Source organism: Drosophila montana, unplaced genomic scaffold, assembly GCF_035044405.1.
Source record: "Drosophila montana isolate Dmon_TW-CO22-7 unplaced genomic scaffold, ASM3504440v1 contig_3633_1, whole genome shotgun sequence".
Taxonomy (NCBI): domain Eukaryota; kingdom Metazoa; phylum Arthropoda; class Insecta; order Diptera; family Drosophilidae; genus Drosophila; species Drosophila montana.
Genome location: NW_026998518.1, coordinates 4,886 through 65,833, shown reverse-complemented (window position 1 = coordinate 65,833; position 60,948 = coordinate 4,886). Strand labels below are relative to the sequence as shown.

Below are 60,948 nucleotides of genomic sequence, written 5' to 3'. Positions count from 1 at the left end.
TGTAGAGTTCGCAGTGACAATTGATTCAAAGTTGAGAGTGGGGCACGCTCTATTTAAGGGTTGTTCAATTGGCGATAAAAACGGTTGCCTACTCTAGACATATATCTAATCTTATCGGCGCTTACGCATTAACCATTTTTTGTTTATTTATTTCGCATTTCTGCGAGTTTATTTTGTAAATTGCGGCCAGCACTGAGACAACAACATACAGCAAGATATAGTGCATACTTCACTAAAAGGGGGCTGTATTTGTCAGCTGTGAGCCGCGTGATAAGATACGAATATCGCACCTCGCATGATAATAATTGGCACAAAAAAAAAAAAGTAAGCTGGAATGTTGGATGAAACTGACTACGTAATACTCGTTCACAGTTCAGCAGCTTAAGACGGGGTAATTCGCCTAATATCTTGACATAAAGCTTACTTTTTGATTCCTATTAGGTTCGATCTTTGGAGAAGATAACCTCCTCTGGTCTATTTGTGAGATTTGCTGACTTAAGCTTAAGACTAGGCTATTCGTCTAATATCTTTAGATAAAGCTAACTTTTTGATTTTTTGATTTCTCGGTTTGATCTTAAGAGATGATATCTGCGCAATTTGATGAATTTGCTTTAGACTAGGCTATTCGTCTAATATCATTAGATAAAGCTAACTTTTTTATTTTTAATCTCGGTTCGATCTTTAGAGATGACTTCCTCTGGTCTATCTGTGAGATTTGCTGACCTTAGCCTTAAGGCTGGGCTTGATATAGTTTAGTGCGATAGATCCCGCGCCTTAGTGGGCGTGGTTCAGCTTGTCTGACGCGGATATATTCTAGTGTCCAAATCAAGATTATGATACAGATGTAGACAAAACCAATATACCCTCCTTTTCACCTTGTGAATGAGTATAGCAAATTTAACTCTTCGTGGAATTTTGCATGGCCATTGTGCAATCGGTAAAAATAGCACTCGGGCCCTACGTGCATATATAAATAAATGTATTTATCAGATGGCCAGATATTACTTGTGTTGTTTACTAGTTTAGCACTAAAAATCTATATATATCTAAACAAATCAATCATAAATGCGCAGCTCATAGATACATCAACACGCACGGATACAAGCTGTGGCTGTTGATGTGAACAGCTGATTGATTTATTTACCTGATGATGTTGCTCTTCCATTAGGCAACTCCCCCCAACTCCCGCCCCCCTCGCCCGATCGACCTGCCAGCTAGCTGCGACTGACGTGTTTCCATCGACAGCCTTGTGCTTGAATTCAGTATTTCCTGCTGCCTGGCACCGCGATGTCTGCAATAAATGATATCAACATAGCTGATAAGTTGATAAGATGTAATGCATGAAATCATGTATTACCTGTCCTCATTAGTCAGCTCGCAGCGCGTCACCCGAATTTCCGCCCAAAATCCGTTTGACGTCAATGGGAAACATTGTGTACTTCTTTTTTTTTTGGCAATTGATTATTTTAAGGGTATTTATTCCAGTTGCTGTCGAAATTTCCAATTTAAATGATTGTCATAGGTCGTTGTTCCGAAGAAACAAGTTGATTCCTATGCAAAGCAAGTGCGAATTCTTCAATTCTTTTTGTACACTTGCTGCGGGGTTTTTAACTCTTTTAACCTTGGTAAAATCTGATCATTATTGATTTACCTTTCACATATGTGATTCTAGATATAATAGAGATACGTTTCTTACACTTGATAAGGGTATTTAATCTTCGGCTAACTAAACTTTAACTGTTCCATTTGATGCCATTTTCTAAATGCTCTTTTTATTATCTGAACGCCCCATCTACAGCGAAAACAATCTGTGAACGGAGTCGTTTTCAATTTGCTTGGTTCCCAGGCATTTAGAACATCCTGCATGCGCCTACGCTGGCTTCTCCAGCCCCAGCCCCCAGCTCCAGCTCCACTTGGAAGACGCGTCTGAGTCATGCGCATGCGTGCAGCATCCCAAGCGACGCTTTGCATGCGAATTTACGGTACGCAATTGTTGTTGCTGTTGTTGTTGTTGTTGTTGCCAGCTGTCGGCTGTCAACTTGTGTATCCATGAGATACGCAGGCAAAAACAAAGCGCATTGATCGCAATTACGCGGCAAAAGTGTCGGCGACGCACAATTGCTACAAAAAATAAAGAAAATGAAGTGAAACAAGAAGCAAGGCATTCCGTTGATACACCGAAGATTAAATACTCTTCTTAGAAGTGCATTCATGCGACCGAATATTCCTATAGGAGCCATAGAATATAGTATTTAGATATGAATCGTAGCTAGCTGAAGATTTTTGTTCCATTTAATTTCGTTTACTGGATGCTCTTTTTATATTTGAGCGCCACATTTACAATGAAAACAATTTGTAGATATGCTTTGCAGCTAGGTTCAAAGAGTTTGATTCAAATATCCAGAAAAACAGAAAAGTTTTCCCTAAAGGAGCTACATTTTTGTGCGTTTCTTTCCAGCTTCAGCTGGTTATTTCCAACTTAAACAGACTAGCTTGAAGAGAGAGAGACCGGGACTATAATGGCTATATGGACTCAGTTATTGATGTGATCAAGAATATATATACTTTATAAAGTCGAAAATGTCTTCTTGTATGGGTCACCCAATTGATGACACAATAATAATACCCTCTGCAAGGGTATTATAAGGGAAGTGAGTTGTTTTTGTTATTGTGTTGTCAGAGCACGGTAATTGCAGGCGGTATCTGCAGCTTTGGCTGTATCCGTATCTGTATCTGTATCGGTAAAATGTATCTGTATCCGTATCTGTAAATTGTATCTGTATCTGCTGGATAGCTGCTTATTGTTTGTGGTTGTCACTTGAAGTGCTTGAGGTCGCAACTGTTGCAACACTTTCTCAAGAATTCCAATTGTGACGCAAGCAGCGAGCCAATTGTATCTTGTATCTTGTATCTTGCAGATGCAGCCGCGACACGAAAAACAACTTTCGATAGCGAGCATTTTGGGCCACACTCGACACTCGATACCCCCAACTTACTTTATATACACACATTATGCACGTCCGATGAAGTTGTCGTCTTTGGCAGCCGCGTAACAGTAGCTCAAGAATGTTTATTCTTGGGCAAAGTATCCGTTGGATATGCCTCCCGCAGAGAGTGCTCTTCGCTTTGCTTGCAATTACCGCAAGTCAAGTCGATTTGTAACCGAATCTTTTGTCTGGACGCGACTGTGACTGTGACTGCGACTTGTTTCTGGCATCAGAGCGCCGCATGGCAGCGACCTTAGTCATAAAGTTCCATTGATGAAACTCGACAGACAGACAGACAGACAGACAACCGGACAGACGGACAGAACAGAACCAGACCAGACCAGCCAAGCCCAGCCTTGGCTCAGACTGACCACAATCACGCTCATGAATGAAACGGAGTCGGGAGTATGAATGAATTGTCCAGTTGAACATATTGCAACCGTATGCTGATTTCTTCACTTTGTACTTTCCGCTGAGAGTGCTGTTAAGAATTTGTTAACCCAATTCCAAAACTCGACTCGACTCGACTCGACTCGTCTCTTCCTAAACAGCTCGCAAAACAAACAACTTTTATGGCCGGGTCGTTCATTCGAGTGTTCACAGCGCATTCCTGTATTCGTTTAGGGATACACCAAGTCGAGTGTTTCTGGGAATTTTCATAGTTTGTGATTCTTTTCTTTTTGTTTTTGCGTCCCAACAGAAATAACAGATACTTTTAGCTGCAGATACGTTCTTGGCCATCCACTGCCACTTTCCAGCTACATTTATGTGGAGTTGTGTTGAGTTTTCTGTGCGCTGAGTGTTGATTGCAGTCGTAAAACAATTAAAAACTTTCATGTCATCATAGGCATTATTTGAATCCGGCGAGCAGCGCCTTAAAGTGGTCAAGCGGACTGTTTTGGTTATGGTTTTAAAGGAATTTTTTTTCAGGCTCATGGCCTGAGTCAAGCTATAAATATCAAATTTATCTGATCTTTAGATAAAAACAGAACTAATTGGCAACAAAAGCTGAAAGCTTAGCCGTCGATTAGCCCGGAATTGACTATTAATAAAACCAGAAAAAACCTTGCCCTACGATAATAACAGAGAAGGATCTGTTCCTTTCGAATAGCCAAATTAAAGTTTTGGTATATTATATATATTATATTATATATATTATCAAGCGATCGTTTTTGGTTTTTTTAATGGTTCTGCAAGTCTTTACAAATTAACAAGCTTTATTCATTGCGCAGGTCATGCTCTTCATGCCGTTTTTAAATGTTCTTCGCTTATAATTCTTAACCAGTTAAAGCTTGAACTAGGTCTGTCGCGCTCAGTAGATTTTGCTATTTTCAAAAAGTTCTCTTCTTCGTCAAACATTATGAACATCATTCAAAAGACTCTCTTCTCTGCCTTAACTCTCGACTGTTATAAAGCGGTTTTCGCTTCTAATTCTCAACCGGTTAAGGCTTAAACCAGGCCTGATGTGCACAGCTGATCTTGTTGTTTGCTGAGCCAACAGTCCTCTACTTCCTCAATTCTGCGCTCACAAAGGAAGTTAAACAAACTTTATGATCATTCAGTCAATAGACTCTGTTCTCTGGCATGCTTCCTCTACTGTTATACGAGTAGGAATCCAACCCTTCTCGGCATTCATCTTCAAGCACTACAAAATGCCAAGTCAGCAAATTGAAATTCAATTCTTATTTGTGCATTTGTCGAGTTGGGATGCTTCGTTGGCCAGCCATATCGAGGCAAACACCCCCGCACAGCCGGCAGAGCAGCCATTATTTATGCTGGCCATATCGATATGGCAGAGCAGCCCAACACTCGCAGACTTTTTTTGTTTGTTTTTGTTTTGTTTTTTTTCGAGGCAGTTTTGTATCTCAATTTGCAATGTGCTTGTAATGAATGGCTGTGCCATGCGATCTGTTGAAGTAGGAGTCGCCGGCTGCCTCTCGAGCCATGTGGGTGCAACTGCAACTGCAACTGCAGCCGATCGTCATGAATTATGCAAACACGAGCAAAATGCAGCCATGCCCGGTCGCTGGCTTCAGTCTGACATTTCTCTCTCTCTCTGTGGAAACAAACAAATTGTTTGTTATTATCGTTGGGTGGCACTGGCCACAGATCGTGCGTCCGGAAAGCTGCCTCAGAGCTCCGGATTAGGAGTTCGCGTCAGATTAGAACGCGAGGCGGCAAATTGTCAAAGGCGCCGCAGCTGCCAACCATTTGCTTAGGCTCTGCTTTAGCTCTGCTCGTAATATTTACTCTCCCATAAGCCATATATTACTTGGTTTTCTGTTTCTGTTTCACATATATATATATTTATTTATTTTCATTCTTATTTTTAGGCCTTGCACAATGTGTGAAATTGCCGACAGACATTGAGGCAAATCTTTCAGATTTGCTTTTGCCTTTGCGCCCTGCCACGACTTTTTTTGAAGTCTCCCAGTTTTCAATGATGATGATTAAGTCGTTTGCTCTTTGACGTTTCTTTGGAACGAACAACCATTAATATTATTTCCAAATTGTCTGGGCGGGGCAATTAACCCATTGAGTTCGGGGGAGCTATAAGGACACACAGGCGAGAGATGTTAAGTGAGGAGTTTCTGATAGGCTCTGCGAGTAGTTGAATATTTGAAAAGATGTGTCTTGTGATAAAGAAACGGGAGAGTAAGAGGAAGCCAAAATCATTGAATCATGGGAACTGGCGGTGGAATATTTATATTTTAAAGGCTTTTGGGCAAGGAATTTCCTTTAAATGTGCCTTTAACGCAATTTGAATTTAAAATATGTTTCTAATTATTTTTATAGTTGTGGTTATTTATACACTCTGGTGTAGACAGACCGATTTTTACTCAATAGCCATACTAATGAAAGATAATACCTTAACATTTGAATCATAATAGCTTATAAACAAGAAAATGATTTAATGATCTTATCTTCCTGTTACGTGTCGCTGAATCCTTAGACAATTCTCTTCTTTTAAATCCTTTTATATCTTCATATCATAATAATAGTAGGAAATATAAATATTAGGAAATTATTTATTTATTTATTATATTATTTAATGTTAAATTGTACAGTCATAAATTAATTTTTTCTTAGAAATTTAATTAATTTTTGAGGATCGAATTCCTTGCTAATGTGTACATGTAGTCTTGTCTTAGCCGAAGGTCATGGCTTACAGTGCTGTTCAAAAAGTTGGGTCTTAAGTTTTTACAGTGCTGTTCAAAAAGTTGGGTCTTTAGTTTCTGGCTATATTCCATACTTACGATAAAAATAAAAATTATTGTAGAACCTTCCATGGCGATTGTCTTAATCGTCTCTTTCGGAGCTTTTTCTTCCGTTTTGCGGCTTGAAGTGCAGCTGCTAGGCATATATGTACAAGTATGTGGGCTAAATCAGCCCAATCTCAAAAAATGCCTCTGATGCTGTTTTAGTGAATTCCGTTTCCATATCTTTCGGCACTCGGCTGGTCAATTCTTTTGGGGCTTGGGTTACGGGCAGTGCGTGCTCCATAAAAGTGCAGAACGTGCCGCATACGAAAACAATGCAAAATCAAAGCCAACACAAGCACAACAATAACAACATCATCAACAATGGCATTTGCCTCAACATGAGCCAATGGAAGCATCCAATCTCCAAACCAAGTAGCTAACCAAACATCAAGAGTCGAATGTCGGCAACAAAGCGCTGAAGCACTGAACACAGATTGGAAATGAGGCGAGCAGCCCGAAAATGCATTTTGTAGTTCCAAGAATCTATTAGGCCCAACGGCAAGTGGCGTTTTCTTTGAGGAGAACGCTTCTCCGATAGGGTAAGTGGGAGGGAGAGTTAGAGGGAGAGTGAGAGAGAGGGAGACCCGTGCCAGTTCAATTAGAGAAAGAAGCGAACGGCTGGCTGCACTTCATCAGCTCAGCGGCGCGTGATAAGCCGCAGTTGCAATCAGTAAAAGTGATGTGGAAATAGTCCAAAAAGCATGAGTACTTCATGTTGTGCCATAAATTCATCAATTATCTGGGGACTGCCTCTCACCCCGCCCCCCCCTCGGCCACACCCTTTTGCCACTTGTGGCTGTAAAACAATAGACGCCGACGACGTGCCCAATTTCGGGTTGGAAAGTTGGAAAGGATCGTCTTCAGCATTGCGCAGCTGTGGGCGCAATTAAGATGTGCATCTTAATGAAAGTCAACCTCAACGGATGGCCTGTTGCCTGGGACAGGCCATGGCTGATAAGGAGTGGAGCGCTGCAAGCGGGGCGACACTCCTTACTCGAGGGAGTTACATTGAATTGGTCTGGTTTCAGGCAACACCAGAGAATACCAAGTGAACAGGAAATACACGTTTTATTGACCTGCAACCCCACAGAAATGCATGTTGTCAACTGCAACAAATAGCTTTCAATCTTGCGCTTACTGATTGATTGATGATACAGAATCACAGTTAAGAACAGGGTTGCCAGCTCGCACAACTAGCCATTGGCTTTCAATCTATATATATATGATATTGTTTGTGCTGACCGAGTGATTGACTAAATGATAGTATGTATATATAAAATTTATTGTGCGTGATGGCTGATTGACTGATTGATCATTTAGTAGAACTGCCAAGAACAGAGTTGTCAACTGTAACAACTAGCGATTGGCTTCGAATCTTGTACCTACTGACTGATTGACTGACTGACTGGTTGATGATACGGAATCACAGTTAAGAACGGTGATGTCAGCTGGCAAAACTACTCATTTGTTTTGAATCTCTATATATACATAATATATAATATAGCCTGTATACCCCGGCCTTGCCCGTGGCACGTATAACACAAATTCTCTCAATGATCTTTGTAAATAACTTTGAGGCTGATCGGATGGTAAACAAAAAAGTTTAATACAAACGTTTTTCGCGATTTTGCGGGTGAAATTTCCGGAAACCTCGTCTTAACGTGCACCTACATCACATAAGGTAATTACAGTGAACATTTCAGATTCCTAGCTCTTATGGTTTGGGCTGTGCGTTGCTCATCAATCAGTCAGTCAGCCAATCAGTCAGTCAATCAGTTAGTCAGTCTGCCAGTATGTCATTCATTCAGTCAGTCAGTCAGTCAGTCACGGCAAACAGTTTTATTTATACATTTGTTTGTGTTGATTGAGTGAGTGGCTGATTGATGGTTAAGTAACACCGTCAAGAACAGGGCTGGCTTTCAATTAAAATTACCAAAACTGTAAGAACTTGTGATGTGCTTTCAATCTAAATACAAAGATGTGTTTGTCTAAATACTTAAAGGTTTTTGTCCTGACTGATTGACTGACTGATTGATGATCAACGCACAGCTCAAGCCACAAGAGCTGGAAAGCGATATGGAGTAGTCTAAGGGAGGAAACTGGAGGAAAGCTGATTCGAAATTAAATGACATATAGACAGAATAGTAGCATAATAAAGTTCGAGATGAATAGAGACATCGTTAGACGGCACCCAAGGGAGAGCTGGACTATTCTGGCCGTTCCACTTGGGTATGTGGGGTGCCATTAAAACTGAGGGTTGTTTGGCGACACAAATGTGCAATAAAAAGTCATTCTTCGGCGGATGGTCATACAACAAATTGCTCAATTAGGAGGCGACAAATATTTGCTACAGACGCCGCCAACACTGATTGCGATATTGAGGAACGGGCATTATTTTATGGGGAGGAGAATGCTGAAATTTGTTTGGCAATCTATTTCATACCTGCGACAAGCAGGTGCCATAATTCCCCAGAGACATAGAGAGCTCGAGAATAAACAACAAAATGTTTTAGATAAAAGACACGACGCCTACAAATTGTGTATTGTGCAAGCAATGGGCCAGAAGATGTTATAAGATATATTTTGGATGCCCCGAGAGAGAGAGAGGGAGAGGGAGCGATGTCCATATTTATGATGCGTGATGCGTGGTCGCATTAACATATATTATTTATTCAGCTTCCAAATTGCAAACAACAGCATTCCAGCATGTTATGAGGTGTCATGAGAGGGGCATGCGACACGGAGACGAGGCAGTTTCATTTGCATATTTAAAATGCCCAAATTGTGGCAAATAATAAAGTCATATATGGAGTAGATGGAAGACCGACAGCTTTAAGACAATTTCTGCTATGCTATTGGGCAAACAGATGCTCAGCTCCCAGATCTCAACTCTGACTAGGCAATTAGAGTTTCAGTTCGTGGTCAGCTGGCAGTTTTCCACCCCCTGACTGACCCTTGCCTATTTAAGAAGTTCTCTAACAAAAATTTGACGACTAATTCCATGGAATGCGGGCGTATTGCCACAAATGAAAACCTAGGCAGGCATTTAATTGTTCGTTTCAAAATGGAAATGCGGCACGGCATGAAAACAAATGGCATGAAAAACTGTATATGGACCCAACCCCAGGCTATGCACACATACTAGATAAATGCTTGAGCGTGACAGCGACAAAGGCAGACGGCATCAGGACATGCTGTTATTGTTGCCAAACGGACAATGGCATAATGATAATGGCCTTAAGGCAGGATAATGCACATACCACAGCCAACAGAGGCAGCCAACTACAAAGTTGATTTGTGTCCAATTAGACTGCGGCATCAGAAAGAAAGGCTGCACAAAATTCCAGTAGAAGCGGCTTTGCATATACGAAAAAGAAAAGCTTTATTTGCGAGAGATTGTTCCTTTAGGAGATATATTATTTATAGTGCTTAATTTATAGCTTTTGTCTTCCATAGAACTATATGGTATAGTACTTCGATATTGGAACATGGGAAAGCTCGTATGTTAGGAATATGATGAAACTGAAAAAAACAAAAAATATCATACACCAAGCTATATGATATAGTTCTCCGATCCGGTCGTTTCCGACATATGTACAGCCTGCAACAGGAAGACGACCTATGCCAAGGTCTAAACTGAGTATCTAATTTGCATAGTAACAGACAGACAAACTTGATCAAGAACTTATATATAAAATTTGAAATCGGATATGTATGTAACAAACAATCGCAGATAACCTTTAAACCCCTTTCACCCGTTTTCCATATGTTCCAAAACCAAATGCCGAGCGCGACCCACGCAACGGAAATGACTTGGTTAAATTGTGTTAACTTTTAACGATTGCGATAAGAACTCGCCAGAGCTGGCTAATAAAACTAATTGATAGAAAGCCAGCCCGGGTTAAACGCTGCCAGGCCGTGTCTTCTGCTTGCGCTTCAAATCACATCAAATGATATTCAATCAAATCCAAACTGAAAGCGACAATAAAACTCAACGAGTGTCAAGCACTACGGCGGGTCCCGGGTTCATTTGCTGCTCGCTCGCCCGATCCTAAGCCAACTCTTTGTTCTCTGTGCATGTCTCGCTGTCAGTTTGACTGACGTGGGCGTGGCACTTGGCATGCAAATCATGTCAAATGTCACTTTCAACTGCACAGTTGCAGCTGTGACCGCACTGCACCTCAGCTCTGCTCTGCGCTCCTCTCTCCTCTGGTTCGGATTCTGGTTCTGTTTTTTTGTGCTTCTGAATGGAGGCTTGGGCCAGCACAACTTCCTTCGGTTGCGGAACGGGTTGACCTTCGGCACAGACTTGTCGTGCATACCCTTTCGTAATCGCATGCAGACATACCCAAAGAAAGTCACAGCCCGCATACATGTCCCTGGGGAAGGGCGTGGTGCAGGCGACAATACTTAGCACGCCCCCTGTGGCACGAGTTCGAGGCGAATTGTTCTACTCGATTTGTTTGGACAGCTGCAGTTGCAGCTACTGTAGCCGAACCGCCCCCTAGCCATGCCTCACTTTTTGGGTAATATGAGCTTTCTTGTATCATCTTTGCTTCATCAAATGTTTGGCTACAGCTCATAAACTGTCTGCATTCGATATGCCTCGAAAAAGAACGAAAATATTAAGAGTATTCACTTACAATAGATAGCTGAGTGAAATTTAATGGGTTTATTTCTCATATGACCAAAAGTATTTGAGATATCCAGCATAAATAGTATTGAATATGACGGGGCACTGAACTACAAACGACGTCCACTGATAGAACGTATGAAGTTACCCCTTAATAGATCGTATATTAAGTGACTGAATTCTATTCGCATTAAAATACTTTACTACGGTTACCAAAATTCTACTTAATTGCTCCATTTCGATTGGGCAAAGGGTATTAAACTATGCGAAATGCGCACTTGAAAAGGTAGCAAAAGCAGCTACTACTTTTTTCCACACACTTTGCTTGTGTAAATAGTATTAAATTTACGAGCTGAGCCGAGTAGTGTTCGTATGCATTCGTCTTTACACGCAGGCGCACACACACCTACGTAGGCAAAAGCCGAATGCTTGTCGAAGTCACACTGTTTTGAGAGAGCACAAGAGAGTACGCGTGCTCAGCATAAACGAGAGATACATATGCGACGCTTGTATACCCTTGATTATTTATGTTGTGTGCTGTAAACCTTGTATAGTTGGTTTACCATTGGATAATATATATATTTGAATTTATTTTTAAGCTTATTTTTTTTAAGTTAAAGAAGTTAAAGATTTTTAGCCTTAGGCACCATTAGATGCATATTCTAGCCTGAGCATTCCCACTTTAGGATTCGTACTCGTTATTTAAATAACTGAGAACCGAAGGCACCGTTGGGAAATTCGTCTATTTTTTAGGTAAACGTCTTACGATCGTAAATTAAAATTACTACAGTTTGTTCTGAAACTCAATGTTAGACATTTATTAATTTCTTCAAACCATGGGTTTCTTTTAATCTTCGACATTGTTTCGATAACCATAAATTGCCAAAAATTTTTTTAAATTTTTATAATATACCTCATAAACGAAAATAAGACAATTTTTTTATCATAACATTACAAATAATTTTATACATTAAATATAAATAATTTTTAAACTATATAAGAGGATATATCAACAAACTGAGTAAAAAACCGTCTTAAAAATATCAAAGCACCCAACGTAAGGGTATCAGAACAACAATGTTGGTGGTAAACGGCAACCGGCTGAACGGACTGCGACCCGCTGTTCAGTGTCTTCTGTTGTCTGCTGCGGTGCGGAACGTGTAGAGCGCTGAACGCATAGCTGATAAAAAGAAAATAATTGTCGCATTCAATTTGTTAAGAGTTTTCTTTCGCGCGATTAGAAACGCTATCAAGTCGCGGCTTTACGAAGGTGCTGCGATAATAATCGCTTGAATTCGGTAAAAATATTGCCCATATAAAACGATGTTGCGGTTTTTGTTGTTGCTGGCGCGTTTGTAGTTTGGGGCATCTTTTGTTAAAAAGCCACACGAATTGGGGTTTTTTCTGGTGTCTGGCGAATTTTGTGGCCCGCGCGCAAAACTTGAATTTTTAAGCTGATTCCGCAAAAAAGCAAAGTCAAAACAAAAACCAATGCAAAAAGTATAAAAAATAAAATAAAATAAAATCAAGCTAAAAACATATGCTGATGCGAGCATTGTGCTGAGAGATACAGAGATACAAGTGAAGTGACATGAACGAGCCAAAGTCGAGATACTTTATCTATATTGTCCTGGATTAAATATATTTCGGGTATCTCGATTGCTCCGTAAAAAAATTAAAAATATATATACATATATATCATGTGCTAAGCCAAGCAGCTACGAACTACTTCAGTTAATCCTCAGCTCAACCAATTCGAAATGTTGGAGAAACAAAGCGCCATTTCAGTGTCCGGCTCCTGCTGCAGCTCCACTGCGACCAATGCGGACCTGGACTACGATGTGCCCGTGTCGCGGCGCATTCACATTAAATCGGTTCGTAGCCAACATCATAGCTCATAAACTATCCGACTTTATGCCCGCGCCAATATCTTCGCGATGCATAGGCGCCGATAAAGTCATTGACAACTCATTACCAGCTAAACTGTCTAGGATCGGACCGTTCCCTTTCCCCCAGCCATTCCCCTAGTCATTCGTCTGACCATTCGTATCGTGGTCGCATCTTTCTGGCCGCCTCCTGGCTTCATTTTGTTGTGACAGCCGTGTTAAACGGCGGTTCGTGTCTGCATTTGCTCAGGAAATTGTAACGGATCTCTCTTGGCTATCTGAAAAGCACTCGAATTGGACGCGTTTGGAGCCAGGCAGCTGCCACTTGCCACTTGCCGCTTGCCACTTGCCAATTGCCGCTTGCAACTTGGCAGTTTCCGCAATTTTGCATTGGTTATCACCTCCGTCCGAACGTTTTTGATGTGCCAGTAGTATTTATTGCCCAGGTGCGATATCTCAGAGTTGTGTGATAACTCTCTAAACAGATGCCAGGCCGTTTCGTTCTTCAAATCAATAACATTTCTACAGTTAACACTTTGAAAACAATGAGTTCATCAGTGCATGTATGTGATGTCATGTATGTGTTTTATACTCTTTGCTGATACCCTGTTATCACGAGTTTGAGAAGTGATTAGATAGGATATCTTAGAAATTTTAAGTGCGAAAAATTCGCTCAAAGAAAGTAGGAGAAATGTTAGAGGACATTTCTAGAGAGTACTAAGCAATCTATGATTATATTATAAATAATAATATAATAATTGCAATAAAAATAATAATATTAAAATTAATAATAATATTAAAAATAAATATAATAATATCACAATAATAAAAATAATGAAAATATATATAATAGTATAGATTTTTTTTTTATTTAAACTGTAGCTAAAATGTCGCAGATTTTTTTGTATAAACTAAAACAAAGGCAACTTTCTTTCATATTTTAAGGATTCATCTAGGCCTTCAACTAATACAAATAATTTAAAAATATTGGGAAAATTTCCAGTCTTTTCCCCAAAATAAAAAAAAAAATTATTATCCTCATATGCTCTATTTAAAAGATAAACGTAAGCGAATGATTAATAAATTACATATGTTTAAATAAATTGGAATAATGCATGCCAATGTTTTCCCTTAAAATAATCACAAAATATTTTTAAAACATCTTTTTTTTTTTTGTAAGATTAAGCAGAGACCTCATAGATTTCATTTAATATATTTGTGGTCTTAAAGAGATTTTTGTTTTCAAGATTTTTGTTTAACTTCTCTACAGAACTCTACACAAAGAACTCTGCAAATAATTTACAATTAAGAAAAATGTTGTTAGTAAAGCTTTTTATTATTTAGCATATAATTAATGCTTCGTTAAAATTCTCTTGATTCATTTCAATTCAAACTAATTTGCACATTTAAAAGTATATTTGTACTTGAAAGTTTCTATATGGAAAATTTCTAAAACTCAAGCAAACCTCGCAATTTTGCCAAAATTAACCTTGAATATTGTTTTTGATGCAAACACAGATACACAAACTGTATGTATTATTATTATCATTCTTAACAAACAAATGGAGCTGCTAAACAAATTTGAATTTGTTTGCACAAATTGAACACTGGAAAAAAGTAAATTAGTTTACACATGAGCACGAGTTGAGTTCTTGCTAGAATTCAGGCGAGAGACAAATGCAAATGAATGCATTCAGACACTAACACACTCACAACTCTTGGGTATTCAGTTCCAAATTAAATAAAAACAACAACTAATTACAAGCGTCGTCTCTCTGAGACCTGACCAGGCGAGGGGGTTGGCCCAATGGGCTGGCCCACTATGGCAATACTTGTTTTGGTCTAACAGCCGCTGACACTAAGTACACCATAATTAAAGTTGGCCAGAGGCGTTGCAAGAGGGGATAGGGGGGATTGCACTGTCGACTGCTAGACTGCAGCTGCATCCATCGGACGCAACGCTGCGGCCAGGTGAGATTAAAATAAATGTGCTCCAAATGCGCAAAAAGCGAAAAGTAATTGACGCTCCCAAGCCCAAGCCGGTTGGCCAAGGCTCTGGCCAGATAGCCAGCCAGACTGTGCTGACGGGAAGGGGCAGCCAGCTTAGATTTCAAAATGCAAACAGCGGAAAACATTGAAGATGGCTTTTTCCGTTTCGCAGTTCCACACAGACGCCGCTCGTGTCCAGGACGAGAGACGGATAGGGTCTATTAGCATGGCGCGCTGACTGCTGGCAATTAATTGTTGCATCCAGTTCCATGTCTGCTGCTGGACGTGCCACAGCTGTCCAACTGGGTGCACGCAATTAATGGCACTGGCCAGCGAATAAAATCAGTTATTAATAGTTGTGCGCCTTTTCCCTTTCTGCGCATGCTGATTTCCAGCTAATTTCAACTGATTGAAAGTCAATTGCTGGCGGCAAGTGAGAAGCTATAAATAAGCGGCAAGGCCATAAATCCTGCCACAATCCACACACGGGGACCACTCACGTAGCCCGGCCACAAGTCGCCCAGTCGGCCCTGACTTCGGCCCTTTATCAGACGAGCGTCTTATCGGCCCAAATTGAATGGCAGCGTTTAGGCGTGACCCGTACGCTGATAAGGCCCAAGGCCTCGCGGCTAACTTATCGCCGGCATATTTTTTGGTCTGAGCAAATCTAATCGAGCCTTGTATGCCGGCACATAAATTGTAATCGAAAACCCGCTGCCAAGTAGCAGAACCCCAAAAAGAAAATAACGAACGACTTTTGTCTTCGGCATGCCAAATATTCAATACTCTTTTATGACAATTTTTTACTATGAGCGCCTTTTAATATAAGAGACTGAAGATATTTTGGGAACTTGGCAAAGCTCTTAATTGCAGAGTTTTTTCGTCAAGATAATTAAAAAAATATTTAATAATTTTTTATATACATTATGTTTTTATTTTTTAATGATTTTTTTAGCTGTAGAGTTTTCTGATATAAAAGTCAGCTGTAGCTTGGAATTTGTACACATGTAAGGACCTTGATAAACTTAAATAAATAATTTGTAACATATAACGTGACAAAGGTCGAATACCCTCTAGAAGTGTATTGAAAATATGTCTGCTTAATATTAATTACAAGCCTGTCTGAGGAGGTCTTTCCCGGCGCAGCGAGTGAAAGTCCTGTCAAGAGTTTATCGCGCCGCTCGTTAGACAGATATGCAGACAGACTTTATCCCTCCTGTGGGACACTCTCATTCCGTCTTCTTCTTCATTTTCGCTCAGCTTCCCCCAGTTTGATTAAGTGGCGTCCCATGGTTTCAGGGCACAATTTGACTCGCTGCCTGGCAAGGGATCTGGCTGCTTCTCTCTCTCTCTCCCTCTCTCACTTATTGGGCACTTATTTTTTAGTGCCAAGCGCCTGGAAATTGATTAGAATTAATGTGCGCGTGCGGCGTCAGCATTTTCAATTTGGAAAATTAAGAAAAACCACAAGAAAAAAAAATGTATTATAGCTTTGTCAAACTCACGAAATTGAAATTGATTGAACGCGCGGCGTTGAAAGAAAATGTCATGCCTGCAGCACATAGGCACGAATATATTGATCTATTGATGAAAATATATGACACCATATCAATATTTTATTTTAAGACCAGCTATTAAATCATTCTTTCAGCACCCCATTTTATTAGCTCTACAATTATAGAGCAGAAATACTAAAAAATCCATTCTCAAGTAATTGGCGTAGTTAAAGTTCGTGTAAATTAACTCGAAGTGAACTTTAATGATTCTATTATAACAAAAAGCTGTTCAAGTGCTGCAATGGATCGGATTGCAGTTAATGGAAAAATATGATCGTTAAAAACAAGAAATAAAGCCAAGTGCTTAAGCCTTTAGACCTGTTTAAAGTGAGCTGAACTACGGCTTCACAGATCTTTAACACACTGAACTCTGGCCAAGTGTTGCCACATCCAAATATAACTCTCTAATGTTAAGGGTTAGGATTCTGCTCAGCCAACCTTTTCGACATAGCAAATAAATTTTGAATGCCTTGTGAAAGTCATTTTAATGCTCAAGAAAAACAGAAAACTTTCGCTTACCTTCAGTTATATTTTGCTTTTATCTAATTGTAAATGGCACGCTGCGTACAGTTGCACCCCGTGCTGTTATCTAACACTGGCCCGCTTTGGGGCAATCTAGTGCGCAGTAGCTGGTACCCTCTTGGCCCCGTCCATGGTCATTAGCACATTTCACATTTAAGACCTTTTGCTACCATAATTAAGTTATCAATTTGGTTTTCATTTTATTTTTGCATTGAGAGCTGCGTAAACATGTCAATAAAAATGGATTGCGAGTGCCAAAGCGGGCAGCTCTGTGAGAAATTATGCACTTGAGTTGCGATAATGAGGCGAATACCTGCACAGAGCCACCTGTTGCTGTTGCTGCTGGCCTTTGGAGTCTTTTGCACTTTTTCGCACTCGACTGGCAGGCCGTCAGGCCAAACGTGCCCAGCCAAGACAAATGTGCCAGCTGATAAGACGACTGTGATAAACGGCTAGAGGACAGGCTGCAGGCAGGCTGGGGCAGCCAAAAGGGGGGCGCAGCGCACCATGGGACTGGCCCCTTTTGTGCATTTTACACATTTGCTGCATGTTAACATGGCAACGGCAACAACAACTACACACGCCAACAAATTACATGCACGCGAACTTTGCTACTTGCCAAGTTGCTATACCCTGCACCCACTAAAAATGGGTATTATGGTTATAGTGCAAGTGTTACAGGTAGAAGAAGGGATCTTCGTCATAGAGTCTGCAGTCATTTTTGGTCTGCAGAATCGATCTAGCCATGTTTAAGAGAAATCCTATTGAACGCGCAGATCAAAATTATTTCATATAATCGATAACACTTTCTCTTACAATCATAATCGAGGCTCAGATTAGGTCACCAAATTTAGTATGAAGTCTTTCTTATAATCTCCACAGATCTAAAATATTCAATCTTTTGGAAAGGAAAGAAAAAAGTGAAAATAAGGAAAAAGAAATAGGAATTTTTGAGTGATAGTGATGCGCTTTGGTATATAAACATTTTTGTATGCTGTATTAAATCCCTGAAAATTCCACAAAGATCGGACTGTAAACACCCGAGTTATGGAAGATTTTCCATAGTGGGCTATGAGAAGAAGAAGCTCAGTTGTGGCATGTGTGTGAGTATGTCATTGCGAGTGTATATGAGTTTTTGTGTATAGAAGATGCTTCGGATTTTTGCAAAGGCAGCTGAATGCAGGGTATCTACCCAGTCTGGCACTCCTGACAGTTACTTGCTGATGTCGTTGTTGTTTGGTTTTCTAACGCTTTGTCTTATCAGCGGGTTAAATGCGCCTGCGGTTTTTCCCTTTTGTATCTGTCAGATACAAAATGTGCATGTTTGGGTCTGTCAATATTGTTGTTGTTGCTGTTGTTGCATGTTTAGTACGTGCCGGCTATGCGGCATTTATGAAAAACATATTTGAAATACATCAGGTCACGTTCAGGACAACATGAAAGCAGCCCCAGTAGCTGACTCATCGCCATAATTGTTGTTGCTGTTGCTGCCGTTGTTGCTCGAATGTAAAGCACACGAGGTGCCTGCAATGCTAATTAGGCAACACCTTCGACAAGCTGGATTGCAGCCACGCCCCAGAGCTGCCATAAGTCATAGACCCAGACGAGACATTGAGTTGTAATTACAATAACAGCAAAAGGGCACAGAGATACAAATTCGAACATTACGAAACGACATTGCGAAGCTCAACAATAAATAAACAATTGCAAATTGGCAACAGGTCGACAACGATAAGATGCACCACATTTCTTATTGGGACAGCGGACATTTTATGGCCCCAGCAACGGAAGTGTGTGAATAACAACGCTAACTTACAACTTGCACGCTTCTCTCTGCTGCAGATAAGACAACATATCGGTTCGAACCGCAAAATGAGTAATAAAGCTTGTATACAAGTGGGGTTGGCCAGACGATGTGCAGTCAATTTGCACGCCTTCGGGCCATGTTAATGGGCCCCATATTCATTAGGCTGCGGCTACTACACTGCACTACAAAGCACAACTGAGGCTCTTCAACATATTTCTGCCTGAGTAGGGTCCATCATTATCATCAGTCAGTTACTGGACAGTTTAAATGCTGCTGCTGTAGTTTAGTGCACACTGCCCTACACTGGCCAAAAAAACCATGTTCTTTCTTTTAGTATGAATGGGTGAGGAACTCATATTGTTCTGAAAACATCAAGACCATTTTGTTTTTGAATGTCCCACAAATTAAATATAAATCAGACTTCATTTGAATATATTTCGCTTTATTTTTCAAAATTCCAAAAATACAAGTACAGAATACTCACTAGAGACTTTTATTATTCTTAATTGTGGTATATATCTTAAATTGAGAATTTGCAGACTTGCAAATTTCAGCTTAAAGGAAAGTTTTCATAGACAGAAATATTCTTCATAGTTCAAGACAAGGTTTCGGCTCGATTTGAGACCTCAACTTTACCTTTCTTTTCTCTAAGTGTAGAGCATAAGCCCCGAGGGCTTGTCTTGTATCTACATATTATGTCCATTGTAATCTTTTACTTCATTCACTTTCATGCCAAGGCCCTCTTCAAACTGACATTTGCGTGGGTCTAAAGACATAAGCTCTAGTATAAGCCATTTGTAATCCATCACAAAACTCCTAATGAACTGTAAAAACTGTTGCCTAGGCCATTTCTCGGACCAACACCAGGTTCAAGGTTCGTTTAACGTGGGTGCCAATTGGAGGAGCGAGCTAACGATCTTCAAATCTTAGAGAAACTGGTTGGCAGCGCAATAAATTGATGCCACATGACGCAGACAACTAAGCATGAGTCATGTACACATCCGGGGTATTCCACGGCAACCAAGTCTATTCCACAACAAACTCATGACGTAGTCAGTCGACGAAATAGTTTTTAGACTCGTTTACAAAGTGGAAAAGTCTGTTGGCTTTTTTGAATGTTCGTCTTACTCTTCACCTGTCTGACATTAAAGACTTGATAGTTGTAATATAGATAAAGTGTTTTCTATATCTTCCACAGCTTAAAAGTCAAATCATTGAAAAAATTGATGTAGTAAAAGAAAAAAGCGTAAGAACTATGCAAAGGCGGCATCTTGAGCCTACGTGGCTTTCATGTCTGAGCGTCGGACCAACAAGCGAGAGGTCGCTGGTTCAAATCCACCAGAAATTAAAGCACAGATGCGTGTTAGAAATTTGAATGCTTCGTATATATCTGAAGTTAGACTGACATAGACAAAGAATTTATTCTAGTCCCTTTATACATTTGTCGTTCAGACTGTTTTAAGCTCTTATTGGGCTGTGAAAGAGTATTGCCCAGTCGGCTACGCCCGACTGCAACATTTATGCTTGTTATTGTTAAAGATTGCTTGTTATTCAAAGAATTTGGGCAACATTTTCAAATAAGCAGGAAAATTGAAAATAACTGTTAAGCACCAGAGTCCGACTCTTAATTTATTCAAATAAATCTTTAAAATGGCTTTTTAATTTGCTTGCTTGTGCTATGCATAGATTTTATGGACATTTTTTCTAGTTTTCTTTATGTTGCCCAAGTCCCTTGCATTGCCTCTGGGGCACTTTGCAACATTTTTTGGGTTTTTGCTGCGACATTTATATTCCCTCGTCGCTCGAAATCATTTATTATTTAATGCTTGTTTGTATGTTCGTTTATCAAAAGATTGATCTTTTGTTTATTGGCTTTCAAAAAACTTTTATGGCGGTTCTGCTGCTGGCGAAATCTGCTAAATGGGGGAATTTCTGTCTTTGTCTGTGCCACAAAAAATACAAAAATAAAAATAAAAAAAGAATGCAACAGACGATAAAAATCGACTCAAAAATTCATAATGTTTTAGATATGAAATAGCAAAACTTTAGCTACATAAAAATAAAAACTTTACAGACACGCTTTTAAATTGATTTTCTGCAGTTGATTCATGAGCTAAAAAAATTGTGAGGTTTTATTTTTTGTTGTTGGTTTGGTTTGGTTTGGGGAAGTCATTTAGCAACGCTTTTGTGTTGCGTATTTCACTTGAAATTGTTTTTATTTATTTATTTTTTTTTTTTTATTTTCGCGAAGGTCGACAATACTTTTGTGAAACCGTTTATTTGTTCTTAAATATAACAGTCAACAGTTAATTTGCAAGGGGATTATCCAAAAAATAAAAAAAATACTGAAAAATTTCCATCTTAAGTATTGTGACTCATTTAACGTGTACACACAAAAAACAGCAAACAGGCCCTTAGAATATATAATCAGCCGCATCTGGCCAATTTCATAGTAAATTTATTTCCGTCGCACGCGCGCTATAAAAATACAAATTATTATTCATAAGCGTTAGCTAAATGCAATATTATATAAGCGACAGTGAGGGATGCAAGTGCCACCAGACGATCCATCAGGCTGAACCAAATCCATTAAACAGGCCAAAAAGCAATCAAAAGTGATCGAGGATTAACGCTAGCTAAAGACCAGGGCAACATCTAGCTTGGAGAAAAATAAAAATGTATATAAGTATGTGTAACAAAAGAGGGAGCTATACAAATGCAAATTATTCGTAGTCTGTATTTAATATACGAGAACCTACATACCAAATTTAATATATCTAGCTCGCATAATTTTCGAGTTATGTCTGAGAAGTTATGTGTCTAAATCGATATTTATCGATATCTATATGGTATAATTTTTGACTTATCGATATCTAGATGGTATAAGTTTTGACATGTTTCAAAATCAATGTTTATCGATATCTGGCAGGTTTAATTTTCGAGTTATGTCTGAGAAACCATATCTCAAAATCGATATTTATCGATATCTAGCTCATATCATTTTCGAGTTATGCCTAAGTCATGTCTCTTATAACTTTCCAGTTTTGCCAAAGAAGCCATGTCTCAAAATCGATATTTATAAATATCGTGTTCTTTCCGAATTATGCCTGATTCATATCTCAAAATCGATATTAATTGATATGAAAAAAGTGTTATTATAGAAGAAAGCACCATTGTTGAATTACTTTTTACACAATTTGTAGTCAAATTTAATATAAATTTATCTAAACTTGGTTGCCGTCTACTTTTTGCTTGCGGTCCATAAGGTTATAAGTTAATCTGCTTTCCTCTCACTTAAACCAGAGATCAGCTAAGCAACAACTACAACAGCTATTAAGCAAATCAAAGATTTTACGTAGATTAGTTCAATTGAGCACAAAACCTGAGGGTCAAGTGGAGCAGCCCTCAACAAGGGGCAACATGCCTGAGGCATGGCCAGTGCGTGCCACTGCCCCAACTGATTACGCTCGAGTCACATTCATTAAAGCTGATTTAAAGCTAAATGGATCAACAGACACTTGCAGTTATTTGCGGCGCAGTCGTTGACATGTGTCCCATTGTGTGTGTGTGTGTGTGTGTGGCGGGGCGTGGCACATCGGAAACGGAGTATCTGTTGCACTTTCGCTGACTCGCCTTGCGGCTCAGTGAAGCGTGCAACATGCATCTTGTTCCAGTGTGGGGGAGTGTAAAGCTAAGGAGTCAATGAACAACAACAACAACAACAGCTGAATTTGACAAGTGTCAACGCATTTTAACGTCAAGTTTAACAGTCGGTTAGCTGCTGCTGCCGCCGCTCGACTGAGCAGCAAACTCGGAACGTGTTTTTTTGCGCTGTGCAATCTTTTTGGCCTGCTTTAAAGTTTTATTGTCACATTTTTTTGCACACGTCTTGACGAAATGTGCCGAAAAGGCCGTGGCTGTCAAGCCGTAAACATTTTGTTTATTTTTGCACTCAACAACTGCAACAACAACAACAACAACAAGAACAACAACAACGACGAAAACAACAATAAAACCAGTTCAACGCAACATATGGCGTTTTATTTTGTGCAGACAAGTGGACTTAAAAATCAACATATATAAATTTATCTGACTTGATATAGCTCAAATATTTGCCATACGGCAATTCGTATGTAACCCTTTTAATACACTTGCACAGGGTATTACAGTTTTGGCGAGAGATTTGCAACGTGCAGAGGAAGACGTCTCCGTTTCAGTTTAAGGTATATATATTCTTGATCAGTATCAACGGGCGAAACTGGTCTTTCAATTTAAAAGCTATTTTTATGATGCCTTGCATAGGATCTTCTTTTTGTGCATATGTTGGCATCGGCCAGATCGAATCACTATGTCACAAGGCTGAAATTTGGTTCATGTATGAAAAACTCTGTTGTTTTTGAAGATATCTTGAGACATGAACAAAATCTTATCATATAGCGCAATAATTAAGTTTTCAAATGGAAAATTTTGCCGTCTTTTAAGATGTCTTAAAGAAACTTAGCACTAACGAGCTAAAGTATTCGCCTAAAATATCTGGAAAGCCGTCTCAAATCTAAATACTATATCATAAGGCTCCTATAGGAACAACCAATCGGAATTAAAGCTTTTTTCTATATACATATAAGCCATATATCTACAAGGGTATTTCATGCTCAGCGTGCCAAAGATAGCCATTGTATCTTTTTAAGTTTTTGTCACATTACTTTAACAGATTAAATTCCGTGATTTTATTTAATCAGTCACAAGCACTTTAGTCCAAAGGTTGACCACAAAAACAACGAAAAATGACGTGTTTGCTGTACGAAAATAAATAGCGCCTAGTCACAAAAATGATTTCTGCTAATGAAGCCAAAAGTTTAAAGAGAGTAAATAATATATACGTATATATATGTATGTATAAGACAAAGCTGACAGATCGATATTGGGCAAATTGGATTAATTAAAAGCAACTATATATATTGAAAAAAAGAAAAACAAACACAAAAGTTTATCAGTCACGCGATGAGCAAAAACCCTCAAAAATAAATATATACCAAAACACACAACTTATCAGTGGGTTGGGCTCGGGTGGGGGGGTTATCACTAAGTGTTATTGACGAAAGCATTTTCTATATACGATTTTGTACACATTTTGTTTGAGATTTTGTTGTTGTCATTTTTTTGGCATTTCAACTTTTTAGTTTTGTTTGACTTAATGCGGTTAATGGGCTCCTCAAAGTCAAATTGTCATGTCGAGGGGCGACTTAAAGCTCATCACAGCTTAAATACAATTTTTGACAAAGTCGTTGCGGTTTTTTTTGTTTTTTTGCATTTTATTTTTGGTTTATTTGCAGCGATTTTTTTGCCAAATTTTTATTTGTACACAACGTTATTTTTCGAGTTTTAAGTGCTCATTAAGACGTCGTCGCCTGCGGCTTCTGTTGTTGGCTTTTTTTTTTTATTATTTTTTGTTTTTGGGGGAGTTTGTCTATGTGAACTCGGTTATTTATGGACTTTGAATGTGCTCAAGAAATTGCAAAACGTAGCAATTCAACTGGCTAAGGTCATGCACTCGCGCTATGGATGGAGTTGAGCAGAAACAACAGATCGTATAATGTACAATATGTGCTGTGCTTTATGGACGACGCTTTCTACAAGCCCCAAAAACTTTGGCTCTGTCTCGACTTTATGGCCCATATGGTGAATAACCTTTCAACGTAGGCAGCCAAGCTGAAATGAAGAAAAAAAATACAGCAAATTGCGCTCAAGAAATAAACAAGAAATATAAAGATTTTTGTTGTTTAATGCTGGCATTGTTGTCTCTTGGCCGAATCTGCGTACATGCGATTTATGTGGAACTGGAACTCGGCCATAAAGCTATGCTTATTGTAGCTCTTGTGGCCATATATACGTGCTCTTTTTTTAAAGAAACAATAAATCGATGGAGCTCTTTCACTTTAAGCTTGAAGCGCGCCAAACGAAAGGAAACACACACAAAATGGCCCAAAGGCAGAAATTAAGTTTATTTAGTTTTTTCGTTGTTTGGCAGATTTATGACAGCATTTTACATGCATAATTTGTAAATGCAATTTATAAAGCTGCTGTATAAATTAATGCACAAGATTATGTTTAAGTATTATTGATCAATTGGTCAGTTAAAGCTTGCACTTTCATTGAGGAAATCGAGTTTTTTAGTTCCAGTTTGGAACCAAAAAAAATCTATCGAGAGAATTAGAAAGGAGTTCTTCAAATCTCCTTTAAAAACTCGAGCTTTTCGAGCTTTTAAGTTCCACTTCTCAGTGTTGAAGTTCCATTAAACAAATTGACTTTTCTAGTTCCCAAGAATCTATTGATAATAAAAGTTCTTCAAATCTACTTTAAAAACTCGATCTTTCCGAGCTTTTCAGTTCCATTTCTCAATGTTGCAGTTCCATTGAACCAATAGAATTTTCTAGTTCCCATCTAAAATCGGAACTAAAAAGTTCCACTGTGAATCGCGTCAAGAAATGCGCTAAGCAAACCAATTAAAGTCGCGCCAAGCAAACAGATATCTATCGATATTTGATTTTTGTTTGCTTGTGAGAAAAACAACAACTACAACAACAACAGAAACTAAAACCACAAGCAATGAGCGGAACTTGAATACCAAACGCCCAACTGTAAATATTTGCCCGTACAATTAGCGCTGTGTTAAAAATCTGTGTGAAGAAGAAAGCTTAGCAAACTGCAAGTGGATGACAACCCTGGCAGCTGGAGAGCGATCTCCGAATGTTTCCTCTCGCTCGCACTCTCACTTCTCAATGCATCGATTGCATTTGTCGTAGGCAAATTAACAAATATTTCTCTAGCTCGCATTTTTGTGCCTATTGTTGTTGTTGTTGCTGTTGCTGTTGCTGTTGTTGTTGTTGCAGTTGTTGTTTGCGGCTTGCGGCTTGTCGATTGTTGTTTGAACAACGCAACGCTCAAGTGTCAGTTGGCAGCCCTGGCCCTCTCCATGCCACATCAATTGCCCATGCACATGAACTTCAAGTGCGCTCGTTTTCTTTTGACATTTGAACGGTTTCAGCTTTCGAAATTGAAAAGTAGAATATACACAACGCGCATACCCCTACCCATAGTCGTGATACCCTGTGCCCATTGGAAATTGAATAAGAAGGGGTATTACGGTTTAATGCAAATATGTGTAACAGGCAGAAGGTCGCTTCGGCAACCCCGTAAGTATCAATAAGCGAGTAGAGCTTACGAAATCGATAATTATCGATTTGCAGGTATCGTTTTTTTAACATGGATTGAAGCTGATGAGAGCTGGAGAAAAGCTTGTGTTAGGGCCTCGGATAGTATACACAGATCCAGAAGCAGAATCCAGATTAATAGGTGAGCTGAGTTCACACCGTTTCCATGAAATCGATAATTATCGATATGCAGTTGCCGTGTTTTAAGCATAGCTTGAAGCTAAAAAAAGCTGGAGAGATAAAAGCAGGTATTATATAATTAAATAGTATGTACAGATCCAGAATCCAACTTGTTGGATACCTGAGGGAATAATGTTAATGGGTCCAGCGTATCTCCTAGTCGAGCACTGCCGACTAGAGCACTCGTACTTGGAGTTGTAGTTGTCGAAACGGGTTCCGCACTCACACAAAACCGAGTTGAAAGTTCAACGGCGATTCATCGCGCGATATTGTAATCGCTGGAGTTTTGTGTGTGCGAGATTGTGTGTGTGGTTGTGCGCAGCTCATATTAAATGAGTCCAGGAGCAGAGGGTTAAATGAACCGAAAGGAAGGGGGCACAGGGTTTTAGGGGACGGGGGGGAGAGACCAGGTACAAGTTGTACTAGTGCTCCCCAACTGCCAAGAGTGGCAGTCACGGCAACGGCAACGGCAGCGGCAGCGGCAACGACAACGGTGTCGGCTTTGGTTGGAGTTCAAAACGTTCGTTTTGGATTTTTGTTCGATGCGGTGGCGAAATTAAAAGCAACACGCTTAACCCGAGACCGACACACAGATACACACACAAACACACACACACACACCCATAGATAAACACATGGATATATCAGCTCATTCATTGAAGAAACCTTTGCCCACGACCCATACAGTGCACAGTCGAGCGCATTTCTTTAGAAACGGTTTAATAATAGGGAAGTTGCATCGTTTAAATGCGTATCTAAGGAATGTGCCAGATGATTATGGAACTGTTGAGGCAACAATGGAAAAGCCCTTACTGTTAATGGGGCATGTATAGCAAAAGTAGAGTGGCAGTAATCGGTATTTAAAGTGCTACACTTAGAGAAAAAGTCAAGCATATTGTGCTCTATTGAAGTACAGAAGTTTCCAAACCGCAGTCAAATTAAACTGAGAACAAAGTCCTGAGGTTGTTATTAAGGCGTTTTGTGATTAAAATGAATTTTAATTAGGAATTACGAATAATCAATAAATAAAATATTTTTAAGAAGTTCTGGAATCAACAATTTTCGCAAGCTCTTGAAAAATTTTTGGTATATTTGCGAAATTTCTCAGAAAAAGACTCAAATAATGAAATTATTAAAATAAACTTTTTACCTCTTGTAAAAAATACTTTCTACTTAATCCGAAGCATTCGTATATATATGCTTATTCCATGTTTATATATGTATATATAATAAAGCACAACCCAAGGTAGTTGGTAGTTCCAACTCCAGAGCTCTTTGTTTCTCTAAGTGTATGTACTTAACTGTTAATGCCCAGTATCATGCAATAATCACATGCTAGATCTTAAGAGCTCTTAAGCTCAAAACGATATGAATTCCAAGCCGGTTATGCTACAGTTTAGAATGTCGTTTTTTTTCTCAGTGCAACTACTGTGCACTGTAACAAATTGTTGTCAATGCCTAAAATCATATAATTATCACATGCAAGTTGCTTAGTGCTTGAAACTTGATAACTCGTATATCCGCAAGCATTTCAACTAATTCAATAAGCTCCGTTTCTGCATTGTCTACCCGAACTGTGGGCTGTGCTCCGACAACCGCAGTTGACCTGAAATTCCAGGTAAACTATTGAAGCGCATGGCATGAGCTAAAAGACAAAAAAGACAACAACAAAAACAAGAGCTCGCTTTGTTTTAAGCTGCTTTGTTTTTCAGTTTGCCCAAAATTCGTTTTGCACTTTGTGCAATTTTTTTGCTCTGCAAAAAGCGATTTATTTATGCCATAAAAAACCAAAAATAAAAAAATAAAATGCTACCTGTAGAAACCGCAGACGAGTTCTTATGAATGATGTTTTGCTTTAGTCCAAGATCGAGTTGGATTTAATGTTAAAGTTGGAGTTAAAGCTAAAGTTAAAGTCAAAGTCAAAGTCGGGGTCGGTCAGTCGCTGGTCAAGCTTCACGTCTTTGAAATTCCATTGAAATTCGGGGCCGGTTCTCGTTGTTTTGTTTTTTTTTTTGCGGCTTCTTAGAAGTTTTGGCCGCAAGCCTTGCATGCAGTTCATTATGGTCATTATATATCCGAATTCTGAGCACACGGCATAAAAATTGCTTCATTCTGATAAGACACAAAACACACACAAAATAAAAGATATAACTGAAAATGATTTTAATTGTTTGTTGCATTCTCCATTTTGCCTGATTTATTTGCAGAAACTTTACGCTAGAGCCATTTATGATAATCATGCCGACGATCCGGACGAGCTGCCCTTCAAGAAGGGCGACATCCTCACAGTCATCGAACAGAACACCGAAGGCATCGAGGGCTGGTGGCTCTGCTCGCTGCGCAACCGACAGGTGAGTTGCTTAGATAAGAACTGGGCTCCAACTGGGAGCTGCCCTGCAGAGGGCATCTCGCTGTGCACTGAGAGAAAGGAGTATGAGAATCAGAATTAAAAATTGAAATATAATAACAATTAAGCGAGTTCTAATTGTGATCCTTATACTTGTTTATACTTATCTAGGAGCTACATGTCAAATTAACTGACATACCAAAGGGTTTCGCTCAATAAAAAGGATTTCGATATCGATTTCTATCGATTGTACACGTTATCGATGACGATGATCGATGACAAGCTCGTACTGCGCGATTACTAAGAGGATCTACGTTCAATGTTTAGAGTCTCTAACTCTTATAGGTTCTGAGATCGATGTGTTCATACAAACGGACAGACAGACAGACGGACATGGCTACATCGACTTGGCTTTTGATGCTGACCAGGAATATATATACTTTATGGGGTCGAAGATGTTTCCTTCTCCTTATTACATCTTTCCATTTGTACAAAACCCTTTTTAACTATTTTTAATTCATGGTATATCAATAGGGTAATATTTTAATAACCAAAGTATTAAAAAAGTTCTTGTAATTCGAATTTTTCGCTCAAGTTCAAACATTTCTATCTTCATCAAATTTTAACAGCTTTTTTTCTTGATTTAAGTACAACATTCTTTTTATTTTCTTCGAGTGCAGGTCCATTAAAGCCTAAAAGGGCAACGCCTTTGCGAGCTGTTTTGGCCGCGTATTTGTTTTGTTCGGTCCTTCTTCTTCTTGGGTTCCTGTGCTCAGCTCCTAATTGCCAAATGGCTGCACAGCCACGCCCCATTTCAGCTGTGCATCTGTAATTAAAGAATTCAGGCATTTGCATAAGTTTCGCCCGCCCTTTCCAATCATTTCGCATTCCATTTGGTAATAAGAAAAAAAAAAACCTAATTTGAATTTATAATTTAATTTTGTAATACTCCGCCGTTGAGTGGCGCGTCTGGACAGATCCCAGGCCTCGTTATGTTCATGATTCATCAACATCGTCTCGGGGCACGTGGCCGGCACCCGCCGCATGCGGGACTCGCCGGTTGCATATAAATATTCACATTTGGCACTTTAATTGTGTCCGCAGCTGTAATAATAATCCCCATAATGCCTCGGCGAGCATTATGAGCGATTACCACAGTGCATACAACATTATTTGGACATGGTCGAAGCTGGCCCATGCTGGTCCAGAAAGCATTGGAGCGGGGGAGCGACTGCAGATCGGGGGGTGTGAAAAGTGAAAAGAGGTCGATGTTGTTAGTTTGATTGCGTACAAAGTGGAATGAAATGTTTCACAGTTTGTTAAGCTTGTTCAACAACAACAAAAATATCAAATAATTGGGCTAAAAGCATGAAAATCGTCGGAAAAGTGGGCAAACAAACGCAGAACGAAGCATGCTCTGCATGTTGATTAACTCTTTATTATTTGTGCTGGAATTTCAAAAATATTTTAAATATATACAAGCTATGACAAGAATTCGGTGAAGATATTGTTCTGAACACTTTCGTAGAAATACGTTTACGTGCACTTTTTTTAAAGTTTATTATTATTAAGCCTCAAATATTTAAACGAAAGATTTCGGAGCAGAATATGTACTAAATTGTTGCATAAATCGCTTTAAAGTTTTTTATTTATAAATAAAAATATTTGTCACTTTATATTATACTTTTTATAACTTTTTTTTATATACTTACTCTTAATGAAATTAATTTCTGTCGGTCAATTGAGTTAATATTCTTTATTACTTCCATTTTCTCAATTTGATATTTTATTACTATATATTAAACAAAAGAAGTAAACATCCGATGTGTTCTATTTTTGAAGTATTATTAATTATAATAATAATCATAATTCTTATAATATTAAATGTTGTTTGGGTTGTGGCTGGACATAAGTTTTATTTATTTATTCAAATATATATATGCTGGTAATAAAGCAATGCGAGAGCGACCAACCGCAATCGGAACTTTATATAAATTTAATTTCTGGTATTTGTCAACACTAATTTCATAGATTACCCGGCTTCAACTTAATAACTATATTTCCTCCATTGTTTGGCAAATAATCTGTGATCTCTTAATGTTCACATGTTCAAACTACGCAACCTTGAAGCTTTGTTCCGATTAGACCCAACCCAGATACAAACTTATAAATGGCACCCCGAAAAAAAGCAACACACCCGTAGTCTAAATTAAAAACTGATCAACGGACAAAGCTTGAAAACATTTTTGCACGTCGCTGGCAAAATTGCAGCCCCGAACATATTTTTAATTAACAACTCAATTGCTCGGGCTCAGCTGCACTCAACACTCAACACTCAACACTCACGAGCACTCATGAATACACTCATGCGGCGATAGGCTGGCTGGTGTCTGTCTGTTGGTGTCAAAACACATATCAAAATGGAAATCAAAATCGCTTTAGATGGCCATAGACACATGCCTAGCTGCAGATACACAGATACATAGATACTCTGTGTCGGCCAATTGTCGTTAATTAAAAAGTAGCCGCACTTTTTAATGGAAACAATTAACCCAAAAACAGCCAATTGAGTGGCGACAGCGGCAACAACAATGTTTTTCATACATAAATTTAAAACAAAATGAAAAAAAAAAAAACTAAAAAGTTAAAAATGTTTTCAACAAAAAATATGTAGCATAAATTATTCAGCACTTGCTAAAAAATATAAAGAAACGGGGCGCAATTTTCGTTGTTTACGGCTAAAATAAAATTGAAATAAGCTGCAACACATGTTGACAAGATTTTTTCCTACCTCTTTTGAAGCTGGCAATGGAAACTCAGTTCGTATATCACTTCAAAAGTCTCACACAGATGTCAGGGAAAATTGACAAAAGAGTTGCGCGAAAACAAAAAATTCCACTCGATTTTAAGTCAGCTTGACAGGCAATTAAAAAATTGCCAATTATTTTATGCCTTTTTATATGTTATATACATTTCTATATATATAATATTTATTAATTAAGAATGCACTCAGCATTCAGTTAATAAAAACGCAATCGAAATCAATTGGACTCAATGAGTGGCAGCCATGAATTCCGACTGATAGTCCAGTTCACGCGAGAAATATTCAAGCACGTTGTACTCAATTCGCAGCAAAATGCAGCTAAGGTCGAAATTTACAAAGTTCTGATTTAAAGCCCAAAATCCTAAACTTAAGCTAAGAAATTGGTCTTGTAGTAAATATTTACTAATTAGTTTAAATCCCTATTTCTTGTCAAGGCTCATGTAGACCTAAATTAGGATTATCAATATCAATTTTACAGATCAAAACTATAACTTACAGCCTATTTTTTTCTCTGAGTGTATAGCTTGCAATAATTGCTTAAATTTGGTTGCTTTCATTTTTGCATAGTTCTAAAAGCTTCTTTTATTTTTGGTCTATTTACAGGGTCTTTGCCCCGGCAACCGGTTACGCATCTTGAACTCGTACGATTCGGGCTGTTTCTCACCGTCGCCGGCCAGTTCGCCAATACCCTCGCTGGCGGCCAGTACGGCCACCTTGAACAGTTCCATCTGCTCGGCGGAGATCTATGAGAACGGTTCCATCATCAGCGCATCGGGCGCATCTGGCAGCAATGCGGACAGCCAATCCACAGGCTCAACCTCATCCAACGGACAGGGCCGCGGTGCACGCAGATCGTGGCATGTCTCACCGAACAAGGTAGGTTAAACGTAGTTTTTTTTTTTAATTTTGTTATTTTTTAATTTAACGCTTCGTCTGCGTTTCCTTGACGGCAACCAACTCCCTCGAGACGCCCCTGGGGCTGCTCCTAATTGATATCATTTCATTTAGTTTTCATTTAATTTGATTTTTCTGATGCCCTTGTAGAGGGTCGTTTAGCTTTGTCAGAAAATGTGTAAAGCAGAGCAGAAGATGTGTTCGATCCAAGATAGAAATCGAACGAACCGGATCCAATATATCATATAGCTACAATAGGAACGATCGGTCTAATATTAAGATCTTGTATAAACAATTTTATGAAAAGTATCTTAACGAAACTTGATATTTACGAGTGCGACAAGGATCCTCCTTTATTTGAACTAAATCATGTCAACATTGGACGACTATATCATATAGATCTATAGGTAGAATCGGTCGAATACTGAGTTTTAATATGGAGAAATTATCAGATTCTCGAGATATCTTGACCAAACGAACTTATCTATTGTCCTCACATAACTGAAAAATCGTAAGCTTTATATCTGCAAAGGGTATTTCCTCTTCGGTATGCCAAAGTTAACCTTTCTTTCCTGTTTTTTGTTGTTTCTTTTTTTGGTTTTTTGGCATTTTGCAGCGTCTGGCTAATTTATTTTTGGCTTGTTCGTCTTTGGGTCGTGGCTACTGCGCTTTTTTAAATTTGTATTTTTTTGCTGAATTATGATATCCGTCTGGAAAGTGAAAGAAAGTAATTTCTCGACTCCGCCGGTTTTCCATCATTATGGCCCGGCCATCGTTCACTCTGCACGTCAATTGCGTGTCGTAATTGTGCAATTAATAAGAGCCAAGTGGAGAGTCGGGACGAGATTGTTGTGGATGCTGAGGCTTAAACTGAAACTGAAACTGAGGCTGGGGCTGGGGCTGGGGCTGATGCACTGCATCGCCGCCAGCTGGCTGCGTGTGCGCATGTCCAACGGGTTTCCGTTTTTCCTAGTTTCTTCTTCTTTTTGGCCTGTCTTTGCATATGGCTCGTAATTTGCCAATTTGTCAGCTGGACATGCGTTTTATTTGCATTTCAGTTGATCTTCTGCTGCATGGACTAGTCTCTCTCCTTGATTTGCCAAATCGATGTCTGTAATTAAAGGAAACGAATAATTTGCACTTGGCCAGACAGCTGGCATTTGTTGCAAAAACATGAAGCTCTATATGCAAATAACTGAAGCAGCTAGCTCAAGTTTTAAGCTAACTTTAACCAAATCGAATTTGTGATATTCTGAGAAAGGCTTTAAAGCGGGTTGAGCCTGGAATTGCAAATAATTATTGAGCATGGATCGAACCTTAAGCCGCAGCAGCTCTATTAGGAAGCCTGAACCAAACCCTATTGAAAAAATTGTTTTAATATTGCTAAAGTATAGTAAATAAGCAATATTTCAAATTTGGCTTCATAGATGTGAAAAGCGGGTTCACGAACCGTAACCCTGAGGCGAATCATTGGTTCCAACCGTGAAGCGAAACACTTAACATTTTTGTCGGGTTTGCGGCCATATCTCCGACACATCATCATGTTGTTTGACCCACTCAATGGACAATTACCCATGGCAATTGTTTCGTTCAGGCCTTTCAATTTCATTTGCCAATCCGTGTCAGTGCACTCCTCCTCCACCGCCTCCACCTCCACCTCCTCCTCCTCCTCCTCCTCCACCTCATCCTCCTCCACCTCCTCCATCACTTTGGAGCTTGCATAACCGCATTCATAATTGTCTATTATCATTAGCACCACATGCAATGGAGGCGTTCCAGCTTTGAACTTTGCCATCTGTGTGGATGGTTTTTTCTTTTATTTTTATTTTTATGTTTTGTATAATCTATGGGTCTATTGGTCTTACAGTCTCTCAGACTTTCGCTTTTCTTCGCACTTGGCGCAGCAAATCAAATAAAATAAAGTCCAAATTATAGAGTCTCGTAAACATTTCCTCGCATTATCGGCAGCTATCAATCTTTTTGCAGGCAAGTGAAACCATAAATTCAAATTTCAAATAAACGCTGCGCCAGAAGGAGAAGCGACCACACCCCCACCCCTGCCTCCCTGCCCCCTCCTCCTCCCATCAGGCATTTGATTTGTTGTCTGTCCATCGGTTTTGAGTCCAATCAACAAAAGCTGCAACTGCAAATTGCAACGGATTTTGTTGCCACTGGCACAGTGGAAGATTGCTTTTATGCTGGTGAAACCTTTCCATGGCGGAGACGAGACGAGACCTCGACATTTTCCACAGCGAAATGCACCGCTGGCCATAAAGCTGGCTGCGAGGGGCGGGGCAGGAGTGCAGAGGAGTCTGAAGTGGTAGCTGTAAAAAATTAAATGCCGCTTTTGTTCAATTTGACTTGTCTATGCTGTTAAGTTTTATTGATTCGGCTCACAAGAAGAAACACAAGGAAAATCACACGTCAAATTGAAAAGCTCCACTCGAAAGCGTCAAAAACTTAACGCGGCTGACGCACTGCAGCCAGACAGGGAGAGGAGGAGGGGGAGGAACTCTCGCACTTGACTGGGACCCAGCCGAGTTGGCTAGCCACTAACACCTGTAAGCGCCGCCAACAGGTGGAAACGAGTTGAACAATTTCTGAAGTGCCGTCTAAGTCTTTAGCTTTGTGTTCCGAGTGCCACATATCATATGCGTATCGGCTGCATTCCCCCAAACTTAATTGAGAACGGAAATGTCTTGAACTGAATTGTTGCGCAACATTGTTGGGCAGCCCAAATGCTGCAAGTGTCTGCCGCGAGGCCGGCCCACGTTCCACAACAAATCTATTCGCAGCCAGCCAGATAAGCTGAGTGTGTGTGTGTGTGTGTGTGTGTGTGGTTGCTTCTCAAGTCGAATCTTGAATACCCTTGACAAGGCAATAGACATTTGCTGCTGGAAGTTTCCTAAGAACTCTCAAAAGGCTCCCAAGAATTGTTGCTCAGCTTAGGTACAAAAGTTTTTGAAGTCCTCACAATATTTATTGAACTAAGAACGCGAATTTTTAACTTATGCTATTTTTCCTTTAAATTCTAAAATGCCAGACTCAAATATTTTAATTGAGTTCTATCTAAGATAGTTTGTATTTCCATTAAAAACGTTGATCACTTATTTTATATTTGAAAATTCTTGTTTTAAATAATTTTTCAATGTTTTCTTTCCATTATGTTAAATTTTTATTGATATTCAAAGGCTCTAGAGCATCTCTTCCCACCAGAGTAGAATTGAGAGCCGAATATTTCTCTGAGCTTGTTTACATAATGTCACATTTATTCTTAAATAAAAACAATTTTGATAAATTTAGCTTGTTTTTTAGCCTTTTTAAAGAGGCAAGCTCAAAAATGTGTCCATAACTTGTCTAAATTTTAACCGATTTTTAAGGTTGATAATTTTATAAGAAGCTTTTTATATATCCCATATATATTTCACTCCTAAGCCCTGCTTGAACATGTACTTTTTATACAAAACTCTTTTATTTTTGGCCCAGTTTCCATGGACAAGCGACTATAATTTATGGCTGTAGCTAAAATAGAAACCTTAAAACATTTTTATAATCAATTCAAACAAACTATATAATATTGTGCAGAGGCCTGTTGCTGGTGTCGTCAACAAAATAAGAAAAGCCACATAAATATTAACGTCTCATTGTCGGCCTGACCAAAAATAAATCCCAGTGGGGACATTGGCCAAATCCGAGACGGCAACTGAGAGACTGCAAGACCGAGGCAGCCAAGCGGACGGCTCCACCGTTAGGCAGCGGCCAAGATTGTGACAATTTCGAGTTCCTTGAGCCCACATAAGAGTCTGAAAGACCAAGACTCCACGAAGCGTGGTCACGCACTGCCCATAAAACTGCGTCCACGTCCGCGTCCGCGTCTGCCTCTGCGTCTGAGTCCGCGAGTCCAAGTCAGGTTGCCGAATGGCCAACTGCAGCCAACTGCATCGAGATTTATGGCAATGTGGTCAGCTCTCTGGCTGGAGCTGAGACTCCGCTTGCTGCCGCTGGAGCATTTCCAAAAAGAGTTTTCGAGTGAGGAAAACATGTCATTTTTATTTCAATGACCAAAAATGGACACAAAATGCCAGCCAGAAGCAAATCGCAACAACAATAACTCTTCATTGTTGTTGTTGTCTTTGGCTCGGCTGAGATTTGTGCATGACCAAAGTTAGACGAACTTATAAAGAAGAGAAGAGCTCTGCCCATAAGGCAAGACCTGGCCCCGGTCCGAGGAGGATGAGGATGAGGATGAGGCCGAAGCGAATGCGGATTTCTTTGGCTCTGAATGTTGTGAAATCGCTTGCGCTCCAAATATATTTATAAATATCTTTGTGTATATATATGGCAAGGTCACAAGTGCCAATCCTAGGGATTAACGGTTCCAATTCAACCTAATGATCAGCTCTGGACTTTAATAAATAGCCATTAATTAAGTTTCCCAAAAGGCAAGCACTTGAAATTTGCGGCACTGATTGAGGCAAGATCTCAGCATGACGCCACAGAAATAAATTTAAGAAAAAGCAACTAAGAGTGCTTTTGTCGGGAGTGTGCGACTATGAGATGCTCTGCGCATATGGTGCTCCATTAAAGAAAGGCTAGAACGACTTGGCTGTTGATGCTGATCAAGAATATATATATACTTTATAAGCTACTGCATGTGTGACACCTTGATAGCCCCTTACCCCCCTTATACCCATTGCGTACAGGGTATCAGTTAAAGATACAGCCTGCGGGCATTTTGGCTACTCACTTCAACGCAGTTCCTCACACTCTCTTCGATAGCCTCCAGCTTAAATTTACTTAACAACAATTTGCATATTTGTACAAATGTTTTTTTGTTCTTGTATTTGGTACGTGAGAAAATGTTGAAATTTTGTCAAAGAACTGTCCATGCCCCTCCTCTGATAAGTATGTGTGTGCGTGTGCGTGTGTGTGTGTGTGCGTGTGTGTGCAGGTGTGGTAGGTGGGAGAGCAGCATTGAAATGCATCAAATGAGCTGCAAAGATACAAATCTTGTGCGGCTACCGTGCTCTGTGCTCCATGGAATTTAAACGGGGCCATAAAAACAAACATAGAATATTGTGACAGCCGAACAGATTTAAAAGATTCTCGCACAGAAGCAACAATCCTGCCATAAAAAAAATGTAAAGAACTAAAAAGAAACGTCTGCGATCGTGCTGTGAATTTCAACTTTCAACTATCAAAATCCAATTAAAAATGGCCGAAAGATAAAAAGAAAGAACAACAAACCGAGCTGTTGCCAATTTTTTTAATGCTGCGCCCCCTGGCGGCCATTTTAATGGCCCATTTCGCAGCGCTGCCGTGCCCCATGGGCGGGTAGGTGGGCGGTGAAGGGGGGGTCAGGTATTGCGACCCATTAAAAAGTGCCCCAAATGTGTCATAAACATTTATTTCTGATCTATGGGAACAGTCGCTTTCCATAACAAAAATCGAGGCCAGACAAACAATAACGGCACAAAAAACAAATGGAAAAGTCACGCAAAATTGCCTGGAAAAATCAGCATGAAATATCAAAGAAAAGTGACCTCCTTGAAGCCAGGCCGCATCGCAAATCCCGCTGTGCTGACCCATATCATGAAAACTAGATTCAGGCCGAGCCCAAGAGAAACGGTTGGTCTTAAGTTGCCCAATCATTCCTTTTGTATACCCTTGTAGAGAGTATAATAATGTTAGCATGAATTATGTAACACACAGGAGAAGGCGATGCCTGCGAATTCATAATTCCGGTTTGCAAACTAGTCTCTCAGTTTTAAAGCTATCATCATCTGCCGGATCGGACCACTATATCATATAGCTTCCATAGAAAATAACAGACAAAAGTATGTTTTTGCATAAAATATTTGTTTGCTTCTTGAGATATGCAAAGCAAACTTGGCTTTTATTGGTTTTCCCAAGCTCCTTACATAAATTCATAATCCTATCAACTACTACTATATCTTGTACTATATCTTATCTAGATAGAATCGGTCGAAATTGACTTTTTGTACGAATAACTTTTCTGTAATTCAATATATAAAATCTTGAACAAACACCGCTTCCCGAGCGCCTTAATTTGTCAAGCACTAAGACATATGTCTAGAAGAGTATTTGATGTTCGGCATGCCGAAGCTAGCCGTTCTTTATTGTCTTGGCTTCTAAATGGATCCTGCCGCTGCGTTCAGCTGCGCTGATTTATCCCAATTGATAAGAGCGTCCTTTAGTGCCGTTTTTGTGTTGCAGCTGTTTTAAGGACCGACTTTTATGTATGTGAGTATCCTTTTCGAGAAGCATATTTGTTTTTGGCGAATTGTGACTCGTGTTACGCGTCAACTGACACTTGAAAAGGACTCGAACGGACGAGGGAACGAAAGGCAACTGCCGCCAAAGTGGACGCACTTCAGGTAGCCGCCCAAGGGTTGCCCCTGCCCCTGAAACGTGGCCCTATTCTTAGGGGTTGGGTTTAACGGTTTACCTAATTGCGAATCGATTCAATATGCTGCCTAGTGCTTCTTTTATCGGCGGTAGGCGTGGCAGCTTGGTGCGTGCTCATTATAAACAGGGTAGCTGCGGCTATTGATGAATTTGGCATATGCTGTAATAATATTTCATCAATCGAGCAGATGGCGCAGTCATGCCGCGGCATATTACGAATAAATAAATAATGTTTAGGCTCTGTTCTTTATGCATTATGTGGCATAAAACATATTGCATGATAATTTCTTTTCTATTTGTAATCAACATTTTGAATACCCTCCTCAATATCCTTCCAAGCTTCTCTTCTCTTTCCATTGCACTTTTATGCGATTTCCCCCTATTTGGTTCATTGTTTAGCTCAGGTTCAGGTTTAGTTTACCTTGACACTGAACGGCATTGAGCTGCAGCCGCTAAATTTCCCTGTATCTTTGTGCGCATGCCCAAAACAGTTCCCAGTATTTTCTTACAAGCTGCATTCTTTGCAATTTCATTTCGAGTCCATTTCCCAGTCAAGTTTTTTCCATTGAACAGTGAAGTTTTCTTCAACGCAATTTTCATTTTGTCTGTCTGATTTTTCTTTTTTATTAATTGGCATTAATTGATAACAAAATGTGATAGTTGCCTGGGAATAACTAACAGCCAGACAGACAGGTGTGCGCCAGACTCGAGCTCAGCTATTTTACCTTTCATTCATAAAATGTGGAAAAGGTTCTATAACAACAATTGTGAAAATCGATACAAGTAACGCGTAGTAAAGGGCGGAGTTTCACGGGCTTACCTAGCCACGGCAACGACAACTATAGACACAAATATATGAAGTTGGAATTACCACTAAAATTTCAGTTATTATTACGACTGATGTTTTCAACTAAAGTCAAACTAAGAAATCCATTTTTTTTAAATAAATTAAATAAAACATATTTTTATAAATATGTTCGATGATTAAGAAATTTTTAAAATTATTATTATTACAAATTATTAAAAATATGTCCGATTGTTAAAAATTTCGTCTTCTGTTTTCTCGGGGGCTTGAACCCCAAAATTTGTGCTCTGTGTGGCGAATTAACCTTTCAATTAATATTTTTACGATAAGCATTTGGGAAGGTCCGTATTCACACATAAGTACTCCGTACTCCTCCTTTACGAGAGCCATATCTGGTTGAAAAAGTTCCCAAGAAGAATTCCCATAACGAATATTGTAAAACCTAAAATATATATATTTATTCCAATGGGTCGTTCAACTGGACTGTTTGTTTTTATGCCAAGCCCAAGCCCTAAATGCACTCCCTAAATCCAAGCCAAGAGCCCCACCCGAAACGCTTCCCATTCAAAGTACTTCTCTAATTCTCTTCTCCCTTCTCCAATTGCAGGTCATTACGCCGCAGCGGCACGGTGATGTGTACATCTACAACAGCTCGCCGGGTACATTGTGTGGAGCGCCGCGTTCACCGCATCCTCAGCAGATTTACGGCAACCAAGGCATCTATCAGAACCTCGGCATGATGATGGGCACACCGAATGGCAATGGCGGCAGCGAGTTCGAGACCTACGACATACCCAAGCCGGCCACGCCCGTGCCCCTCAATTATGACGGTCCGGGCAGGCAGGGTGTGCGTACGCCCACAACGGGCTCGGCGCTGGGCGCCCGATTTGATTCGCTCAAGAGCGTGGGCGCTTCCATGTCCATTGAGGAGGAGTCTTACGATGTGCCACGCCCACTGTTGCAACAGCAGCAGCAGCAGCCGCACACGCTAACGCCCAGCAGTTCTGCATCCTCGCTGCTGACCAGCGACAGCTTGTCGCTGAGCTTCTCCAGCTCCAATCGCAGCTCGCTGGCCAACATGCCGGACTATGATATACCACGCCGTAACCCGTTGCCCGTGCGGCCACATCAGCGGCCGCATGCCGCCAGCTACGACTTTCCGCTGCTGCCGCCGCTGCAGGAGCAGGATCAGCAGCAGCAACAGCAGCAGCAGCGCATGTCGACCCACCTGCCCACCAATGGCAGCCAAGCGCTGGGCGGCACCAAAGAGCTGCCGCTGGAGCTGAACTCGGCGCTGGACACGCTGGCCAAGCTGCAGTCGCAGACGACCCAGGCCATAACGCGTCTGCTCAGCTTTGTGGTGCCGCATTGGCGCACCCGGGCACAGCTGGAGCCGCACATTATGGAACTGCGGCTGGCTGCACTGCGTCTGCGCACCGCGCTGCACGATCTGGCGGAGTTTGGCGAGGGAGCGCTGGGCAATGCGCAGCGTTCCGAGGACAGGAATTTGGCCCTAAAGCTGCGGCCCTTAGTGCGTGCACTGCGCGACGCCAACAAGCTCATCCAGGACTCCTCGGAGGCGTTGGATGCACAGGGCGGCGGCTGGTCCGTGGAGCAGCTGGCGCGCAGCGATGAGAAACACGGCTGCCGGCCACCTGATAGTCTGGATCAGCTGATGGCCTGCGCCCAGACACTCACCGAGGATGTGCGCTCCACGACCAGCTTCATCCAGGGCAATGCCTCGCTGCTGTTCAAGCGGCAGCTGCCCGCGGAGCAGCCCAGTTCACAGAATGGTGGCAGTCGCGGCAGCGCCGAGTGGCTGGAGGACTACGACTATGTGGCCTTCGAGTCCAAGGATGCGGCTGCCAAAAAGAATCAGGCGCTACGAGATGCCATACCCGCCGGCCTCAAGACCCAGTTCGATTGTGCGCTCAAGATCGCCGAGTGCACGGCCATGGGCACTTCGGTGTCAACGGCGGTGCCCACCACGCCCACAGCCGCGCCCAACAAGTCGCCGGAGATGACGGACAAGGATAAGAAGGTGGTGCGCTACTATGCCCAGCAGATCACCACGCATATGGGCAACCTACTGCAGGCGATCGATTCGTTCCTGGAGACGGTGGAGAAGAATCAGCCGCCAAAGTTTTTTATTGCCTACGGCAAGTTTGTTGTGGTCAGTGCCCATAATCTGGTCAGCATTGGTGACGATGTGCATCGCAATATCTCGAAGGAGGCGCTGCGCGAGAAGATACTGCATTGCACCAATGCCCTCTCCGACGCCCTCAAGACCTGTGTGCTCAAGTCCAAGAAGGCGGCGGCCCATTTCCCCAGCGGCAGTGCCGTCCAAGAAATGGTCGATTCCGTGGTGCACATCAATAATCTGGCGCGTGATCTCAAGACAGTGATGCTGCAGGCCGTTAAATTGTCCGCCGGAGATGGCGCCTGAATTGTTAGCTGTTTCAAGGTGACGACGATCCTAAGCAGACAGTATTTTGGAGCGATTAGCGATCGCGTAGGCTTCCAAGGTCTTCCAGGCAGGCAGCTGGCAATGTTCCTTACTCTGGTAACCACGCTTTGACTATGCAATAAACCCAACAGCATACACATATGCCAATTGGCATATCCCCGCACGCATCGATCCTCGAGATATATATATGAATACATATATCATTTGCATTGTGATATATGCACATCCCCCGATATCATACATATGTATATGTGTACAAGGATCACGCATATGTATATACAATTGCAATAAATATGCATAATAATTACGATTACGATTACGATTACGATTACGATTACCATTACGATTACGATAACATTTAGTTTATATTTATTGTTTTTGAGGTTAAGTATCTGTAAATAGCACTCCTTTATCCTTAAATCTAGGTTTCCTTTTGTACATTTGTATTTCAAAATGCGAGACCCGCAAAATTATGTTGTATCAGCAAAGCATTTCAGCAGATAATATTATGTATGTAGTATATCGTAGAAATAGCTTTAACGCTTTCTATACCCATAACTAATAATAATACGCAAACCTAGCATGTAGCGGAAAACACATACATATACACATACATATATACATACATAGTCAAAATCTGTAAGATTTGCAAAAAACATTTTCGTTTGCGCAAGGCAATAGTCAGCAATATACAAGAAACATAATATAATAATTAGCCATACCATACTGTATGTTACAAATAAATATTATTACGCGATTCAACGCAAGCGCAGACTATAAATGAATAGTAATAAAATAATATATATTCAAAAAATTGTCATTTTTGTTGTTGCAAACTGATTAAGAATTTTGCAAGTAGTTCTAGGTATTTAAATTTAAATTATATTTTAACGGTAGTCACACGTACGATAAGTATCGCTATCGCTCGATAATATATACGTCAGCCTTGCGCTCCAAATATCGATTACACAATGTGAGCTTCACACATTGCACATAACCTTTGACCAAATCAATGTGTTGTGTCTGACGGAAACTCTAGACGAAATGTCTTAATTCAATTACTATTTCAAACATACTCAAATTGGTTGCTTTTCTACAAGATCTTTTGTGGCGGCAAACGATAAATGCTTCTTCTTCTATTCTGGTGAGTAGCTCATTTATTGGCGCCAATCTCTAAAATGTCGAAATTTCATAGATCTGTATAATGATCAAGAAGTTCAGCAGAAGGTGCAAGCAACATGCGTCACGGAGATCAAGACAAAAATATCTGTTATATAATATTTGTTGATTCCGAGTGGATGACCATACATGACATATGTAAGTGGACCCAATGCCATCGCTGCGGCCTGAAACGATGCTATAAGGGAGCGCACAAGATCCAAAAAATAAAATAAACAAACGGTTTATATATATAACCATAAAATGGATTGTGCTTTATTAATCAAAAGTACTCAACTTGTGCAGTATACAAATATCAAGTTACGGCTAATGGTATGTTTAATTTTTAATACATGTTAATATATTAAATGTATACTTATATCTTGGATACTATCCAAAGACAATTCCTTATTTATAATTAGTCTTACCAACTTATTAGTATTATTTAATTAATTAAGTAATTAGGAATAGGTTCTTCGTATTTTAATTCAAATTTCGTAAAAAAGTAACTGCACGATTAGTATCGATAGCTTTCGACAATAAGCAGGCCAGCGTTGCGCTGCACATATCGATAGTATTCATCGTGGCACACGTTAAGCACACTCTTTTCGTTCTGCCCACTGCGCAATTGGAAACTCGTCTGCTAAAACATAATAATAAATAAATAAAATATAAGTACATTACGCAAATTTGGCAGACTCACCAAATTTAAATTGCCATTTTGAGCAAAACATTTGAATGGGTTGTTTAATTATTGGCGGCAACCAATAACTTCTTCTTCTTCTATTTTTGCCATTAACATATTTAGTTGCGCAGAACGCTCTAAACTGTTGATTACAGTTTTGCTCAAAGATAAAGAACACAAGCGCTGCTCTAAAAGTCAGACGAAAGAAATCATGCTGCAATGTGTTTGTTGCAAATGCGGAGCGCTCGATTGCAACGCAGGTTCGACTTTGTGCCTCGCCTTCGCGGGAAGACATCAAGATCATTGTTTTTGTTGTGCGCAGCCACCTCGGATGAAATGTATCCACTGTAATATGTGGCGTGAGTTATCGCCAATGGAGGCGCACGGGCCCTGTGTTGGCGGTTCTTTGCATGTATTTGTCTATTCGGAGCCATGGCCGCCGTTCCCCGATAATAGCCCATTATCGCCGCTGCGCGCTATGCCAAGCACGGACGGCGATACGGAGCAAATATATAGAGCCCCCGACTCACCAGCACAGTCAAAGGAAAGCCTTAACGACATCGAGCGCGAACCGTATTCAGTTGCAGACGACCACATCGACAGCCCGGTGTCTGTCATAGATCTGGCCGACGACGATCAAGAGGGGCAGCAGGACGCGGATACAATGTCCGACGTGGATATCAAGCCAAAGCTATCAGTGAAATGCCAGTGGGTGAACATATCCGATATACAGAAGTGGACAAATTGCCAGCGCTGCGGCCTGGTGCGAATCCAAAAGAAGGGCTGGCTGCGTCATGTGCAATCGTGCGCACAAGACCCGAAATACAGATCGAATAAATTGTTTATACACCTCCACACAAAGGCCTGGTGCGGCATGCTGGTGCGAGATATTTACTGGGACAAGCACACTCATCCCGAGAATGGGACATGTGATATGTGCCGTCTAAGGTTCAGATCTGCAAATGTTATGTTCTATTTGTTTTTTAATCTATTTGATTCTATTGCAGCCGCATGAATAATGTACCTTTGCCATATCAACCAAAGCCACCGCCACGCAAGAACGAGATCACTTTGGAGAGAAATCGACGATCTCGTATGATAATTAGCCGTAGGAAACGTAGACAAACAATTGCCTTAGATACGGTTATACACAATGCAGGCGGCACGGACTCCATGCAAATTGTTGACTGCTCTTCGCTACGTCAAATCTAAGGCTCGTTCTAAGCAAGACAAAAAGTAGCACCATTATTATGTTTACTTTACTTTAGCTATGTATGTATAAGTATAACGCTTTATTGACCAAAAGTGCATTACATGTGTATCCAAAGGATTAAAATATCCCAGTTAGACGACTGGTGTGTCAGGAAATTCATAAGAAGTATAACAAATATATCCAAGTATATCCGAATTTTACGCATCCTTGGCACATCGAAACCCTAAATTGCTAGCCGAACTGTCTTCGGTATTTTGGGAACGCGCTGCGCAACGATAGCGATAGCAATAGGATTTGTGACACAAATAGGAGCCGCCCTTTTTGACGCGATTCGGGCTCTCGCTGGTGTCGCCGGCCTGCCACAGGTCTGACGTCCATTCCCAGACGTTGCCCACCATGTTGTATAGATCGTAGACGTTCTGACGAAACTCATCTACTGGACACGTAAATAGATAGCCATCCTGTTCGGTGTTGCCATCGGGAAACTCGCCCTGCCATATGTTGAGCCAGTGCTTATCCTGGGGCATCAGCTTGTTGCCCCAGGGAAATAGCTTACGCTGCTTGCCACCCCGGCAGGCCACCTCCCATTCCGCCTCGCTGGGCAATCGTTTGCCAGCCCACGCACAATAGGCAACAGCATCGCGCCAGGAAACATGCACAACCGGATGTTGCTCCAGACCTAGAAAGCAATGAGGATGCAGTCATATCGTGTTGTCATTTGGTGGCAAACGTACCTTGCAAATTGCTAGCGATGCCGTTTGGCCTACGCCAGTTAGCGCCGCTGACTTTGTACCACCAAAGCGCATTGGCCACGCGGTAATCCTCCAGCTCCGCCTGCTGTGCTGGCGACAACATTGTCTTGAACAGAAAACTATCGCCAAAGCGTTCCGCTTCAGTCGTATAGTTTGCGGCTTCAACGAATTTTGCAAAATTGGCATTGGATACTTCGAACTTGTCCAAGTAGAAGTCTTTGATCTTAACCAGACGCTCTGGAGCTTCTCCATCTGCCTGAAAATGCGGCTCATCCGTGCCGATATTCACGCTCCCGCCTGGTATAAGTGACATGCCTACAATCTCCGGTTCAGCCTCCGGATAGTAGTCGCGATAATGTTTATTTTTATTGCGCCCCTGCTGCTGGCACACCTGTTGCGCCGGCTGCTCCTCGGATTTAGTTTGAGCGGCATCCGGAGCATCCCTTTCCAATTTGTTGCAGCCGCAGTCGCCGTGGGCATTGTGGTAAAAAAACGCCAACAATAGAATTGCGGACTTCAATTGATTCATTTTGCTATTCTCGTAGCCGCAGTTGCGCAGCTGAGTGCCAGGGCTGCAATATACGGATTATATATTCGATGACAGTTCGATAACAATTCTCCCGCCAATTTTAATCATATTTGTATTTTTTATCGAAGTCAAAATTTAAATGCCAAATTAATCTACAGGTCCAAACACGAATCAAACATGAAGACGTATTTAGTTGTCTTAATGTTTTAAAAGTAGTCTATAAGTATTAACAAGCTTTACAAACTTACATTTTTGTCAGAATTGAATGAATCAAATCAACAATTGCGGAAAGGGTTTTGGAAACGACATACTTCCGCTCGTGCGAAAATCAAAACTTTTTTAAGGAACTTTTTAAATATTTCGGGTAAATATTGTCTGATTTTGAAATGTTAATTCTTACGGATTGAATTCTTTTTGAATTCTTACGGATCACTAATATCAATTGGCATTCAAACAAATTAAAAATCGATGGTAAGGACATAAAAATTGTCCTTATGGTGTGCGAGATATGGGTATTGTCTTTTTAAAGGACATTAAGTTCACTTTAAGGATCATTCTGATGTCATTTGGACAACATGTAGTCCTTGTCCTGATAACTTAGAACATGTATTAAGAAGGACGAAAATCCTTCAAGGAGCTCAGGAAAAGAGATTTTTGTCTCTAGAGATAAAAGACTGTAGATCAGCCGTGTCCTTGCCGATCATCCATGTCCATTTGCCAACCGTAAGTCCTAATCCTCCCAATTCACGGACGTAAAGGACGAAAGTCCTTTAGACAGCATAGATATGAGTACAATTCTTTCGTAATGTCCGATTTGGAAATTTTATACCATTTTATACTTGTAAGGATCAGTACTATCGATTGGCATCAAAAAAATAAAAATCTAAAATTTGATCAAAATCAACAAAATGGCAAGGGGTTACATCACGTTTTTTCTCAAATTCGGGGTCGGTTCGAAAATCAAAACATTTTTGATGATTTGTATTGAATATCTCGGGTAAATACTGACAGATTTTGAAATGTTATACCTTTTTGAATTCGTGGGGATCCCTACTATCAATCTGCATTCAAACATTTTAAAAATCGATTGGTTAAAAAAAGTGGTTGACCAAAAAACGATTTGTTTGTAAAGTCAACCTTTTTTGATGTTTTTTTTGAATATCTCGGCCAAATAATGTCCGATTTGAGAATTTTATACCATTATATACTCGTAAGGATCAGTACTATCGATTGGCATCAAAAAAATAAAAATCTAAAATTTGACCAAAATCAACAAAATGGCAAGGGGTTACATCACGTTTTTTCTCAAATTCGGGGTCGGTTCGAAAATCAAAACTTTTTTGATGATTTTTATTGAATATCTCGGGTAAATACTGACAGATTTTGAAATGTTATACCTTTTTGAATTCGTAGGGATCCCTACTATCAATCTGCATTCAAACATTTTAAAAATCGATTGGTTAAAAAAAGTATTTGACCAAAAACCGATTTGTTTGTAAAGTCAACCTTTTTTGATGATTTTTTGGAATATCTCGGCCAAATAATGTCCGATTTGGGAATTTTATACCATTTTATACTCGTAAGGATCAGTACTATCGATTGGCATCAAAAAAATAAAAATCTAAAATTTGACCAAAATCAACAAAATGGCAAGGGGTTACATCACGTTTTTTCTCAAATTCGGGGTCGGTTCGAAAATCAAAACTTTTTTGATGATTTTTGTTGAATATCTCGGGTAAATACTGACAGATTTTGAAATGTTATACCTTTTTGAATTCGTAGGGATCCCTACTATCAATCTGCATTCAAACATTTTAAAAATCGATTGGTTAAAAAAAGTAGTTGACCAAAAACCGATTTGTTTGTAAAGTCAACCTTTTTTGATGTTTTTTTTTGAATATCTCGGCCAAATATTGTCCGATTTGAGAATTTTATACCATTTTATACTCGTAAGGATCAGTACTATCGATTGGCATCAAAAAATAAAAATCTAAAATTTGACCAAAATCAACAAAATGGCAAGGGGTTACATCACGTTTTTTCTCAAATTCGGGGTCGGTTCGAAAATCAAAACTTTTTTGATGATTTTTATTGAATATCTCGGGTAAATACTGACAGATTTTGAAATGTTATACCTTTTTGAATTCGTAGGGATCCCTACTATCAATCTGCATTCAAACATTTTTAAAAACGATTGGTTAAAAAAAGTGGTTGACTAAAAACCGATTTGTTTGTAAAGTCAACCTTTTTTGATGTTTTTTTTGAATATCTCGGCCAAATAATGTCCGATTTGAGAATTTTATACCATTTTATACTCGTAAGGATCAGTACTATCGATTGGCATCAAAAAAATAAAAATCTAAAATTTGACCAAAATCAACAAAATGGCAAGGGGTTACATCACGTTTTTTCTCAAATTCGGGGTCGGTTCGAAAATCAAAACTCTTTTGATGATTTTTATTGAATATCTCGGGTAAATACTGACAGATTTTGAAATGTTATACCTTTTTGAATTCGTAGGGATCCCTACTATCAATCTGCATTCAAACATTTTTAAAAACGATTGGTTAAAAAAAGTGGTTGACCAAAAACCGATTTGTTTGTAAAGTCAACCTTTTTTGATGATTTTTTTGAATATCTCGGCCAAATAATGTCCGATTTGGGAATTTTATACCATTTTGGACTCGTTAGGATCAGTACTATCGATTGGCATCAAAAAAATAAAAATCTAAATTTTGACCAAAATCAACAAAATGGCAAGGGGTTACATCACGTTTTTTCTCAAATTCGGGGTCGGTTCGAAAATCAAAACTTTTTTGATGATTTTTATTGAATATCTCGGGTAAATACTGACAGATTTTGAAATGTTATACCTTTTTGAATTCGTAGGGATCCCTACTATCAATCTGCATTCAAACATTTTAAAAATCGATTGGTTAAAAAAAGTGGTTGACCAAAAACCGATTTGTTTGTAAAGTCAACCTTTTTTGATGTTTTTTTTGAATATCTCGGCCAAATAATGTCCGATTTGAGAATTTTATACCATTTTATACTCGTAAGGATCAGTACTATCGATTGGCATCAAAAAAATAAAAATCTAAAATTTGACCAAAATCAACAAAATGGCAAGGGGTTACATCACGTTTTTTCTCAAATTCGGGGTCGGTTCGAAAATCAAAACTTTTTTGATGATTTTTATTGAATATCTCGGGTAAATACTGACAGATTTTGAAATGTTATACCTTTTTGAATTCGTAGGGATCCCTACTATCAATCTGCATTCAAACATTTTAAAAATCGATTGGTTAAAAAAAGTGGTTGACCAAAAACCGATTTGTTTGTAAAGTCAACCTTTTTTGATGTTTTTTTTGAATATCTCGGCCAAATAATGTCCGATTTGAGAATTTTATACCATTTTATACTCGTAAGGATCAGTACTATCGATTGGCATCAAAAAAATAAAAATCTAAAATTTGACCAAAATCAACAAAATGGCAAGGGGTTACATCACGTTTTTTCTCAAATTCGGGGTCGGTTCGAAAATCAAAACTTTTTTGATGATTTTTATTGAATATCTCGGGTAAATACTGACAGATTTTAAAATGTTATACCTTTTTGAATTCGTAGGGATCCCTACTATCAATCTGCATTCAAACATTTTAAAAATCGATTGGTTAAAAAAAGTGGTTGACCAAAAACCGATTTGTTTGTAAAGTCAACCTTTTTTGATGATTTTTTTGAATATCTCGGCCAAATAATGTCCGATTTGAGAATTTTATACCATTTTATACTCGTAAGGATCAGTACTATCGATTGGCATCAAAAAAATAAAAATCTAAAATTTGACCAAAATCAACAAAATGGCAAGGGGTTACATCACGTTTTTTCTCAAATTCGGGGTCGGTTCGAAAATCAAAACTTTTTTGATGATTTTTATTGAATATCTCGGGTAAATACTGACAGATTTTGAAATGTTATACCTTTTTGAATTCGTAGGGATCCCTACTATCAATCTGCATTCAAACATTTTAAAAATCGATTGGTTAAAAAAAGTGGTTGACCAAAAACCGATTTGTTTGTAAAGTCAACCTTTTTTGATGATTTTTTTGAATATCTCGGCCAAATAATGTCCGATTTGAGAATTTTATACCACTTTATACTCGTAAGGATCAGTACTATCGATTGGCATCAAAAAAATAAAAATCTAAAATTTGACCAAAATCAACAAAATGGCAAGGGGTTACATCACGTTTTTTCTCAAATTCGGGGTCGGTTCGAAAATCAAAACTTTTTTGATGATTTTTATTGAATATCTCGGGTAAATACTGACAGATTTTGAAATGTTATACCTTTTTGAATTCGTAGGGATCCCTACTATCAATCTGCATTCAAACATTTTTAAAAACGATTGGTTAAAAAAAGTGGTTGACTAAAAACCGATTTGTTTGTAAAGTCAACCTTTTTTGATGTTTTTTAATATCTCGGCCAAATAATGTCCGATTTGGGAATTTTATACCATTTTTACTCGTAAGGATCAGTACTATCGATTGGCATCAAAAAAATAAAAACTAAAAAATCTTACATCACGTTTTTTCTCAAATTCGGGGTCGGTTCGAAAATCAAAACTTTTTTGATGATTTTTATTGAATATCTCGGGTAAATACTGACAGATTTTGAAATGTTATACCTTTTTGAATTCGTAGGGATCCCTACTATCAATCTGCATTCAAACATTTTAAAAACGATTGGTTAAAAAAAGTGGTTGACCAAAAACCGATTTGTTTGTAAAGTCAACCTTTTTTGATGATTTTTTGGAATATCTCGGCCAAATAATGTCCGATTTGGGAATTTTATACCATTTTGGACTCGTAAGGATCAGTACTATCGATTGGCATCAAAAAAATAAAAATCTAATTTGACCAAAATCAACAAAATGGCAAGGGGTTACATCACGTTTTTTCTCAAATTCGGGGTCGGTTCGAAAATCAAAACTTTTTTGATGATTTTTATTGAATATCTCGGGTAAATACTGACAGATTTTGAAATGTTATACCTTTTTGAATTCGTAGGGATCCCTACTATCAATCTGCATTCAAACATTTTTAAAAACGATTGGTTAAAAAAAGTGGTTGACCAAAAACCGATTTGTTTGTAAAGTCAACCTTTTTTGATGTTTTTTTTGAATATCTCGGCCAAATAATGTCCGATTTGGGAATTTTATACCATTTTGGACTCGTAAGGATCAGTACTATCGATTGGCATCAAAAAAATAAAAATCTAAAATTTGACCAAAATCAACAAAATGGCAAGGGGTTACATCACGTTTTTTCTCAAATTCGGGGTCGGTTCGAAAATCAAAACTTTTTTGATGATTTTTATTGAATATCTCGGGTAAATACTGACAGATTTTGAAATGTTATACCTTTTTGAATTCGTAGGGATCCCTACTATCAATCTGCATTCAAACATTTTTAAAAACGATTGGTTAAAAAAAGTAGTTGACCAAAAACCGATTTGTTTGTAAAGTCAACCTTTTTTGATGTTTTTTTTGAATATCTCGGCCAAATAATGTCCGATTTGAGAATTTTATACCATTTTATACTCGTAAGGATCAGTACTATCGATTGGCATCAAAAAAATAAAAATCTAAAATTTGACCAAAATCAACAAAATGGCAAGGGGTTACATCACGTTTTTTCTCAAATTCGGGGTCGGTTCGAAAATCAAAACTTTTTTGATGATTTTTATTGAATATCCGGGTAAATCAACCTTTTTTGTGATTTTTATGAATATCTCGGCCACAGATTTTGAAATGTTATACCTTTTTGAATTCGTAGGGATCCCTACTATCAATCTGCATTCAAACATTTTAAAAATCGATTGGTTAAAAAAAGTGGTTGACTCAAAAACCGATTTGTTTGTAAAGTCAACCTTTTTTGATGTTTTTTATTGAATATCTCGGCCAAATACTGACCGATTTTGAAATGTTATACCATTTTGAACTCGTAGGGATCCGTACTATCGATTGCATCAAAATAAAAATCTATTTGAAATAACAAATAAGGGTTACATCACGTTGTTTCTCAAATACGGATCGGTTCGAAAATCAACCTTTTTTGATGATTTTTATTGAATATCTCGGGTAAATACTGACAGATTTTGAAATGTTATACCTTTTTGAATTCGTAGGGATCCCTACTATCAATCTGCATTCAAACATTTTTAAAAATCGATTGGTTAAAAAAAGGTGGTTGACAAAAAACCGATTTTTTGAATATTGGTAAATAGGTCAACCTTTTTTGATGTTTTTTTTTGAATATCTCGGCCAAATAATGTCCGATTTGAGAATTTTATACCATTTTATACTCGTAAGGATCAGTACTATCGATTGGCATCAAAAAAATAAAAATCTAAAATTTGACCAAAATCAACAAAATGGCAAGGGGTTACATCACGTTTTTTCTCAAATTCGGGGTCGGTTCGAAAATCAAAACTTTTTTGATGATTTTTATTGAATATCTCGGGTAAATACTGACAGATTTTGAAATGTTATACCTTTTTGAATTCGTAGGGATCCCTACTATCAATCTGCATTCAAACATTTTTAAAAACGATTGGTTAAAAAAAGTGGTTGACCAAAAACCGATTTGTTTGTAAAGTCAACCTTTTTTGATGTTTTTTTTGAATATCTCGGCCAAATAATGTCCGATTTGAGAATTTTATACCATTTTATACTCGTAAGGATCAGTACTATCGATTGGCATCAAAAAAATAAAAATCTAAAATTTGACCAAAATCAACAAAATGGCAAGGGGTTACATCACGTTTTTTCTCAAATTCGGGGTCGGTTCGAAAATCAAAACTTTTTTGATGATTTTTATTGAATATCTCGGGTAAATACTGACAGATTTTGAAATGTTATACCTTTTTGAATTCGTAGGGATCCCTACTATCAATCTGCATTCAAACATTTTTAAAAACGATTGGTTAAAAAAAGTGGTTGACCAAAAACCGATTTGTTTGTAAAGTCAACCTTTTTTGATGTTTTTTTTGAATATCTCGGCCAAATAATGTCCGATTTGAGAATTTTATACCATTTTATACTCGTAAGGATCAGTACTATCGATTGGCATCAAAAAAATAAAAATCTAAAATTTGACCAAAATCAACAAAATGGCAAGGGGTTACATCACGTTTTTTCTCAAATTCGGGGTCGGTTCGAAAATCAAAACTTTTTTGATGATTTTTATTGAATATCTTGGGTAAATACTGACAGATTTTGAAATGTTATACCTTTTTGAATTCGTAGGGATCCCTACTATCAATCTGCATTCAAACATTTTTAAAAACGATTGGTTAAAAAAAGTGGTTGACCAAAAACCGATTTGTTTGTAAAGTCAACCTTTTTTGATGTTTTTTTTGAATATCTCGGCCAAATAATGTCCGATTTGAGAATTTTATACCATTTTATACTCGTAAGGATCAGTACTATCGATTGGCATCAAAAAAATAAAAATCTAAAATTTGACCAAAATCAACAAAATGGCAAGGGGTTACATCACGTTTTTTCTCAAATTCGGGGTCGGTTCGAAAATCAAAACTTTTTTGATGATTTTTATTGAATATCTTGGGTAAATACTGACAGATTTTGAAATGTTATACCTTTTTGAATTCGTAGGGATCCCTACTATCAATCTGCATTCAAACATTTTTAAAAACGATTGGTTAAAAAAAGTGGTTGACCAAAAACCGATTTGTTTGTAAAGTCAACCTTTTTTGATGTTTTTTTTGAATATCTCGGCCAAATAATGTCCGATTTGAGAATTTTATACCATTTTATACTCGTAAGGATCAGTACTATCGATTGGCATCAAAAAAATAAAAATCTAAAATTTGACCAAAATCAACAAAATGGCAAGGGGTTACATCACGTTTTTTCTCAAATTCGGGGTCGGTTCGAAAATCAAAACTTTTTTGATGATTTTTATTGAATATCTTGGGTAAATACTGACAGATTTTGAAATGTTATACCTTTTTGAATTCGTAGGGATCCCTACTATCAATCTGCATTCAAACATTTTTAAAAACGATTGGTTAAAAAAAGTGGTTGACCAAAAACCGATTTGTTTGTAAAGTCAACCTTTTTTGATGTTTTTTTTGAATATCTCGGCCAAATAATGTCCGATTTGAGAATTTTATACCATTTTATACTCGTAAGGATCAGTACTATCGATTGGCATCAAAAAAATAAAAATCTAAAATTTGACCAAAATCAACAAAATGGCAAGGGGTTACATCACGTTTTTTCTCAAATTCGGTGTCGGTGCGAAAATCAAAACTTTTTTGATGATTTTTATTGAATATCTTGGGTAAATACTGACAGATTTTGAAATGTTATACCTTTTTGAATTCGTAGGGATCCCTACTATCAATCTGCATTCAAACATTTTTAAAAACGATTGGTTAAAAAAAGTGGTTGACCAAAAACCGATTTGTTTGTAAAGTCAACCTTTTTTGATGTTTTTTTTGAATATCTCGGCCAAATAATGTCCGATTTGAGAATTTTATACCATTTTATACTCGTAAGGATCAGTACTATCGATTGGCATCAAAAAAATAAAAATCTAAAATTTGACCAAAATCAACAAAATGGCAAGGGGTTACATCACGTTTTTTCTCAAATTCGGGGTCGGTTCGAAAATCAAAACTTTTTTGATGATTTGTATTGAATATCTTGGGTAAATACTGACAGATTTTGAAATGTTATACCTTTTTGAATTCGTAGGGATCCCTACTATCAATCTGCATTCAAACATTTTTAAAAACGATTGGTTAAAAAAAGTGGTTGACCAAAAACCGATTTGTTTGTAAAGTCAACCTTTTTTGATGTTTTTTTTGAATATCTCGGCCAAATAATGTCCGATTTGAGAATTTTATACCATTTTATACTCGTAAGGATCAGTACTATCGATTGGCATCAAAAAAATAAAAATCTAAAATTTGACCAAAATCAACAAAATGGCAAGGGGTTACATCACGTTTTTTCTCAAATTCGGGGTCGGTTCGAAAATCAAAACTTTTTTGATGATTTTTATTGAATATCTTGGGTAAATACTGACAGATTTTGAAATGTTATACCTTTTTGAATTCGTAGGGATCCCTACTATCAATCTGCATTCAAACATTTTAAAAATCGATTGGTTAAAAAAAGTAGTTGACCAAAAACCGATTTGTTTGTAAAGTCAACCTTTTTTGATGTTTTTTTTGAATATCTCGGCCAAATAATGTCCGATTTGAGAATTTTATACCATTTTATACTCGTAAGGATCAGTACTATCGATTGGCATCAAAAAAATAAAAATCTAAAATTTGACCAAAATCAACAAAATGGCAAGGGGTTACATCACGTTTTTTCTCAAATTCGGGGTCGGTTCGAAAATCAAAACTTTTTTGATGATTTTTATTGAATATCTCGGGTAAATACTGACAGATTTTGAAATGTTATACCTTTTTGAATTCGTAGGGATCCCTACTATCAATCTGCATTCAAACATTTTTAAAAACGATTGGTTAAAAAAAGTGGTTGACCAAAAACCGATTTGTTTGTAAAGTCAACCTTTTTTGATGTTTTTTTTGAATATCTCGGCCAAATAATGTCCGATTTGAGAATTTTATACCATTTTATACTCGTAAGGATCAGTACTATCGATTGGCATCAAAAAAATAAAAATCTAAAATTTGACCAAAATCAACAAAATGGCAAGGGGTTACATCACGTTTTTTCTCAAATTCGGGGTCGGTTCGAAAATCAAAACTTTTTTGATGATTTTTATTGAATATCTCGGGTAAATACTGACAGATTTTGAAATGTTATACCTTTTTGAATTCGTAGGGATCCCTACTATCAATCTGCATTCAAACATTTTAAAAATCGATTGGTTAAAAAAAGTAGTTGACCAAAAACCGATTTGTTTGTAAAGTCAACCTTTTTTGATGATTTTTTGGAATATCTCGGCCAAATAATGTCCGATTTGGGAATTTTATACCATTTTGGACTCGTAAGGATCAGTACTATCGATTGGCATCAAAAAAATAAAAATCTAAAATTTGACCAAAATCAACAAAATGGCAAGGGGTTACATCACGTTTTTTCTCAAATTCGGGGTCGGTTCGAAAATCAAAACTTTTTTGATGATTTTTATTGAATATCTCGGGTAAATACTGACAGATTTTGAAATGTTATACCTTTTTGAATTCGTAGGGATCCCTACTATCAATCTGCATTCAAACATTTTAAAAATCGATTGGTTAAAAAAAGTGGTTGACCAAAAACCGATTTGTTTGTAAAGTCAACCTTTTTTGATGATTTTTTGGAATATCTCGGCCAAATAATGTCCGATTTGGGAATTTTATACCATTTTGGACTCGTAAGGATCAGTACTATCGATTGGCATCAAAAAAATAAAAATCTAAAATTTGACCAAAATCAACAAAATGGCAAGGGGTTACATCACGTTTTTTCTCAAATTCGGGGTCGGTTCGAAAATCAAAACTTTTTTGATGATTTTTATTGAATATCTCGGGTAAATACTGACAGATTTTGAAATGTTATACCTTTTTGAATTCGTAGGGATCCCTACTATCAATCTGCATTCAAACATTTTAAAAATCGATTGGTTAAAAAAAGTGGTTGACCAAAAACCGATTTGTTTGTAAAGTCAACCTTTTTTGATGTTTTTTTTGAATATCTCGGCCAAATAATGTCCGATTTGAGAATTTTATACCATTTTATACTCGTAAGGATCAGTACTATCGATTGGCATCAAAAAAATAAAAATCTAAAATTTGACCAAAATCAACAAAATGGCAAGGGGTTACATCACGTTTTTTCTCAAATTCGGGGTCGGTTCGAAAATCAAAACTTTTTTGATGATTTTTATTGAATATCTCGGGTAAATACTGACAGATTTTGAAATGTTATACCTTTTTGAATTCGTAGGGATCCCTACTATCAATCTGCATTCAAACATTTTAAAAATCGATTGGTTAAAAAAAGTGGTTGACCAAAAACCGATTTGTTTGTAAAGTCAACCTTTTTTGATGTTTTTTTTGAATATCTCGGCCAAATAATGTCCGATTTGAGAATTTTATACCATTTTATACTCGTAAGGATCAGTACTATCGATTGGCATCAAAAAAATAAAAATCTAAAATTTGACCAAAATCAACAAAATGGCAAGGGGTTACATCACGTTTTTTCTCAAATTCGGGGTCGGTTCGAAAATCAAAACTTTTTTGATGATTTTTATTGAATATCTCGGGTAAATACTGACAGATTTTGAAATGTTATACCTTTTTGAATTCGTAGGGATCCCTACTATCAATCTGCATTCAAACATTTTAAAAATCGATTGGTTAAAAAAAGTGGTTGACCAAAAACCGATTTGTTTGTAAAGTCAACCTTTTTTGATGTTTTTTTTGAATATCTCGGCCAAATAATGTCCGATTTGAGAATTTTATACCATTTTATACTCGTAAGGATCAGTACTATCGATTGGCATCAAAAAAATAAAAATCTAAAATTTGACCAAAATCAACAAAATGGCAAGGGGTTACATCACGTTTTTTCTCAAATTCGGGGTCGGTTCGAAAATCAAAACTTTTTTGATGATTTTTATTGAATATCTCGGGTAAATACTGACAGATTTTGAAATGTTATACCTTTTTGACGAGGGATCCCTACTATCAATCTGCATTCAAACATTTTAAAAATCGATTGGTTAAAAAAAGTGGTTGACCAAAAACCGATTTGTTTGTAAAGTCAACCTTTTTTGATGTTTTTTTGAATATCTCGGCCAAATAATGTCCGATTTGAGAATTTTATACCATTTTATACTCGTAAGGATCAGTACTATCGATTGGCATCAAAAAAATAAAAATCTAAAATTTGACCAAAATCAACAAAATGGCAAGGGGTTACATCACGTTTTTTCTCAAATTCGGGGTCGGTTCGAAAATCAAAACTTTTTTGATGATTTTTATTGAATATCTCGGGTAAATACTGACAGATTTTGAAATGTTATACCTTTTTGAATTCGTAGGGATCCCTACTATCAATCTGCATTCAAACATTTTAAAAATCGATTGGTTAAAAAAAGTGGTTGACCAAAAACCGATTTGTTTGTAAAGTCAACCTTTTTTGATGTTTTTTTGGAATATCTCGGCCAAATAATGTCCGATTTGAGAATTTTATACCATTTTATACTCGTAAGGATCAGTACTATCGATTGGCATCAAAAAAATAAAAATCTAAAATTTGACCAAAATCAACAAAATGGCAAGGGGTTACATCACGTTTTTTCTCAAATTCGGGGTCGGTTCGAAAATCAAAACTTTTTTGATGATTTTTATTGAATATCTCGGGTAAATATGACAGATTTTGAAATGTTATACCTTTTTGAATTCGTAGGGATCCCTACTATCAATCTGCATTCAAACATTTTAAAAATCGATTGGTTAAAAAAAGTGGTTGACCAAAAACCGATTTGTTTGTAAAGTCAACCTTTTTTGATGTTTTTTTTGAATATCTCGGCCAAATAATGTCCGATTTGAGAATTTTATACCATTTTATACTCGTAAGGATCAGTACTATCGATTGGCATCAAAAAAATAAAAATCTAAAATTTGACCAAAATCAACAAAATGGCAAGGGGTTACATCACGTTTTTTCTCAAATTCGGGGTCGGTTCGAAAATCAAAACTTTTTTGATGATTTTTATTGAATATCTCGGGTAAATACTGACAGATTTTGAAATGTTATACCTTTTTGAATTCGTAGGGATCCCTACTATCAATCTGCATTCAAACATTTTAAAAATCGATTGGTTAAAAAAAGTGGTTGACCAAAAACCGATTTGTTTGTAAAGTCAACCTTTTTTGATGTTTTTTTTGAATATCTCGGCCAAATAATGTCCGATTTGAGAATTTTATACCATTTTATACTCGTAAGGATCAGTACTATCGATTGGCATCAAAAAAATAAAAATCTAAAATTTGACCAAAATCAACAAAATGGCAAGGGGTTACATCACGTTTTTTCTCAAATTCGGGGTCGGTTCGAAAATCAAAACTTTTTTGATGATTTTTATTGAATATCTCGGGTAAATACTGACAGATTTTGAAATGTTATACCTTTTTGAATTCGTAGGGATCCCTACTATCAATCTGCATTCAAACATTTTAAAAATCGATTGGTTAAAAAAAGTGGTTGACCAAAAACCGATTTGTTTGTAAAGTCAACCTTTTTTGATGTTTTTTTTGAATATCTCGGCCAAATAATGTCCGATTTGAGAATTTTATACCATTTTATACTCGTAAGGATCAGTACTATCGATTGGCATCAAAAAAATAAAAATCTAAAATTTGACCAAAATCAACAAAATGGCAAGGGGTTACATCACGTTTTTTCTCAAATTCGGGGTCGGTTCGAAAATCAAAACTTTTTTGATGATTTTTATTGAATATCTCGGGTAAATACTGACAGATTTTGAAATGTTATACCTTTTTGAATTCGTAGGGATCCCTACTATCAATCTGCATTCAAACATTTTAAAAATCGATTGGTTAAAAAAAGTGGTTGACCAAAAACCGATTTGTTTGTAAAGTCAACCTTTTTTGATGATTTTTTGGAATATCTCGGCCAAATAATGTCCGATTTGGGAATTATACCATTTTGGACTCGTAAGGATCAGTACTATCGATTGGCATCAAAAAAATAAAAATCTAAAATTTGACCAAAATCAACAAAATGGCAAGGGGTTACATCACGTTTTTTCTCAAATTCGGGGTCGGTTCGAAAATCAAAACTTTTTTGATGATTTTTATTGAATATCTCGGGTAAATACTGACAGATTTTGAAATGTTATACCTTTTTGAATTCGTAGGGATCCCTACTATCAATCTGCATTCAAACATTTTAAAAATCGATTGGTTAAAAAAAGTGGTTGACCAAAAACCGATTTGTTTGTAAAGTCAACCTTTTTTGATGTTTTTTTTGAATATCTCGGCCAAATAATGTCCGATTTGAGAATTTTATACCATTTTATACTCGTAAGGATCAGTACTATCGATTGGCATCAAAAAAATAAAAATCTAAAATTTGACCAAAATCAACAAAATGGCAAGGGGTTACATCACGTTTTTTCTCAAATTCGGGGTCGGTTCGAAAATCAAAACTTTTTTGATGATTTTTATTGAATATCTCGGGTAAATACTGACAGATTTTGAAATGTTATACCTTTTTGAATTCGTAGGGATCCCTACTATCAATCTGCATTCAAACATTTTAAAAATCGATTGGTTAAAAAAAGTGGTTGACCAAAAACCGATTTGTTGTAAAGTCAACCTTTTTTGATGTTTTTTTGAATATCTCGGCCAAATAATGTCCGATTTGAGAATTTTATACCATTTTATACTCGTAAGGATCAGTACTATCGATTGGCATCAAAAAAATAAAAATCTAAAATTTGACCAAAATCAACAAAATGGCAAGGGGTTACATCACGTTTTTTCTCAAATTCGGGGTCGGTTCGAAAATCAAAACTTTTTTGATGATTTTTATTGAATATCTCGGGTAAATACTGACAGATTTTGAAATGTTATACCTTTTTGAATTCGTAGGGATCCCTACTATCAATCTGCATTCAAACATTTTAAAAATCGATTGGTTAAAAAAAGTGGTTGACCAAAAACCGATTTGTTTGTAAAGTCAACCTTTTTTGATGATTTTTTTGAATATCTCGGCCAAATAAT

At 38.2% G+C, this 60,948-nt stretch overlaps 3 protein-coding genes across 4 annotated transcripts; 2 read left to right on the top strand and 1 right to left on the bottom strand.

Annotated features, from left to right (window-relative positions):
- Positions 1-12,024: 12,024 nt before the first annotated feature.
- Positions 12,025-42,614, top strand: p130CAS (Serine_rich_CAS and FAT-like_CAS_C domain-containing protein p130CAS). 2 transcript variants are annotated; one of them, XM_064692692.1, is made up of 4 exons: positions 12,025-12,757; positions 28,242-28,385; positions 31,809-32,081; positions 39,941-42,614. In XM_064692692.1, the coding sequence occupies exons 1-4, from the start codon at positions 12,644-12,646 to the stop codon at positions 41,777-41,779; spliced, it is 2,370 nt and encodes a 789-aa protein (XP_064548762.1). In that variant the 5' UTR covers positions 12,025-12,643; the 3' UTR covers positions 41,780-42,614. The 2 variants fall into 2 exon arrangements, with proteins under 2 accessions (XP_064548762.1, XP_064548763.1); XM_064692693.1 differs by lacking the exons at positions 12,025-12,757; positions 28,242-28,385; positions 31,809-32,081 and adding an exon at positions 39,088-39,221.
- Positions 42,615-43,762: 1,148 nt separating this feature from the next.
- LOC135435565 (uncharacterized) lies at positions 43,763-45,051 on the top strand. Its single transcript, XM_064692696.1, has 2 exons — positions 43,763-44,591; positions 44,651-45,051. The coding sequence occupies exons 1-2, from the start codon at positions 43,855-43,857 to the stop codon at positions 44,853-44,855; spliced, it is 942 nt and encodes a 313-aa protein (XP_064548766.1). The 5' UTR covers positions 43,763-43,854; the 3' UTR covers positions 44,856-45,051.
- Positions 44,917-46,172, bottom strand: LOC135435564 (formylglycine-generating enzyme). The gene is made up of 2 exons (XM_064692695.1): positions 45,591-46,172; positions 44,917-45,535 (listed from the first exon to the last, which is right to left on the bottom strand). Exons 1-2 carry the CDS (start codon positions 46,135-46,137, stop codon positions 45,054-45,056), a joined length of 1,029 nt encoding a protein of 342 aa, XP_064548765.1. The 5' UTR covers positions 46,138-46,172; the 3' UTR covers positions 44,917-45,053.
- Between the last annotated feature and the right edge of the window lie 14,776 nt (positions 46,173-60,948).

Bases quoted from the DNA above. Each gene is read 5' to 3' on its own strand.
- p130CAS (XM_064692692.1), top strand. From the start codon at position 12,644: ATGTTGGAGAAACAAAGCGCCATTTCAGTGTCCGGCTCCTGCTGCAGC. The intron at 28,386-31,808 runs GTGAGTTGCTTA...GTCTATTTACAG, and splicing joins GCTCGCTGCGCAACCGACAG to GGTCTTTGCCCCGGCAACCG. The intron at 32,082-39,940 runs GTAGGTTAAACG...CTCCAATTGCAG, and splicing joins GGCATGTCTCACCGAACAAG to GTCATTACGCCGCAGCGGCA.
- LOC135435565 (XM_064692696.1), top strand. From the start codon at position 43,855: ATGCTGCAATGTGTTTGTTGCAAATGCGGAGCGCTCGATTGCAACGCA. The intron at 44,592-44,650 runs GTTCAGATCTGC...ATTCTATTGCAG, and splicing joins TGTGATATGTGCCGTCTAAG to CCGCATGAATAATGTACCTT.
- LOC135435564 (XM_064692695.1), bottom strand. From the start codon at position 46,137: ATGAATCAATTGAAGTCCGCAATTCTATTGTTGGCGTTTTTTTACCAC. The intron at 45,536-45,590 runs GTACGTTTGCCA...ATTGCTTTCTAG, and splicing joins CATCGCTAGCAATTTGCAAG to GTCTGGAGCAACATCCGGTT.